The 71,597-nt window shown below is 36.9% G+C and overlaps 4 protein-coding genes across 12 annotated transcripts in view; 3 read left to right on the plus strand and 1 right to left on the minus strand.

Annotated features, from left to right (window-relative positions):
- The first annotated feature begins 14,191 nt into the window (after nucleotides 1-14,191).
- On the plus strand, nucleotides 14,192-37,991 carry LOC126733073 (kinesin-like protein KIN-14B). Its single transcript, XM_050436198.1, has 23 exons — nucleotides 14,192-14,543; nucleotides 17,088-17,211; nucleotides 17,483-17,569; nucleotides 17,719-17,889; nucleotides 18,015-18,121; nucleotides 18,716-18,847; nucleotides 18,971-19,149; nucleotides 20,053-20,214; nucleotides 21,088-21,179; nucleotides 24,561-24,712; nucleotides 25,349-25,522; nucleotides 27,526-27,672; nucleotides 29,429-29,617; nucleotides 31,518-31,589; nucleotides 31,884-31,939; nucleotides 32,039-32,264; nucleotides 33,125-33,316; nucleotides 33,415-33,606; nucleotides 33,778-34,128; nucleotides 34,413-34,511; nucleotides 36,305-36,445; nucleotides 36,538-36,696; nucleotides 37,243-37,991. Exons 1-23 carry the CDS (start codon nucleotides 14,334-14,336, stop codon nucleotides 37,696-37,698), a joined length of 3,870 nt encoding a protein of 1,289 aa, XP_050292155.1. The 5' UTR covers nucleotides 14,192-14,333; the 3' UTR covers nucleotides 37,699-37,991.
- Nucleotides 37,992-39,041: 1,050 nt separating this feature from the next.
- Nucleotides 39,042-48,878, plus strand: LOC126733074 (uncharacterized). 9 transcript variants are annotated; one of them, XM_050436199.1, is made up of 17 exons: nucleotides 39,043-39,322; nucleotides 39,410-39,503; nucleotides 39,622-39,663; nucleotides 40,047-40,214; nucleotides 40,300-40,384; nucleotides 40,471-40,577; nucleotides 41,170-41,250; nucleotides 41,747-41,799; nucleotides 41,884-41,986; nucleotides 42,849-42,992; nucleotides 43,408-43,504; nucleotides 45,100-45,325; nucleotides 45,420-45,573; nucleotides 45,696-46,712; nucleotides 47,680-47,772; nucleotides 47,914-48,194; nucleotides 48,581-48,878. In XM_050436199.1, exons 1-17 carry the CDS (start codon nucleotides 39,195-39,197, stop codon nucleotides 48,714-48,716), a joined length of 3,009 nt encoding a protein of 1,002 aa, XP_050292156.1. In that variant the 5' UTR covers nucleotides 39,043-39,194; the 3' UTR covers nucleotides 48,717-48,878. The 9 variants fall into 9 exon arrangements, with proteins under 9 accessions (XP_050292160.1, XP_050292156.1, XP_050292158.1 ...); XM_050436201.1 differs by having other exon boundaries at nucleotides 45,420-45,516; XM_050436200.1 differs by having other exon boundaries at nucleotides 45,423-45,573.
- Nucleotides 48,879-60,986: 12,108 nt separating this feature from the next.
- Nucleotides 60,987-66,981, plus strand: LOC126689935 (uncharacterized). Its single transcript, XM_050385091.1, has 5 exons — nucleotides 60,987-61,011; nucleotides 63,752-63,942; nucleotides 64,500-64,863; nucleotides 65,229-65,449; nucleotides 66,586-66,981. The coding sequence occupies exons 1-5, from the start codon at nucleotides 60,987-60,989 to the stop codon at nucleotides 66,979-66,981; spliced, it is 1,197 nt and encodes a 398-aa protein (XP_050241048.1).
- Nucleotides 66,982-71,473: 4,492 nt separating this feature from the next.
- Nucleotides 71,474-71,597, minus strand: part of LOC126733076 (probable methyltransferase TCM_000336) — a 2,304-nt gene continuing 2,180 nt past the window's right edge. The window contains exon 4 of the mRNA XM_050436208.1: nucleotides 71,474-71,597. This exon is cut by the window's right edge and continues 359 nt beyond it. The gene's annotated coding sequence lies outside the window, so the exon portion shown is untranslated.

Raw genomic sequence — 71,597 nt, forward strand, 5'->3', positions numbered from 1 at the left:
CATCGTATTTGGGTACTTAGGCAAAATCTCTAAAGACTAAAGATGCTTTTTTTTTTTTTTTTGGTAATGAATTCTGTGTTTTTCATGACTTTAGTGAGTCATATTCTTAATGATCGAAATGGTTTTGTTTGACATGGATTTTGTTCATATTGGTTTCAAAGTTCATTTCTTGGCTTATATTATAGATTGTAATATATTTATTCATCAAACTGTTTAGTTGAGTTTGTTTTCGAAATTGTTTTCAGTGTTGGACATTTTCTTGAAGCATGTTGGTATCATATATTAAAATACTGTTAAGTTGATAATAATAATAATAATATAGTTTAATAAATGTCTGAAACGTATAGCTGTTAACAAATGTTTTAGCTATATGGTTTTATTTTACAAATTCAATTTTGGTGTTGTAGTAAAATAAACAAAGATTAAATTATATATTGTACTCAATACATTTCCCGTGCATCGCACGGGTTAGCGACTAGTAGTAATATATGGGTATCATGTCGCACTATTATTATTATTATTATTATTTATTTTTAAGTTAAAAGTTAAAATCTTAAACATAAGCTAAGCTAAACGGTTGCATATCAAGATCTCACTCTCACAGTACTACCGCACTCAATCACACACACTATGACACAACACTTCATTGTTTGCACTTCATTCAACTTTTGTTTTCTCTCACTTCTCCATCTCTCAGTCACATAATCTATGCAAACTTAAGAATTTATGCAGTGTTTAACTTTTATTTTTTAGTATTTTGTTGTTTTTTACATTTAATATTTTTTGTTTATTTGTTCTTCATGTGAAAAAATACGGCTCAGCTCATAATCCAACCTGTAACTCAATTGATTTGATCTGCTTGCAACATGTTTAGGATGACCTGTTTTAGACTCATTAACTTCAAGGTGCCCCATCCTCACACACCCATTGACTTTTTGGGTTGGGGAAAATTTTAATGAGTAGGATAAATCAATGTCAAGATGGATTGGAGATATTTTTCCATGTCTAGTGAGGTGAGGCAACAATTTAAGCATAGATGAAAGTGAAAGTGGGAGGTTAAGATTAAGCAAGTGTTTTGGATGATGACAATAGAATATATATATATATATATATAAACAATTGTAGATAAAACATGTATATACTAGGTGTGTGCAGCCAATCCACCAACTCACCAAAACCAACTCGACCCAACTTAACCCATCGGATTGAGTCGGTTTTTAGGGGTGGGTGAATTGGGTTAGGTTATGAAATTTTTTTTAAAAGTGGATTGGGTTGGGTTTGGGTCATAACAATTACAACCCACCTAACCCAACTTAACCCACCTATATATTTAATTTTTAAATTATATATATTTAATATATACTTAAAACTATATTATATAATTACTAATTTTTTTATTTAATTTTTCTCCTATTCAACTTTTCCTATATAAAACCCAATTATCTCGTAAACCGTAAAAATCTTATTTCTCTCCTTGCTCCCAATCTCTCACTTTACTCTTATTTGTTTATAATTGAGTTGGGATACTAGTTCATGTATATTTTATTTATTAACTCAATTAGATATATTTTGTTTATAACTGAGTTGGAACACTAGTTCATGTATATTTTGTTTGTCAACTCAAGTGGCAAGTGAGATATATTTTTTTACTCAATTTAATAATAATAGTAATAATAAAATAATTGTCCAACCCATGGGTTCAACTCGACCCAAATTGATCCATGTGGGTCTGGTTGGGTTGGGTTTGATTTTTTTTTTTTTATCCACCATCGTGGATTAAGTCGAAAAATCCCGACCCATGCACACTCTTAGACTGTGTACTTTAAAGGAAATAGCTTATCTCTAAATTAATTTGGAGCTATCTTACTCCAAGTCACTATGTAGTAATTAACAATATCATCTATGTATACATGGACAGAGCCAGAATTTTGAGTTAGGGGGGCAGTTTTACTGTTGGCTGTGTGTGGCAGTTTCAACCTCTGATTCTGCTACTTCGCTATTGAGTTTTTTTTTTTTTTTTTTAGTGGGTAAGAACAAAATTATTTTTGTTTCAAATTTTTTAAAGGGCAAAGTTATTTATTTTGAATAAAATTAGTTAATTGAGCTTAATTTTGTTTTTAGTTTTACTAGTAATTTTTATTGTTAAGTTTTTTTTCTTTTTCTTTTTTGGCTTGTATATTTTGTTTTGGATTTTAGATCTATAAATTTTTTTATGGTCACTAAAATGAGGAAAATGCTAGAACTATAAGTTTTTTTATAAATTATTAATGTGATAAGTGGTTACTGATAAGTAAAAAAATTATGTGAGTGGTGTGCCTATATGCAAAGTAATAAAAATTTACTTTCAAAACAGTTTGTAAAAATGTTATAAAAAAGTTTGTGAGTATCGCATTACTCTTAAAAGAATTTATAATATTATTAAAGGAAAACAAAATGTAATATTATAGAACAAAATTGCTAAAATTAGTACACATGTATATAATAATTTTTTTTAAAAAAAAATATAGGGGAGGCCATTGCCCCCTAGTCCAAGGGTGGTTCCGTCCCTGTATGTATAGTTTTAATTATATGACTTTTTTGACGAATAACATTACTTTTTAAAATAATATATATAGATAATTTTATAAATCATCATGTAGTGGGTAAGACGATATAACTCTAAATTATTTTAGAGCTAAACTTTGTCCATATACAAATATATATATATATATATATATAGAGAGAGAGAGAGAGAGAGAGAGAGAGAGTCTTGGTACAGGGAAGGCGATGAGTGCAAAACTCAATTGTCCATCCCATCAATTTATCAAAGCGAGAAAAACCCACATGAGATAAAGTGGTCAAGCTGAAAAATTTTGACACCTATCTTCTAATACTAATGGGCAATTCATGTTCCTTCTATATATATTTTTGACATCCCTATCTTCTAATACTAACGGGCAAGGATATTTTTTATATGTAGTAAGGTATAAATGTAACAAGGGATTCTCTCTCTCTCTCTCTCTCTCAAAATATAAAAGAGTAACAAGGGAAAAAAATAAGGACAAAGTTTAGTTACAAAATTGATTATAGCCTAGGCTACAACCTTACTCAATAACTTTTTATTGGAGATGAATTTTGACAAATTCACCATTGAATTACATCTTCTTATTATATTCTTCATACTTGCAAAATTTCTAGAAAATTAAAGGTCAATAGCTATGTTATTAATAAATTGTTTAAATTGTAAGTTTTTGTAGTTTAAAATTGTGCATAAAATATAACTTGTAGATCATATAGTAAATAATATCCGATAGATACAAAATTTGACACGTGTATTAAGAATGTAATGAACATGTAATTCAACGGTTAGATTTTCAAAATATGTAGTAATATATATTTTATTGAGTAAGGTTGAAACCTTACTCAAAAAATAATGCATCAATTGTTTATACACTAATATATATATATATATATATATCTATTTTTATGAAAATATATCTTAAACACACTTTGATTTAATGAGATACGTATGGTAAAAGAGTAAAAAGAGGTAAAGAAAAATAGTGCATTAATCATTTATGTAGTACATTTTTTTAATAGTAAAAAAATGGGGGCCATTACTTAATTTTACATCTAAGATCAAATTTTATTATACAATCATAACACACATCTATGTGTTTCTTACTGTCCATAATTGGCAACGAATCAAAATTTGAAATCACATTTGTGGGAGGGGTAAGATTTGAGTATGGAATAGAGCTCGTGGGCCAAGTCCGATGAGAGGGAAGAGCCCATCTACATATCAGTCTTGATACAACACGTGGATGAGAATCCAAGGAGGAACCATGAAGAAGCCAACCTTCCGAGGAGCTTGAAGAGCGAGCATTCCTCGGGAATTGCTGGGCAGGCCACTTGCACTAGATGGCAGAAGACCAAAGAAGATGGTAGAGACGTGCAAGCAAAGAAGAAAAGAAGTGTTCAGACAAAGTAACCATCACCTCCGCATTCAATGCACTGCACCAACTTAGCTGACCACATTAATGGAGAAATGATCCCTAAATAGTGTCATAACAACTTGCAGCACACTCTTACCACTTCCAGCAAAACCTTAATAGGACAAGTATCTAAAGGAAGGTTAGTAACTCTACAAGTGGAAGGCTCAGATGCAGTTCAGCTAACTATATATATAGAAAGGAAACCCTAATAGGGGGGACAAAGAGATTAAAAGGAAATACTGATATTGTGTAACATAATCCTATAATCAATACTTGAACAATCAATGAATAACTACTCTTTGGCCAGGCCCGAGGAAGTGTTCACTCTAAAAATATGTTCTTCTTCTTTGAATTGTTTGACTTTTACCATACACCTAAAGTTGAAATCATATTAGCACATTGAAGTTGATCTTGGAAGCCCATTTTCTAACAAATTAATTGTATTAGGCAATCTAACCTAAATCCATTGCTTAGGTAGGAGGACTAATTTAGTTAGATTTTTTAGAGAGAGGAAGTTATAGGTGGAATTGATGGACAACAGAAGAGAAATAATAAATATATGAAGAAGATTTGAGATATTACATGGATTTTTTTTATAAAAAAAAAGTTTTAAGGGGCAAATCGTTTATTTTTATTTTTATGAAACGTTTATTTTAGTCTTTTATTTATCATTGTATAGATATATATTGGTACATGGATTGAAGTTTTTTTTTTTTTTTTTTTTTTTTTTTCGAATATATAGTAGAGAGAGAGAAAGAGAGATCGATTAAAGTGTAAATTGCAATTTAGAAGTTTTAGGTCATTCTGATTTTGCTATAATGTTCAGAATTTTGATTTTATTCTCCAATGTTTCAGTTTTTTTTTTTTTTTGGGGGGGGGGGGGGGGGGGCTGAATATCCAATGTCTCAGTTTGTTTTGAATATTGTCCTTCTAGCAATTCCTACTAGTGACGTGGCTATGAATGTCAACTAAGATTGTAATCTCTACGTAAATCCAATTGAAATGGGACGCATTGTTTGAATATTACAACTAAAAAAAACCGCAGCTAAGAAACACACACATACACACAAAAAAAAATAATAATAATAAAAGACAAAAAACTTCAACAAAAAATATAAAAGAAAATCTCCCATGGAGAAAAGTTTGCCATCCGCAAACTCACTATGTGGCTGTTTTTGATAAATACCTACTATATGACTGTTGATAAAATTATTTGTGTATTTTTAATCAAATTACTGATTTAATGACTTGTTGATGCCGGGCCCAGAATAGAGAACTGTCGGGCCTTCGCTTGACCACCCGCCGTGGCGACGCTCCCACACACGCAGGGCCCATTGGAGGCCCCTCTCGATGATTGTGCGGTTGGTGATTCGCGTGGAGCTTCAGGTGCTCTCTCTCTCTCTCTCAATGGAGAAAGATAGGTCTACCTTTGGAGGTGTTGCAGGAATCTTGGCCAAATTTTAAGGGAATTACCAAAGGTAAGAGAAGTTGTCACCAATCATTGGGTTTTTCTAAGGTGTGATTGGTCACTTGTTTCTAGTTGATTTTATTGTCAATCATAGGTTTAGGAAAAATGACATTTTTCCTAATATAATGTGGATGGCAAAAAATCTTGATTCTTAAGTTCGGAAGTTTGGTTACGTGTGGGGAAGTTGTTAGGTACCCCACAACGCATGTCCAAGGATAGTCCTTTGTTTTCGTAAAACCTTAATTTTTGGAAATTGACAGTAAAAAATATGATTTTGGCAATGGCTTTTGGGCCTTTGCATGCATGGAGGCTTTGAGGTTTGACTTTTGAATGGGTGTGGTCCCAATCTATACTTTCCTAAGGCATTTGAGCGAAGTACCAGATTTCCACGGCGAAAATCTGATGAGATGTCACCTTACTTTCGCAGCAGAAATTAGGCATCGCTTGCCTTAGGTGACACGAACTGTGACAATCACATCGAAAGGGGGGAGTAGATATATATATATATATATATACATCATGCACAATGCAAGCACTCTGAGCAGGAAAGTAAATGCCTACATCCCTAAAGTATGGCCCAAAATATAAGTGAAAGAAAATAAATAAGGGTCGCCATACTCTAGAGATGAGGACAAATTGTACATGGCATGATATACCTAATACAAACCATCTAAGAGAGAAAGGGAGGAGGAAGGAAGGGGTTTAAAAGAGTACATAGCCAAAAGGAAAGGCTAAACTCCTAAGCCTATTGAACACTACCGCTTGGCTTAACCATATGCTTGCATCCGTGCCCTTTTTGCTTGTGCCTGGGAGACTATGCCCTAGCTCCAAGCGTCCTTACTCCATGTGTGTACATGCAAAGGCAAATACATGAAACCAGCAGACAAGCAATGGAAAGAAGAGATGCAAAGAGCATATGAAAAGGCATAAAGCAGATAAGCATGATAGGTATGGCGATCAGAGAAGTAAGGATACGAGCAAACAAGCGAAAAGGCAAATAGGCGAAAAAACAAACAAAAGGTGGTGTCCATGGGAGACAAATGTAGTTTGGACTAAATGTCCATAGTTTCATTGTGTTGAAGTATGAACGACACACTAGCAAGCAAGACTCATGCACGGACATGTAAGCAAGCTTGGAAAGATGCACAAAAAGCCAACGAGTGGCATAAACAAGCATGATAAGCATATCATTGCACTGAGCAGAAAAGGGGAAAGGTATGCACAAAGCAATTGGCATCATGGTGATGCATCCCGAATGGTTACTTCCAAACAAGGTCTTATAGGCGTCAAATGTAACCGCACAACCACAAACCCGCTAAGGGCGTTAAGCATGGCAAAGCCTTGAACTAGAGAGGCTAACACAAGCATAAAGTATAGAAGCAAGCAAGTATAGACATGCAAATAGGGGTGATCCAAACCCTTTGATATGGGCCAAGGTGTACGGACAATGACAAAGACCATAGGGTTTAGATCGGGTCCGAATCAATAGGCCAAAACACAATGAAGAAAGACAAAGCGACAAAAGGGCTACAATAGCACATGGCATGACAAACATAGCCTAAATCTAGGCACACAAACATGGCATGGAGCGCACAAGCACATGGAATATAGCATAAAGTATATCGAGAACGTAGATCCAAGCATATAGACATGTGAGAACATAGATCTAAACATATAGGCATAGAAACATACACATCAACACGTACAAGCCTAGCACATAAACATGGAAGAACATGAATCCAGACATATAAGCATGTGAAGACAGGGATCTAACCATATAGCATGGAAATAAATACATGAAACACATAGATCCAAGCAAGACACAGCCAACAACATCATACAAGCATGTGAGCATGTGACCCTAACGTCTACCTATAACTAAAGGAGGCATAAAACATAGGAAACACATGGCATAAAGTCTAAAACATGTAGATCTAAACATATAAGCATGTAAGGATGTAGATCTAAGCATGAAACATGGTAAAAAAAATGAAAAGCAAGGAGATTTGAGCTAGAAACACAAAGAAAGCAAGAAACATGCTAAGGAGAAAGATAAACCATGTTATTAAGGCATAAAAGCAAAATAAATGCTAGAAAAATATTTAGAAGGTTAGGGGTGTGGATGGTAGCCAAAAGGCTTCATCCACACCCTTAAACCCCAAATCCCTAGTGTAGAACCATGGAAAAAAAGATTAGGTATAAGAACAATACCTTGTTTTTTTTTGGTGAAGAGAGAAGAATTCAAGAAGTTTTGATGTGTTTTTGGGTGTTTTTTGTGTTTGGAAGATAGAAAAACGTGTGGAAAAATACTAGGTAGAGAGCAAAACTCAAAAAAATGTGGTCTTTTCAGGTTTAAGAGGTGCCTAGGGCTATTTATAACCTCGACACGAACTTCAAGGTGGCGGCCCTTCTAAAGGCGATGGCCCTTGAAGGGCCGCCAACCTCCAAATTGCTCTAATCGGGTTGATTTGACACCCTTGGAAAGGTTTTGACTTCCTGCTTCCGAAAATGTATGGAACTTGAAAATCCAACGATCGGATCAAAAGTTATGGCTAGAAGTTAGCAGTGCATTGATCGGTGTGTCATCTCGGTTTTTGTGATATCTCGGCCATTCTAACTCCGATTTCAACTCATGAATAGTCGTTGGGATACAAATTTGATAATCTTTGCAATGGTATTGGTTTCAATCCGTTCTGACAGCCGGATCAAAATTAGGGTTTTTAGCTCACCTAAGATCGATTTCGGGTCAAACTTGTTAAAAATATCCAAGAAGCCCGTGTTTGATGTAAAACCATTAAAAATATTGTTTTGTGAGGGCTTTGACCTCGTTTGACCTTTGGTCAAACCTAGGATTAACTAAGGGCATTTTGGTCATTTTGGCTGAAAAAGGCACTTTAGGTGCTCTGGTGCCCGAACGGGTTGCGCCACATCATTCTGGATGTTCTCGCGGCCCAATAGAGAGAAAATAATATTTTGTGATTTTTTGAGGCCCGGCAAGCAAATCGAGGGCGGACAAAATACAATATCAACATGACTCATATGACTTGTTTATATAATTCATGTGGATGATTTATCAATGGCTCATGTAATGAGTTGCAAGATATCTCTTCAAACTGGTTTGAATGAAAACTTTGTCCGTTACCTCCCATTAGTGGTGTACAAAAAACTTGCTCTAACCACACAACTATACATAAACCAACCAAAACCAACTGCCAAATGCAGCCACTGCATCACCAGCCCTAGTAGAGGTGTAAGAACCATATCTGTAGATGCAGTGCGGTTTGTGGTTATGTTTAAAAAAAATAAAATAAAATTGTATCGTACCGCACCTAATAATATATAATTTATATTTAATATATTTAATATATATACTTTTCCATGATTAAAAATTACAAGAACCTTTCACAATTAAAAACCCATTGGGTTATTCTAAATTAACCCAAAACAAAGGGGGAAAAAAGACATTCTGGTTGACCCAGTGTTAGGTGCCCATTTTTGACAAAAGAGCCCAATGGCAAAAGAAGCCCAATAATATGAAAAAATCAGGAGAAAGAAAGGAGCAAAATAAAGACCACTAGGCCAGAATAGCAGGAATAATTGTCTTTAGGTCCACAAAATAATAAGTGGCCTCAAAGAAAGCAAATGGGTCGAGGAAGCCCCAAAGAATGAAGTAGTAAGCCCATGGGAATCGTAAGAAATGGAAAGAAAGCAAAAATGGGCCGGAGGAGCCCAAATAAAGGAATTAGTAAATAAGATTGGTTCGAAGGCCAATAAACCCAAAGGCAAAGGATGTGGTAATTGAGCTTAGGACGCTCAAAGGATTTAGTAAAAACCAATGGGAATGTGAGAGGCAAGAAAGAATGAAATTGACCAAGGATGCCTAAGGAATGAAACGGGTTAAGGATGCCCAAAGAATGAAATGGGTCGGGGAAGCCCGAGATGTTGAATGAATTGGCCCATCAAGAATGCTATGCAGTAAAAATTAAAAGAATGAATAATATAAGAAACTGGCATGGCAGACACTTTAGCCCACAAGCCCAGAAGTAATAACAAGGTAAACAAGGGTAAATGATATCATAGCAGGAATAATGCAGTGGCGTGACAAGAGCACCAGCTAGCCCACAGACAAAGGATGAAAAGAGACATGAGTCGAATTAAAGAAGAAAAAGCCCACACCAAGTAATGCTTAGCCTGAAGAAGAAACGAGATGCAAATAATGAAGACCCAAGAACTCATTCACACTGCAAGAGTTAAACAAGCACCAAAGCATGCAGTAAAGTCAGACAAATTTGTAGACAATGGGAAACGTGTGAGAGCCAGAAAAGTAATGGACTCATATGGAAGTAGAGCACGCACACAAAGCTTAGACACCACCTACCTGTACCCAGCCAATATAGGGGAGGTGGGCCATGGGTCAGAGATAATAGAGGGTGTGGTTTGGTGATGGGGAGAAGGGGAGCCTATTTAGGGGTTCCCATTCAAGGTCTTTTGGGGGAAATGTTCTGTTAGAATGACATCTCACTCAAAAGAGGTCAACATGAGTTAGAATCACTAGGTGCATGCTGTAGAGGCTGGTAAAGGAGAAGTCCAGCCCTTGTCTGGATGGGAGTGTCAAGGGAAGTAAAAAGAAAACAAAACCACTTTTGTCTGGTGTTGATGCCCACTTTGGCAAGAAGGCCCAATAACAGGAAAAAATCTAATAATATGGGAGACAATAAGGGAGAAGAATTAGTAAAGTGAGGAGAAAACCATTAAACCCGAATGGCAGGAATAATGGTCCATGGGGTTGTAAGATATTCAAAAGGCCCTAAAGGAAGCAAGCGGGCCCAATGAAGCTCAAAGAAGGAAGTAGTAAACCCATGATAATTATGAAAAATAGAAAGCAAGCAAAAATGGGCTAAAGGAGCCCAAATGAAAGAATTAGTAAATGGGGTTGGTAAAAAGGCCAATAAACCTCGAAAGTAAAGGATGTGGTAATTAGGCTGGGGAAGTCCAAAAGATTTAGCAAAAGTCCATGAGAATGAAGGATTAGAATGGGTTGAAGATGCCCAAAGGAATGAAGTGGGCCAAGAATGCCCAAAGGAATAAAATAGGTCGATGATGCCTAAAATAGTTTGAGAACAAGCCTAGCAGTAGTACTGGGCTACACGAACTGAGTAAAAGGGAAAGTGCGCGACAGGCCCAAAGGAGGCTTAGTGAGAACAAACCAAAATGCAACATGGCGAAGGCAATGAAGCGATGTGACAGAAGTGTTAGTCGACCCACAAAGAAGATAAGGGCTAGATTGAAGAAGAAAAGGCCTATGCCCAAGCAAAACCCAGCCCAGGGAGAAAGCAAGATACAAAGAATAAAGACCCAATAACTCATCCACACCACAAGAGGTTAAGAATGAATGACAGAACATGCAGCAAAGACCAGACAAGCCCCCAGGCTATGGCAAACACATGAACGACAGATAAGCCCTGGATTCACATGGAAGTGGAGCATGCATAAGGCTCAGGCACTACTCACTTGTACCTAGCCAATAAAGGAGCGGTAGGCCATGGGTTAGAGGTAAGAGAGGGTGTGGTTTGGCAGTAGGGAGAAGGGGGAAGCCTATTTTGGGGTTTCCGCTTAAGCTCTTTTAGGGGAAATATCCTGTTGGGATGATATACCACCCAAAAGAGGGAAAGATGAGCTGAAATCATTAGGTACATGCCACAGGGGTTAGTAAGAGAGAATGCCCACCCTTATCCGGATGGGATTGCCATGGAGAGCAAGAAAACAAAATAAAACTCTTTTATTTGGGAATGGAATATGGCGCGGTCAGCACAGGTAAGTTGTGATGGCTGGGCAGCCGTCAGATTAGCGGGTGGTCTAGGAAGGACACCTATACCAGGACAAAAGCAGTTAATGGGTAAAATAATAAAAACTCGTCACGACAGGCAATATAAAAAAGGCCTTAGCTATGCACAGTAGCGACAAAAAAAGAAAAAAGAAAAAGGAAGAAGAACAAAAGAAGGGGGAAGGAAAACACGAGAGATAAAACAAGAGAAAAACAAGTAAGAAAATGGGTGAAAGATAAGAGAGAAAACAGGAAACTCATAAAGGAAAAACAAAGGACGAGCAAGAGTGTGATGGTGGGCATGGACCAATAAGCTATTCCCTTCTCTCCCTCTAACAACCTGTTCTCTAGTGAGGATTAAGGAATTCAAGGATAAGCCATTTAGGCCCATTCTCTCAAAGTGAGAAATTTTTGTGGCAAGACTTCCCTGTGAGATTGCCCACATTGAAGAGTGGTTCCCTTCCTGGACTTGACTTCGTTGAGAAATCAAGCATGGCAGACTAATCTTTCTTCCTTTTATTGATCAAGTATTAATATTATTTCCTTTTCTTTTTATTGTTGTTATTAACTCATTTCTACTGCATTTATATCACTGTATTATTTCCTCATTTACTAAGAAAATGATTTAGTTTTTTTTTTTTTTTTGGCTGATAGTAAGCATATTTTTCTTATTTTTGTCGTATTACACCTATTTGCCATAACTTTTTTGTAACAGCATCCTCTGCCGTGGGCACGTGTCCAAGGTTCTAGCAAAGGGGTTCTAGCTTGTGCACAAGTTGACTTGGGGTGTGTTGCAGTTAAGCTAGTCCTGACTCTTCTACCCTAGAACCATTGGGCCATAACGCTGCAGGAGACAGTCCAGCCTAGAGTTGCAAAAAAGGCCCACCACATTTAGAAATGAGGTGTGGCATGACCAACACAGTGTAGTGGTGGTGGCTGGGTAGTCTTGGAAGGACATCCACAACAGGCCAAAAGTAGTTAAAGGGTAAAAATGGTAAATCTTGTCATGACAGACAGTATAAAAAGGCCATAACGTGCACAATAAACAACAACAACAACAATGGAAAAAGAAAGAAAACAGGGAAGACAAGTAAGAGAAGGAAAGAAAAATAGAAAACCAAGAGTAAGGAATAAAAATATGAGTGATAGGAGTAAAGCATGCACTAATAGGCTACCCGCCTCTCTCCCTCTCAATAGCTCACTCTCTAACAAGTAAAGAATTTGAGATCAAGCCATTTAGGTCCATTTTCCAAAGTGATTAACTTCTATAACAAGATTTCCCTTTGAAGTTACCCACATTGGATATTGGTTCCCCTTTTTGGACTAGAATTTGCTGAAGATTCAAGTCCATTCCTTCAGTAGACTAATCTCCTTTTGCCATGGTTGATTAAGGACTAACGTGATTTCTTGCTATTAATCTATTCCTGCCGTAATCACGTTGTCATACTTTTCCTTTGTGGAACTGTTCAAGTATTATTGTTGTTAGTAGAAAATATTTTAGTAACCCTGTTGTATTATGTTCTTCTTGCTCTAACATTTTGTAGCAGTATTTCTTGCCGTAAGCACGTGACACGCTCAAAATTCCTGCTAGGGCGTGTCAGCACAAGAAGGGTCTTAATTTGCCTATAAGTTGGCCTAAGGTGTGTTTCAATCAGGTCAGTCCTGACTCTCCTATCTCGGAATCATAGGGCTATAGTACAGTAGGAGCAATCCAGCCCAAGACACAAAAAGATCCATCACACCCAGTCTAACCCAAAATGAGAATAAAAGACTCAACCTAGCTAGCTATGATCAAATCACATTGAATTGCACAATTATCAGTCAATTTAAGGTAAGTGCGGTAAGGGTTTTGGGCAAAAAGCACCTGCGGTGTGATGATAAATATGACCTAAAACCACACCAAATTGCTTTGCGTACACCATCGAACACATGCAAAAGTGGATAAAAGGGAATCGATGAGGTTATCGAAAAACAGGTGATGAGGAAGTCTTCGATGGCCACGTTAATAACCTCTAAAAAGGGAAGTGTGCGAAGGAGTTATTTTTTCTCATTCCTTGTTACGGCGAGGAGCTTGTCCATTTATAGGCTAGGCTTGACCCGACTATGAGGCATGTGAATCCTTTGTCGTAGCCATAATTTTGATTGTGTTCGAAAACGGACACAGGTGTTGCCATCATGGGCAAACATGGCGGGACTGTGTTGGTCATGGACAAATAATTTCAGCCTTTGATCGATGTTCCCATGAACACAGCTAATGGGCTTCGCAGCTTCCAGCTTTCCCTTTTGGGCACGAGGACGAGGTTACCAAACATGGACATATCGGCTCATCTCATACATAGGTTAAATCAAATGGTTACCTTGGCCTATTCACTGATCCTTGATCTACATCATTTAGTCACTAATAAGATTGGACTATTGAACCAATTTATTGATTGATTTAATTGTCGTCTCACACATATAATGCACACCTATGACCTAACTATAACACGAAATGTACATATGAGTTGAGTCCAGCACATTTTCGGAGAAAGAAAGTGAGCTGGCCATGTTTTGTCGTGGGTTGCACTCGCACATGCCTGTCATAAGTGGTAGCACCAAAATCCAATGTATACATTAATATCGGTTCGATATAATTTCATTGATCTAGCCATAATTCAAATTTGTGCGCGGGTGGCTCACCCTGTAGAGTGAACACTCACGCGCGCGCTCACGTGCTCCACCACCCTCCTTATCTTAAAAATTAATGAAACCACCCCACGCAAGCAAGCGAGAAATATGTGATGTGAGAGCGAAGCGTGATTCGTGAATGAATGTTAAGCACAAATATACGTGTGAGCTAAACAGCTGAAGAGTGTCACATATATATTGGAAACGACGCCGTCTCCACTCTCTCATCCAATCCAAAAACCAAAAACCCCCCTCCCTCCATTTATAAGAGATAAAATAAAAATAAAAAAGCAGAGACCCCAGTGATGAGAAAAAAAGCTCTCTCCTCAGAAGATTTTGGAGCTCTCTGATTCAAAAATCAAATCTGAGAGCTAAGCTAAACAAAGCTAGGGTTTTGTGAATGGGGGAGCAAAGGAACCGTTGGAACTGGGAGGTGAGCGGGTTCGAGCCGCGGAAAACGTCGTCGTTTGAGCAAGGCGATTTCAGGTCCTCCGGTGCTGCACCACTGGTCCGGCGGTACTCGATCTCCGCCGCATCGACTTTGTCCCATTCCGAGTCTTCCAAGCACTCGCTCTCCTCCAAGCTTCAGCGATTGAAGGACCAAGTTAAGGTAAACAAAGTTTTACTTTACTTTATTTTATAGCATTGAAAAAAAAAAAAAAAAAATTTCACTGTTTGAGTTGTGGTGGTAAATTAGTGATAGTGTGTTTTTAGTAGTTTGCTATAATGGTGGTTGTTAAATAGTGCATTTTTGATTTAATGTGAAATGTTGGTGGTAAATCTCTTCCATACTTAAAAGAAAGAAAGAAAGAAAGTTGGGTTTCAGTTTCCTTAAATGGGTAAGTTTTTTGTTGTCGAATAGGGGAGCCTATTGGTAGGGAGTAATCATTATGGAGTGGACGCCATACCTATCGTATGTATCAAACAAAGAAGAAAAGTGTCCATAATTTTTGAATTTATTTCCAAGAATCTGGATTAGTTGGTAGATATGTTTCATTTTGAGAAAGTATAGGGACACGACTTTTGTGCTATCAGAGGTTGATTGTGACTGGTGGAGAAATAATGGTGGGTCCAAGTGAAAAAGATTGTCCACTTTGCAGTCGACCACTTCAGCATGTTGTGGCAAATGGCATGGTACTAGAAGAATTCTTTCATTTTTCTTTGACCCTGAAAACTTAGTTGTTTTTTTGAGAATGAGACCAAACAAGACCTCAAATTCATGTTTCTTTACTGTTTTTTAAAATTGGTTTTAGGAATTAGGAGTAACTTGAGCATAAAAGGGTTAGTATGTTTGCCTCTGCCAGCATTACAAAAAAAAAAAAAAAAAAAAATTCTTTCCTTTTTCAGAAGAAATATGATGCTGTTTATTTTTGCTGGCATATGTGATGAGATGGTAAACGTAAATCACGTGCTGTAATTAGTTTGCAGTGTTTCGTAAAGTCTCTTCCATGCTTAAAAAATAAAGAAATAAAGTTGGGTTTCAGTTACCTTAACTAGTAAAGTTTTTTGTTGTCGAATAAGAGAGCCTATTGGTAGGGAGTAATCATTATGGAGTGGACACCATACCTATCGTATCTATCAAACAAAGAAAATAGAAGAAAAGTGTCCATAATTTTTTGAATTCATTTCCAAGAATTTGGATTAGTTGATAGGTATGTTTTATTTTGAGAAAGTATAGGTACACAACTTTTGTGCTATTAGAGGTTGATTGTGATTGGTGGAGAAAAAATGGTGGGTCCAAGTGAAAAAGATTGTCCACCACTCATAGTCAACCACTTCAGCATGTTGTGGCAAATGGCATGGTACTAAAAAAATTGTTTCATTTTTCTTTTGATGCTGAAAATGTATTTGTTTTTGGAGACCAAACATAATCTCAAATTCATGTATTTTTAGGAATTGGGAGTAACTTGAGCATAAAAAGGTTAGTATGTTTGCCTCTGGCAGCATTACAAATATAATAAAATTAAATTCTTTCCTTTGTCAGAAGAAGTATGATGCTGTTTAGTTTTGCTGGCATATGTGATGAGATGGTAAATGTAAATCACGTGCTGTAATTAGTTTGCAATGTTTCGGAAGGGCAGAGGTGACTGGTAAATCATAATTTTTGTTGGAAGTCCAGGTTCAGTTAGTTGGGACAATGAAGGGGAGACTTGATGCCTTAAACTATAACTTTCGTCAATAATGTTTACTTTTAGAGAAGGTTCTATAATATTATATCTCTGGATTTGCTTTGATTGGTATCATTAATTTGTTGGGGTTTTGGGAATCAGTGCACTTGCTTCTGTGTCAATATCAATGTAAGCAATGGATTTGCTTATATGAAAAACATTGGTTAGTAGAATTGCCTTTTCTTAGGGGCTCTACATTGATGAAAGGTGACAAAATGATGAATCTAATCATGATTTTTAGATGCTAGGACATATGGATTAGAGGTGCATGAACTTTGCCTTAATAATTGGAGGTTCTTACAACTATCAGGGTTACTGGCTAGAGAAATTAAGAGCTAATAAACTACATTTAACATGAAACTTAGTAGGTTTCTCTTCATTTGAGGAGTCTATCTAGATTGTGTTGATTTGATGGCCAAAATTCCAGAGTGTCAAACTGCAAGGTAACTCAACTAACATCTCCTAGTGTTTCCAATGGAGATGTCCAAGATTCAAATCCCTCTACCCCCAACTATTGAATTATAAAAAATCCCAGTGTTAGATTGCAATTAATATTTCATTTGCCAATTGCCATTTTATCATGCAAGACTTGATATTTGCATGACTAGATTCACATGTAAACCGCATCAGCATAGAAGATGAAACTGAGAGTAAGATATTGATATCCACTTAAATCTTTTATTCTCATAACAGGTGAGATGCAGATTTCTCTGTCATTGGAAAGTTCTTTCACTTTGTTGACGCTAGAATTACAATAGTTGTGAACTATATTGGAGATCCTTTTTATTTCCTGTGGAACTTTATTCCTTGTCAAGCAAATCAAGAAGTGTTTAAATCTCTTCTAGAGCTTTCAAATCGTGATTTTTTTTTTGTTGTTTGCCTAGTAGGTGCTTTTTACATATGGTGTTTTAGTAGGTGTGTATGTGGAGCATGTGATAGTGTTACATGTTCTTCTTGTTGACAACCATATCTCATATTTTGGGCAGATTGCAAGAGAAGATTACTTGGAGTTGAGGCAAGAAGCAAATGAGCTGCAGGAATATTCAAATGCTAAACTTGATCGAGTTACACGTTATTTAGGTGTTCTTGCTGAGAAAACCCGTAAACTAGGTAAGGGTTTGTGAATTTAAGTATTTCATTTGATATATGTGGAGTGGATGGTATGAGACTGCTTTCCGACATTCATGAGTGATATTTTTGATATGGGTATAAGGATTTATATGTAATGCCACAATTATAAACTGTTTTGGTGGACATTTATTTCATCTTTAGATAGTTAATTTGTGAAAAATATGCCAGTCTTGATATGCATCATACCATCTTGTACTTATTTTGTAAGGTTTTCAGTATTTTCAATATCTTTTTTGGGTACAAATATCAGATCAAGTTGCCTTGGAAACTGAGGCTAGAATTTCTCCACTGATCAATGAGAAAAGAAAGTTGTTTAATGACTTGTTGACAGCCAAAGGTACTCTTTTGTGATTTTCCATTTCAAAAGTCTCTCTCTCTCACGTGCACACACACACACACACACTCACTCACATGCACATGTGTGTGCTTCTCAAAAAGATCATTTGATGGTAATTTTTATTAAAAAACCTAAGCTATTTGTTTCAGGTAACATAAAGGTATTTTGTCGTACCAGGCCATTATTTGAAGATGAAGGAACTTCTGTTGTTGAATTTCCTGATGATTGCACTATCCGTGTCAATACTGGTGATGATAGCATTTCCAACCCCAAGAAGGATTTTGAATTTGACCGAGTTTATGGACCTCATGTTGGACAAGGTAAGCATAACATTCATTTTTTTTTCTTAGTTGTTGCACCCTGGTTGTATGGTGTGAAATTATCATGCAATAGTTCATATTGTGTCTGGCCATGTTGCTTAGTATCTTTGGGGTTTTTTGTGCAGCTGAACTGTTCAGGGATGTTCAGCCACTGGTGCAGTCAGCTCTGGATGGATATAATGTTTCCATATTGTCTTATGGACAAACTCACTCTGGAAAAACACACACAATGGTTGCTCTCTCCCTCTCTCTCTCTCTCGTTTGTGTGTGATCTATTTATCTCCATGCATGTGATGCATTCTTTATGTTGCATACATATTTATACATGCATGAAAATGTGCTGCCTAGCCAGCTAATTTTAAGGGCTTCTAAGTTGGGGTTGTTCTGTTGTAAAGATTAGAGGGTTTTGCATTTTGAATTACCTCCTTTCTTTTTGGTCCCGCATAAGGGGTTACTTGGGAAGAAAGGTAAATGAGGGTATGGCCCTAGGTAGGGCCAAGTGGCATGCAAGGATTCATGAAGCTGACTCCAAGTTTTCAACTACTAGTTGGGATTAAGGCTTAGTTGACTCAAGTTGAGTAAAGTAGAATGATTATTAATTTTCACCATCTGACCGATTCCTCTTCTTGTGTGGTATATTCTTCTTCTCTCTCTCACCCACTTTAAAATGATCTGGAGAAATTTTGTATATGAAACAAATTGGAGCATACATTCATGTTTGACCCACTTGTGTGCACATTGCCGGGGTGCTTTTATCTTTTTTCATGTAAATTTCATGATATTGTCCTGGTAGGTTGCTTCTGATGTGCTTTTGCATTTTCTTTAGGAAGGATCTAGTCATGATCGTGGTTTATATTCTCGCTGTTTTGAGGAGTTGTTTGATCTAGCCAACTCAGATTCAACTTTCACCTCACAATTCAATTTCTCTGTTACAATTTTTGAGCTCTACAATGAACAGGTTCTCTTACTTACATAACTTATCTGTTGTAAAAATATTCTGATTTCTGATTTTGTTAGATGATAGTTTTAACATAGCACCATTGTGATGTTTTTGATCTAGACCTGTTTCATAATCTTTTAGGTTAGGGATCTGCTTTCTGAATCAGGGAGCACTTTACAAAAGGTCCAGATGGGATCACCAGACTCTATTATAGAACTCGTGCAGGAAAAAGTTGATAATCCATTGGAATTCTCTAGAGTTTTGAAGGCTGCTTTTCAGAGCCGGGGAAATGACATATCAAAGTTTAATGTTTCTCACTTGTATGGTCTTCACTTGGTGCCCTAAAAAATTCTTAAAATTTAGTTGAATTTTCCATATTGTTTCTGCTTTTAAGTTTATAATGGTTCTTTATTAGATTGTGGTTATACATTGACTTAACATAATTTTGGAAGAGTAAAAGTAAGCTGTCTTCTTCTCTTGGAAATGGAGTCCTGTCACATTGCTGTTATAAGATTGCCAGTTTGTCATGTAAAAAGACTTGTCCAATAAGTTCAGATGTATAGCTGTTCCTGAACTGCTTCTCCAATATGGTTTGTGCTCTATAGCAGCGAATGTAAAGCAAGTCTTCTGGTTGTTTTTCACATCTTTGCTGATTCAGTTCTTTAATATCTCATTTGAATACTTAGAAAAAGATTCTTGAAAAGTCTGTATGTTTTAGATTGTGCATTTTTGCACTTTTAATGAATCTTTACTTTATGAAGAGAACAATAAGAAAATGAAAGTCTAAGTTGTTTGCGACTTTTAGTCAGAATTAAATGGACAGAACCATCAAATCCACATGATTGTTTGCACTATTGATTTTTAAATGGGATATCAGATGGTAGATCCTTTTGGCTGTCAGCTGGGCAATGCAAAAGTGAGCATTGGGCCCATTCTTAAAACTTGAAATGGGAGATGTTTTCATCTTTTGTTTCTACTCTCAAAGGCAAATGATGTGGTTTTTAGAAGATTATGAAATTTATTTAGTTTCTTCTCAAATGTTTAACTTGATGTTCTTTTTTAAAGAAGATAGAACTTGTCAATTTCAGAAAGGGAAACATATGATATAGACAAAGTTTTCTAGTTATTCAGGTGTATATTTGTATGTGTGTGTCATTTACGTATGTCTATTACGTTAATGTTCTTTTTAATTTGTCTGTGTACTTTCTTGTCTCATTTGTTAGGATCGTCACAATACATATATATTATGGCAATTTGATTACTGGAGAGAACTCGTACAGCAAGCTTTCTCTCGGGGACTTGGCTGGAAGTGAGGGTTCAATTGGGGAAGATGATAGTGGGGAGCACGTGACAGACTTGCTGCATGTTATGAAGTCACTTTCAGCGTATGTCATCTTAGCTTATCCTAACTTGGACATGCTGCTTGCGTATCAAGCATAATATGCACTCTCTCCTTACAATGGGATTACTGGTCCTTGTACTATACATACACATTTACAAATGGTTTAATTCTTTGTTAATCTTACACCATTTAATTACTTTCTATTGGACTATGTTAGAATATTGATAATTTATCATGGTATTAGTGCTTGTGAACCTGAGTTTAAAATTTGTCTTGACTCTATCTTCCAATAGAAAAGTTTAAAATCCCACTTGTTGGGCCATGCTTAGTAAGGAGTTTGGACCCACGTGTGACGTGTGTTAGAATGTTGGTTAAACGATTAAATTCACAATTTTCTAACCACGTAATTTTTTGGGAGAATCGGTATTGTATCAGAATAAATTTGAAAAATCCTCCCATTGAATTATACGTTCTATTTGTTCGTAACACGCATGCCTAATTTTTTCTTGATAAGATGTTATTTACTATCTTATCCTTAAACTCAAATTTTGTATATAATTTTAGAGTGCAAAAAATATTTAATACACAATCGTTAAGTGGTGTAACATTTACAAAAGTTAAGTGTAACTTAAACCCAACCCTTTGTCTTTGTCTCTCTATATGTATGTATGTGTCTTGGTGTGATTGTTGCTTTATTACTTAATCAAGATTTTTACATTCATTTTCTGCCGTTTATAACAAAAAGATTTTTACATTCATTTAATGTTGAATTGATCGTGGTGGTGGGTGAGGTAGGGGAGGTTATTTGTTGTCCGATTCTTCTGTTTAAACTTTTGCAGCATATTCTCAACATGTGGAACTGTCATCATTCACTCTGGCCTTTCCCTTCTTATTGCGTTTTTTGTTACACATGTAGGTTGGGGGATGTTTTCTCATCTTTGACTTCAAAGAAGGATGTTGTTCCTTATGAAAATTCAATGCTTACACAGATACTTGGAGACTCACTAGGTATTCAATTCTCTTTCTAGTGTTATTGAAGTTATGCTAGCAGTTATTATAATCATATAATTGCAAGGGCAACAAAAACAGCTTTCGTGAGTAATGGTAGCAGTGGTAATTTTAGTACCATGCCTTTCTTATAGTGCTTTACTGCTCTTTGTTGTTTTTTAACGTTTAGATTGCCTCAGTTGATACTGAGATGAAGAGTAAACTATTCTTATGAGTAAATGTATAAATCTGATGGTAGATTTGCTGAAGGGACGCCTAGTTGGCATCATAGCCTCTTTGGTTTTAAAATGATATGAGGCCCATTTTTTTTTCTTCTTATAGGTAAAAGAAAGATATATATTAAAAAAACTGCTAAATGCAAAGTAGCACAAAGCATATCAAAAGTTACAAAAAAAGAGAGAGAAGCAAAAACATTAAAGAAGCACTAATTACAAAGAAAGAGAGAGCTAAGGAACAAAGGGAGAGAATCACTAGATGTGAGTCCCCGAGCCTTAGACCAATCAAAAAGGGAGCTAGAAAAGAGAGCAAGCAGTTGGTCATTTGATCTATCAATGTCCTTAAAAGTTCGTTGATTGCGTTCCCTCCAAATACACCACATTAAACACAACAGAACTAAATTCCAAATGTGAGATGAATGCTTCCCCAACCAATTTCACCTACTAAATAGAAAATCTGTCATTGAATGTGGGGGAACCCACGAAATCTCAAAAGTTCTAAAGACAAAGCTCCACAGCCTATAAACCTTTCCACAGTGTAACAACAAATGATCCATTGTCTCCCCACAACAACGACACATAATGTACCAGTCAACGAAATCAAAGCCCATAACTTGGAAGTTATCTCCTGTGAGAATCCTAACCCATGTGGCTGTCCAAACAAAGAAAGAGACACGCCAGGTTGCCTTAACTTTCCAAATACCTTTCCATGGAAAAACAACGGAGGAAGAACCATGTAACTTATGATAAAACGAATGGATATTAAAATCCCTGTTCTTCGTCAACTTCTGTCTCATACGATCACCATCCATCACTGAAGGTAAATTGGATGCCAAGAATCGAAAGAAATCATCCACCATATCCGCCTCCCAATCATTAGGACCCCGAATGAAATGAACATCCCAAGTTCTCCTATCCCCTGCTCCTTGGCATATCAAAGATGAGTCTACAGAAGCCGCTCTGTTATGAGGCCCATTTTTGACTTGGATTATTCTGTGTGTCTCCCTTCAAGCTGATTTCTAGTGCTGTAACCCTGTATAGAATCTTAAAACTTCCCCCATTTCAAATAGAGAAAAGTATGATTTTATGCTCATGAGTATGGTTTAAGTTTTAATCACTTTAAATATGTATATACCTTTTGATTATGATAGTCGATTTTTTTGTTAAGAGACTCAGTTCATGGAAGAGTTTCTTTGGCACCTTGTATTTAGCAGGACAAAGATTTTGATTTTACCTATCTAACTAGTTGGTAACCTGCACAATGCACAAGCAAGTTCAACATAATATAATTTTTTGTCTAAATATGAAATTTGATAATTATGGTAGTTATGAATAGACATTTATTATGATTGTGACTGTATATGAAACTATATATTCTAGCATTAAGCATTTATTATGATTGTATTTGTATATGGAATTTTATATAGTACTATTTAAAGAAAATATGATTTTCTTAGGTTCTAATGGAGGGTTTAAATATATAATACAATTTAAATTCAATCATAAAACATATATTAAAATAATTGTGTAAATTTGTGAGGCCTAAAAAACTTATGTGGCACAATATTATGAGGTCAACCAAAAGTCAAACGTCATGGGTAGATGAAGAGATTGTTTGTAAATTACTTTTGTGAACTAGTTTATGATAGGGTTCAATATAATCATTGACATACCGTGTTTTTACTTTTAAGTTGTTGGTTTTTCTTGGAGTTAAGGGAGGGGGTTTGTGGGCAAGTGTCAGTTGTTGGTTGTTGGTTTTGCATTTCAAGCTTAGGTAGAGATAGTGGCCCACATAGACAAATCCATGTTACAACTTTGGGTGTAAAACAATAGCTATCTTGAGATTCCTAGATTGCATTTTGTACTAAGTGTAAGATCCAATGGAAGCCTAAAATAATTTAGAATTGTAAACATTCTATTACAATAGGTCATACATATTAAATGAATATACTAATAAGTTGATTTGACATATGAGCAATATTGTTATACATTGAGTCATACATGTGGGTGTGTGTAGAAGGTGTTGGAATAATGGTTATATGATTAAATTCGCCACTTCCTAACAGCTTAAGATTTTGGAAGAATTGGTAATTTGTCATGGTATCAGAGCAATGACTTGGGTTTGAATTTTGCTTTCACTCTACCTCTCATTTAAAAAGTTGAAAATCCTACGTGTTGAGCCCCACTTATTAAGGGGGTTTTTGGGCCCACACATAAGGGGAGTGTTGGAATAATGGTTGAATGATTAAATTCACCACTTGAGCTTTTTGAAGAATTGTTAACAAAAGGATTTGCCAAATCTCAATAACTTGGAACCTGCAAACATGAATAATCATAGTACTAAACCCAACTTTCCTATTCACTAGATGGAAGGGTCCTGGATAAACCAAGCATATAGGGGCAGCTAGGGGAATGCCCTTAGTCTTAAATTTTTAAACCAACTATTACTCGTCTATTACAGGTCCTGTTGGGATAAGGCGCCAAATTCACTAAATCAAACTTAATGCTACCTGCCATATTGGATATGTTCTTGTTTTAATTTAGGGAGTAGTATCAGAAACACCTCTAAAGAGAACATATTCAATTGGATTTGTGGCAAGTTACAATAAACTGTCCCAAAAGTTCTCCTACTTCAGAAGCACATGGGTTTGCCTGAGAATTGTGATAAAGAAACACCAATCTTAAATTTTTTTAAAAAAATAGAGAACATATTCTGGGCCTCAGGTTCATTTACTTGTATTAGTATAGTGAGTAGATCCCCGCATAAAAGATTATCAACTATCAGCTCTATAAATGCAGCTAGTTGTTTTTTTTACTCCAGATGGTGGACGTTAACAATGTACTTGCGTTAGAGGCCGATTGGTCTGCATTAACATTCACATGCTTAAAGGAACTCTACCACACTGGCTTTTCTTCTTCTCATTCTCCCCTCTTTTCAGTGATCTTTAATAGAATTATCATTATTCTTTTTCGATGATTGAATTGTTACAACGAGTGGGGGAGGTGGGACTTGAACCCTGGTTTTACTCATAAAGGAGCCCAAGCGATGCTTTTGAGCTACAAGGCTCTTGGCATCTTTATTCTTTGGTCTTGTGAAAAGTTCTCTGCTTTTATTTTCATTCTTAACCAACAATTACTTTTTTATAAAATTTTATTCTTTTTGTAGGTGGAAGTTCGAAAACTTTGATGATTGTTAACATAAGTCCCAATGTAAAGAATTTGTCTGAGACATTATCATCTCTGAATTTCTCTAGCAGAGCCCGAAATGCTGTGCTAAGCCTTGGCAATCGAGATACGATTAAGAAATGGAGAGATGTTGTAAGTTCCTATTCTTAAAGACTAGGTGATAATGCTTATGCCTTGCTTTCATAAACTTGTTCATTCTGTAGAGAGAAACTTTGTGGCACTAGTTTTGATTTAATAATTTTAACCCGCATTTTGGTGATAACAGCTGGGTATGGACAGTAGGGTGCCATGAACTCCCATATGACCACTGAATGAAAACTTAAGAATGCTGCTGGGTGGCAAGGACCCCATGCCTAGAGAAAAACGTTCCAAAGAGATTTTTGTTTAAAAAAAAAAAAAAAAAAATTAAAAGGAGAAGCTACTCCCTTACAGTTTTAAGTGAGGAGTTGATTGGAGGATCTGATTTCTCCCAAAATAAATGTTGAGTCTAACAAAGTTAATTTACTACTTTATGGTTTTTGGGAGGAAGGACCCTATATCTTAGAGAAAAAAGTGCCACAGAAAAAATTTATGTAAAGATAATTATGTAGAAGAAGCTCTTGTACAGTTAAAGCTAGGGGTTGATTAGAGGATTCATTTTCTCTCCCAAATAAAGATTCCTAGTCCACAAAATGTAATCAATGCATTTTGGTGCACTGTACTTCCCAAAGAAATCACAGTTTTGACAGATTTTCTTCTCTAACATTTAGTTTGTAATGAATCTTGTAGGCGAATGATGCACGTAAAGAGTTGTATGAAAAGGGGAAAGAAATCCAAGATCTGACACAAGAGGTTTTGGGACTAAAACAGGCTCTTAAAGATGCAAATGATCAGTCTGTCCTACTCTTCAATGAAGTTCAAAAGGCGTGGAAAGTTTCTCTCACACTGCAGTCGGATTTAAAGGTTTTGTAACTACATGATTTTGGTATAGTTTTCCATTTCCATAATGAGTTATATGTTCACATGAAGTTTTGACATTGTCCCCCATGTTAGCTTATTGAATCTTATTTGGTGATTAGCCTCATATCTCCCCTTCACTCGATTTTGATGAAAAGTGCTAGTAATTTTTGGAAGGTATGCATACCAGTTGGATCAGGTTTTCAGGAGTTGAAATGCTCTTTTTTGATTCAGCCTTGTATGTTTGCTTAAATGGATCCCAAGTTGGATATGGCTTACTGATTAGTGCACACACGACACTCGTTTATGAATAGGTAAGCGATTTTACTAAAATGCACTGAAGCTGATGCAACCAATTTACATGGGGAGTGTACAAATGGCACAAACACCTAAGTAGCTAGCCAGCACTAACACTTACAGAAAAGAAAAAAGGAAAAATTTGATTAAGAAATGGAAGTGGAATAGGGAATGACAAATCCCAAAAGCAAATAAAAAACGCTCTTCAGGAAAGTGAGCTTGGTAAGGTGAGTGAACCATGCTATACTTTTGAAGGTTTATCTTATTCCAGCATAATACTCCACATAAACACATTCCAGCACACACAACACTTGTTTATGAATAGGTAAGCGATTTTACTAAAAGGCACTGAAGCTGATGCAACCAATTTATGTGGGTAGTGTACAAATGGCACAAACACCTAAGTAGCTAGCCAGCACTAACATTTACAGAAAAGAAAAAAGGAAAAATTTGATTAAGAAATGGAAGTGGAATAGGGAATGACAAATCCCAAAAGCAAATAAAAAACGCTCTTCAGGAATGTGAGCCTGGTAAGGTGAGTGAACCATGCTATACTTTTGAAGGTTTATCTTATTCCAGCATAATTCTCCACATAAACACATTCCAGGCTAACCTCTTTCATCAAACTTTGCATGCTAAATCTTAGAAACCTCAGAGACCCAATAATGTAGTAAGACATGATCTACATACTCCTCATTCCTTTTACACTATGTATCATTAATCCCAATGTGTTTTAATAACCTTCCTTGAGGATTTTCTGGAGGGCTTCTATACAAACAATGAAAAGCTCCTCAGTGGAAGTGTGAGTTCACCAAATTTCATTCCAAGGAACATGTCTGCGGCAGCCAACAAAGGCCTTATTTTAAAAAGCCAACCACAAATAATTAGTACTACTGTGCTGCCAACCTCATGTATGTTCTCAAACCCCCAGCACCTTAGTTCCCTGCAAGAGCTCAAAATAAATTAACATGGTGTGCACCTCTCAATCTTGTAGAGTTATTTCAAAAATTAGGACACCCATGCAAAACCCCTGCAGACAAGCTATCTTGTTTACCACTGTAGTGTCCTTGTCTGCCAAGTAGAAGGATTTGTAAACTAAACTCTTTAGCATGTCTCTGTGCACCACATCTCATGGCAGAAATGAACCCTACTGCCATCCCTCCCACTGTAAAAAAAGGTGCAACTCAAAAACCCCTCCCACCCTGTTCACTGATTAGCTTCAAGACTCTTACTGGGAACTATATTACTATGGGGCAATCTTTTTCATGTTTTCTGCTGGTACAGGATGGTTAAGATGCTGTATAATCTTGCTTTTTATTTCTTAATGTATGTCATGTAGATTTGAGTGAACTTCTTACGTTTGAGTGGTACTTATGTGGTATTTAAATGATTGGTAATTTTACACTTTTTAGTAGCTCTGAAGCGAAGTTTACTATATTTGTTTGCCCAATAGTTTGCAGTTAAATTTATTTCTTAGCTTGTCAGAACGTTTGAAATTATATTTTTTTTGTTAATTATGTTGTTTCACTGGGGTTATGTAAGTGGTGTTTTAATTAGCTCAACAGCAAAGTCTGTGTTCCAAATTGGTCTTTTACTGTCCTTATCAAAAAAAAAAAGAAAAAAAGAAAATGGTCTTTTACTGTCAGGATAGATCATATTGCTTGTTCAGTTAAGCATGTCAGTGAGCCGTTTCATTATCTTATCTGATGCAGTCAGAGAATATTATGCTGGTGGATAAACTTAAGATTGAGAAGGAGCAAAATGCTCAGCTCAGAAATCAAGTTGCTCAACTATTACAGTTGGAGCAAGATCAAAAAATGCAGATACAGCAGCGAGATTTGACAATTCAGACTTTGCAGGTTGGTCTCCCCCCCCCCCCCTCCTCCCTTTTTTGATTTTTTAAAGTACACAACTGACATGCTTGAATAGGACCGAACCTATGATCTTATCCTTAATCCGTTACATGTGGGGGGAGGAGATTGACACAGGACAGAAGCTTTAGTAGGCTCTAATATTGGTTTTGATGTAGGATCTTTTAAATACAGCACCAAATTGGGATTCTTAAATGGGGTTTGATGTTTAATTGATTATGTAGGATTAGGTAATAAAAAGAATGGATTGAGTGAATCTTGAGGGAATTTGTTGGCTGTTTTTAGTTAAAACAGTAAATTGAACAAGAAGAAAAGAAAGATAAAACCCTAGGCAATCACACCTAGGTTTCCTAAGCAATCAACACTTAGGAAAAAGAAGGTATTTGCACTATTGTAATATTGTTAAATCCAATCTCTCTATATGTTTTATTAATTACATGAAGCCTTTATATAGGCTATTACCAATCCCTTTCCTAGAAAGACTAGGGCTTCTAATTTTCTAAATGACCTTTTTTTCGTAGAAAGATTAGGATTCCTAATAACAAAGAAAAGTAATTAAGGACTTATAAATGGAATAGAAAAAGGACCCAAAACATAAAATAAGATTCATGGACCTTTGGTATGCACATTACAGCCTATTCTAGAAAATCCAGAAATTACTGAACTTATTTAGGAAAGCTTAACTAACAACTTCCAAAAGTAAAGAAGCTAAATACAAAGACTCAATAATAACTAAACTTGGTCCAGGGACCATTGGCATATTGTTAATCTTAGGTTGATATATGGGTTGCTAAATATAAGGCTTTTCTCACGTATGATAGATTAAACAGGTTCTCTTGGAAGTTTTCATGCACTGTATTGGACTATATTTTCAAAATGTTAATCTAATATTGATATATACATCACAATTATATGGTTACTTATCTACTTATCAAAAAAAAAAAAAAATTATATGGTTAATTATCTAGTGAATGATGGTAATGACTTATAATTGATGTCACTTGACAATTCCTTTAACAATTTTTTTTATAGGTCAATTACATATGCACCTAGTGGGTCTTGAACCATTGACCTCACCTTCCATCCATTATTATGAGAGAAGGATGTGCCAGTTGAGCCATAGCTCATTGGCACAATTCCTTGAACAGTGTTGCTACATCTTCCTTATGACGGGACTATATTAAGAAACCAGAGATCTTAACTTACAAACCATTGAAAACGTTAATGAATTGCAAGAAATGCTAACCGGAAAAACTCAATTCACTTATTTTTTTTATTTCAAGTTAACTGAAAGTGTAAGAAACAATGATGAATTGTTATTGCTGAACACTATTCTTACACATTCAACACCAATCTATTATTATCTGCATCCCTTTGTAATGAGATAGTTTCTGAGTTTCTTGTATTTGGTCTAAGGAAACAGTGGGGTGGTAATTTGGCAGTTGGTCTTTTACTGATTGGTTGTTTGATAAGGAGACTCATCATATTTTTGGATAGTTGTCTTATAACTTTTCAGTTGTTATTGGACTAGTTTGGTACTTTCTCATCCTCAAGTATTTTGAACATGCATGTGAGTTTCACTTATATGGGACTTTCGGCTTTTAGTGACAATTTAACTGAGTTTGTATATTTTGCAATTTCATTAACATAAGTCGCATTTTGACCATATTATCCTAATCAAGAAATTGCTTCCTTACATGTTTGCATCTCTTAAGTATTTCTTATTATCTCCTTTCTGATGTAGGCCAAAATTAAAAGTGTTGAATTGCAACTCAATGATGCTCTTCATTCCACTGAAGCCAGGTCAACATCTGGCTCAGAAGGGCCTGGAGTTTTATCTTCTAAGGCAACTGAGGATGGCATAGATTCTTCGGCAGTGACAGTGACCAAGAAACTTGAAGAGGAACTTAAAAAACGTGATGCACTAATTGAGGTCTGTATTACTTAATACTTTGGTTATATTATCATTCAAAAGGTTGCTTAGCTAGATTCTTATTATTTGTGGATTTTAGTTGTTAATGTGAGGGGTCTCTTACTATCATTCTCAAGGTTCCTTAAATAGATTCTTACTATTTGCGGATCTTAGTTGTAAATGTGAGGGGTCTCTCAGAATTATTTTGGCCATCTATCCTTGCTCTCCTTGCTACACTCCCGCCATTATCATGGTCAGTTGTGCACCTCTGCACCTTTTAAATGAAATATTTACTTATAAAAAAAAAATCTATGATTTTCAAGATTGTGCAAAAGCTGGTTTCTATTTGAGTTTTTATTAGATATTTAGGGGATTTTTTATTTTTGGAAGGGGCTCATACTATCATACAAAAGGTTGCTTAACTAGATTCTTACTATTTGTGGATCTTAGATGTAAATGTGAGGGGTCTCTCAGAATTGTTTTGACCAGTTATCTTTGCTCTCCTTTCTACGCTCCCACCATTATTATGGCCAGTTGTGCACCTCTGCACTTGTTAAATGAAATATTTACTTACAAAAATAATCTATGATTTTCAAGATTGTGCAAAAGCTTGTTTCTATTTTGAGTTTAGATTAGATACTTGGGGTCTTTTTGGGGAGAGGGGAGGGGGGGGAGGGGAGGTGTTAAGTAGATACTTGGGCTTTTATTGTTATCATAATAATTTTTATAATAATACATAGTCAATCTAGTGTTGGCAGAAGTGTGTATGGTGTCAAGGGTGGCACTTTAAACATTTTTTTTTTCCTCTTAAGTTTTATTTGTTTATTTAAATTTAGCACGAAGCTAAGAAGCGTAAATACAACACGATACAAGACACACTGGCATGATAATTTTTTAAAAATTAGGATGACATTTTGGGTAAACAATCTTCTAGGCATTTTTTGTGTTTATTTTAATGTTCAAAATAATTAATAATTATTAATAACTTCAAAAAACATAGCAAAATTAATTCAAAACCAATAATAGATAGCAAAGTGTTTTTTTAGGTTAGGTGTGGAAGTCACTAGTTACCATTCTTGTGCTTTATTTTTTGTCTTTGCCTTTGGTGTATATTTTGATTCAACCATGTACTTTATATTGATTATGGCTATCAATATCATATTTTTGTATATCAAAGTACATTATCTAGTCTTCCTACCTTATTATTTACCTCTATTCACCATTCCCCCATATGTGGTTAATAGACTAGAAAGATTGTAGTGGGGTTTTTGGTGGGGAGATTTGGTTGATGATTTCCAATTTTATATGGAAGATTGGAATACTGTGTGTTCTCCAATACAACATGGGGTTTAGAAAGTTTAGCACTTTCAATCAGGCCCTTCTAGGCGAATGGTTATGGAGGAAGATAACCACTTGTGGAGACAGGCTGTTGCCTTGAAGAATGGGAAGGAATAGGGTCGTTGGTCAACAAAATGGGCGTGTAGTAATCACGGTTGTAATTTATGGAGGAGTATTAGGTCAGGTTGGGATAGATTTGGCATGATAAGTGGAGTGGGAAACAGTCTTGAAAGAGGTGTTCCCAGATTTGTATGGATTTGCAGCTGATAAAGGTACCTATAATAACTCTTAGTTGGAATGTCAAAATTGGGAGAGCACATGATCTTAGAATGTCAGGTTCACGAGAGCTTTCAATGATTCAATCTTGTTCAAATAAACGTGTTCTAGGATCATTTTAGGATGGAAGTGAGTCCATCTTTCACCAGAGCCAATGTTATGAAATATGTTCTCACAGCCTGACTATGCCTTTGGATTTATAGCAATGACCTATAGCAGAATCCATTTTTCCTGAAAGACTTGCACCATCTTGCTCTCTTAAATGTCATTATGTTCTGATAGGATCATTTATATTCTGTTGTTGCAGAGGTTACATGAAGAAAATGAGAAGTTGTTTGATAGATTAACAGAAAAAGCATCTTTGCCTGGATCGGCCCAGGTAGATTTTCTCTTGCTCAGAATGGAATAATTGTGCATCTCTATCCAGAAAAGGGAAATTTTTGCCTTGAAAAACTGTTAAAACTTCTCGGTCATTTTGTATTGTTTTTAATATATTTTCTACCTGATCCTTTGTCAAGTTTGTTAGGTAATGAATTTTTTGTAACTATATTGCTCTCCTTTTAAGATTGCTGGGCGCTGGAGTGACAAAGTGGATTTATTTTGTGGAATTGTGCTCCAGTGCTCCATCTAAATGGTGGTTCTAGACTTCTAATCTCTTTATCTTTCTTTTCAGGTGTCAAGTCCATTATCCAGAGGACAGGTGAATTTTCAGCCTCGGGAGCAGGGGAGGTATAACTTTAATTTGACATTGATATTGCTTGTTATTGTTGTGTCTTATTCTCTTTAATATCTGCTCATTTGATTTCTCTGTCCTTGTTTTTAAAAAAGGATCGATAATAATAGCAATAATAAAGGACGTTCAATGGATATTATTCCTCTGCCATCGGCAGCAGAAAAGAGTGATGGCACAGTTGCTTTGGTGAAATCGGGCTCTGAGAAAGTTAAAACAACCCCTGCAGGAGAGTATCTTACTTCTGCCTTGAATGACTTTGATCCTGAACAATATGACAGCCTTGCTGCCATTTCAGATGGGGCAAACAAGCTTTTGATGCTGGTATGCTTAGTCATTCTGTCTACAATCCTTTCAGTTTACTGTCACATTATTATTCATGCGGTGATAATGTGTTTTCCATTTCAAAATGGGGAAGAAGAGCCCTTCTGTAATTTTTCAGAGATGTTATCATAGGGAAAGTAATATAACAAATGATGTTTATGTCATGACAAGCACTACATATGTACTCTCTTAATCCTTAATTAACACCCCCCCCCCCCCTTTTTTCTTTTCTTTTTTTTTTTTACATGGAATAAGATTGTGGAATTTCTAACAATTTGAATAATCATAATACTGGTCTTTTATATCTTTATAAATATGGTATGATTTAGTTATGTAATAGAGATTATTAACCTTTAATTTATAAAAATGCTTATTTTCTTTTAGATGCTTGATATTGTTGTAACTTCCTCAGGAATAGTCTTCTCTAATTTTTGTATAACATGGGGGCACCAGAAAGGCTCTAACAAGTTCTGACATTGGGAATCTGCTTGTTGTAACTGGGCTATTTCATGATTGTTCTTTCTGATGCCTGAAACATTCTTTGGGTGGGGTGAATGGATTAAAGACTTATTTTCAAGGGTTGAATTGAAATTTTTTGGAGTGATTTCAAACATGTGCATCATGAATATTATATCTAACTTTGGTTCATTATGGAATTCTGTGGAAGTGTGTGCGTGTGCGTGTGCGTGTGTATTTGGCAGTTTTGTACCATAATTCTGACAATGAGTGCTTATATCCTGAAAGAGAAGCAGTTTGATTAAAATAAATCATTGTTTTGGCTAAAGAGTTATGGATGGCTTGACAATTAATTTAACTTCAAATTGACTAATAAGAGTGGCTGCCCAATTTCAATTTTGCAGGTTTTGGCTGCAGTCATTAAAGCAGGTGCTTCTAGAGAGCATGAAATACTTGCTGAAATTAGAGATGCGGTTTTCTCATTTATCCGTAAAATGGAACCGAAGAGGGTAATGGATACCATGCTTGTTTCCCGTGTTCGAATTTTGTATATTAGATCTTTGCTTGCTAGGTCACCAGAACTGCAATCCATCAAGGTAATGAAATTCCAGATCTTACCTCTCCCCTTAAAGCATTTTCTTTCCTTTTCCAGTTTTTACTGAGTGTAGTTTGTATCTGTTCTTTTGGTATGTAGGTTTCTCCTGTGGAGTGCTTTCTAGAAAAGGGCAATAGTGGACGCAGTAGGAGCTCCAGCCGGAGTAACAGCCCAGGAAGATCTCCTGTGCGCTATGTTGATGAGCACATCCATGGCTTTAAAGTGAATATAAAACCAGAAAAGAAGTCTAAGTTCTCATCAGTTGTTTTAAAAATACGAGGAATTGATCAGGTTGCTGCTATTGTAGTCTTATATTTTTTAATTCTTCTTTACTTTTATTTATTATTTGATTTGATTTGATTTTTAATTCTGGCTATGAAGGTAAACATGTTTTCTCCTCACCCAATGCAGAGACATGCATGTTTAGATATGTTATGTAAGACTAAAATTTCAAATGTACAGGATAGTTGGAGGCAGCAGGTAACTGGTGGAAAGCTTAGGGAAATACAGGAGGAAGCGAAAATTTTTGCAACTGGAAACAAAGCTCTTGCTGCTCTCTTTGTGCATACTCCTGCAGGTGAGCTGCAGCGCCAAATTAGATCCTGGCTGGCGGAGAGCTTTGAGTTTCTGTCTGTTACTGGAGATGATGCGTCAGGGGGGACAACTGGTCAGTTGGAGCTCCTTTCAACAGCTATTATGGATGGTTGGATGGCTGGACTTGGTGCTGCACTGCCTCCCCATACGGATGCTCTGGGACAGCTTTTATATGAGTATGCAAAGCGGGTCTACACTTCTCAATTGCAGCACTTGAAGGTATGTCTGGGTCTTAGGTGGGACATATTCTTGAGAAGCTGTTTTTTATGATAATATAAATTATGTATACAGTTCTTTAGTCTACTTTGTGTCTGTTATACATGAAGTAGTCTTTCTGTTTCTTCAATAAAATTATTCTTACCTATCAAAAAGAAATCTGTATCAAGTCAATTTGATGATATTTGCGCCAGCTCCTGTGGCTTTTGACATTGGCATGATATGAAGGTTTTATAGTTGTCCTCTCTAAAAGTTTTCCTGACACTATTTTCTCATTTTTTTATCAGGATATTGCTGGTACCTTGTCAACAGAAGAGGCACAAGATGCAGTGCAAGTATCAAAGCTGCGTTCAGCTCTGGAGTCTGTTGATCACAAAAGAAGAAAGGTAGTCATATTTTTTCAACCATCATCTTTTTCTTCATCTCTATGAATGTCATAATTAGCCATTTATTTTAAGTTTTCACCCGAGAAAGTATCACTTATAACCTTTTCTCATGTCTTAGTATCCAGGTAATTACTGGTTTTTTTAGTTGTTGTGGACTTATATATTACTTAGGGATAATAACATTTTACCACCCTAAACTATACCCCCTTTACACTTACTACCCTAAACTTTCAGCACGCACGATTACCACCCTAATCTATTACATTTGTTTCACTTTGTACCCTACTGTCAATTGGATTGTTAACTTAGAAAAGAAAAAACTAAATTTCCCCTCATGTGACCTCTACTTGGCACCACATGAAAAGACTAAATTTCCCCTCCTCAATCCCTTAAAACAAAGGTTATGTGGCATCACAAGGGTTAAATGTGTTAAAAGATTTTGTTTTAAGGGATTGAAGAGGAGCAATTTGGCCTTTTCATGTGGTGCCATGTATGTAAAGGTCATGTGAGTCGTATGACATACTTTTCTGTCCAAGTTACTAGCCTAATTGACGGTAGGATGCAAAGTGAAACACGGGTTGTAGTTTAGGCTGGTAATTGTGCATTCTGAAAGTTCATGGTGATAAGTGTAAATGGGGGATAGAGTGGTAAATTGTAATTTCCTCTGTTATTTAAAATTAAAAAAATTTGTACATCTGAAATCCCAGACAAAATATGGATTAAAATTCTACTAGATATTTAGGTTAGACAGAAGACCAATTTTTGTGTATGTAGTGCTTAAAATCTTACTAGGTCTGGTGCTCCTCAGTCTCTACTCAGATTTTGGTGTTTCTTAATTCCCACTTTCTTTTAGGGTAAAGATTTATTCTTTTAGGGTAAAGATTTATGTGTCGGAAAGTTGCAATTCTGCTCTGTTTAAATCATATATTCACTTAACATCTTCTAGTATATTTTCTTTTGTTTGAATTACGGCTGTGTTTGGTTTGGGTGAATATATTTTCTGGATAAGAAATTATTTTCAAGCGTTTGATTTCTTTCCTGAAAATACTTTGGAAGTGTTTGGTTGCGTTCCTAAAAATGCTATGGAAAACATATTTTCTACTATTTTCTCGTATTTTCTTATCTCCCAAGCACATATATAATAAAAAAGGAAGATTTTAGATATTAAAATATCATGATTGGGGTGGTGGAGGTGGTTGGCCATAGGAGGGACGTTAGTGGGAGGTTGGTGGTTGGGGGGTGGAGGTTAAAATTGAGAAGTTTTGGGTGAGGCTGAAAATGGTTTACAGAAAATGAAATCGTAAAATTCACCATTTTCCGTTACCCCCAAACACTTGTAAATGTGGAAAATATTTTCCAAAAATCAATTTCCGTCAAACCAAACATGGCACATTTCAAATTAGATCTCCAATAGATCAATAGTGTTATTGTCATTTGTCACTGCACTTGTTAAATCAAAAGGTTTCTGCTCAGTTGCTCATCTTGTTAGACTGCTTATATCTTCTGCTGTCCTGCATCTTGCTCTTAAGGAAGTTGCTGACTCTTCTTATTAGCTTTTTATCTAGTTCTGAAGTTGCTTGTCTTGTGTTTGACGGAAGATTTAGTAAGCCCACTATTACAGTTGGGCTTTAAATTCCATTCTTTGTCTATCCCTTTGTATAGATCAGAGTTACTGAATTTATTCATTTTGTGCCATGACAAATATGTTCTAATACCTACTATATTTATGCCTGAATATAAATTTTCAATGGCAGTATTGTGATGCCATTTTTATTTTTCATGTTTACAATCAGCTTTTGCAACAAATGAGGGGTGATATAGCGTTATTAACACTGGAAGATGGTGGTTCTCCTATTCAGAATCCTTCTACTGCAGCTGAAGATGCACGATTGGCATCTCTAATTTCCCTTGATGGCATATTGAAGCAAATCAAGGTTTTTGCCCTTTTTCAAAACTAGTTTAGTGCTTTACTTGATAATTTAATGTGGAATGCAAACAAGCAGCATCCTAAATATATATTGACCAGGATATAATGAGGCAATCCTCTGTTAGCACCTTGAGCAAAAGTAAGAAGAAAGCACTGCTTGCATCATTAGATGAACTTATGGAACGGATGCCTTCCCTTCTTGATATTGATCATCCATGTGCACAGAGGCAAATTGCTGATGCTCGCCGTGTGATTGAGGTTTGTAAAAGTTTTGCATTTGGAGGAGATAATTTTTTTTTCAACTCTTGTTTCCTGTTTGTTGGGTAGGGGAATCGCATGGATTGTTGTAGATCTCTCTCTCTCCCTCTCCTAGAGTGCATTGTTGTAGATCTGCATGTTAGAAAAAAGTTTTTGATAAATTTACGAGGACTGTTACAGTTAAGAGAAAACAGGCATACATTTGATGGACGATAATGTTGTTCAAATCTTTTTCCTTTTCATGCACCTCCAGGAAGCAAAAAAAGGAAGATAATCTTCATTTTTTTGGAATGAACTTAAGTTGTATTGTGGGTATGGAAACAAATAACTGAATTTGTGAAAGAAACAAAATGTGCTTAGTGCAATTCATGTGGAATAGTAATGCTCTTAATTTTTTGTTCACTGCCAACTTCTAAATATGAAGAAAGGAGCTTTTTGGTGGGGGGGCAATCAAGACACTATCGGTTGATCTGGGTTTTGTATGAGACTGCACTAATATATTTTCATCCCTTATCTAGAATTTCAATTTGCCCTACATTGCTGCAGGCAATTCCGGAAGAAGATGACCACCTTCAAGGGACATCACATGCTTGCAGAGCATCTGCAGATTTGGGGTCTGGTTCTGAAGTCGATGTGGCTCAGTGGAATGTCTTGCAGTTTAACACAGGCTCAACAACCCCGTTTATAATTAAATGTGGTGCAAACTCAAATTCCGAACTGGTTATTAAAGCAGATGCCAGGGTTCAGGAACCTAAAGGTGGTGAGATAGTGAGGGTTGTTCCAAGACCATCTGTTTTGGAAAACATGAGCTTGGAAGAGATTAAACAGGTGTTCTCTCAACTTCCCGAGGCTCTAAGCTTGCTTTCCTTAGCAAGGACTGCAGATGGAACTCGAGCTCGTTATTCTAGACTGTACAGAACTTTGGCCATGAAAGTTCCTTCACTGAGGGATCTCGTTGGTGAGCTTGAAAAGGGGGGAGTACTGAAAGATGTGAGATCATGATTGAAATTTTTTGTTGTGAAATGATTTTAGGCCTTGTGCTCGATTGTCTTATGCGAGGTCTGTTTGTATCAGTTTGGGGGGTTTGTCCAGTTTGGCGTTGTAATATATAGCGTGGCTCGCCTGGCAACTGTCTCTTTGCCAATTCTAATTGTTATTTTGCCGTAATGGGGATTGTATACACGTTTTGTATTCACGTATTCGATATGAGAGTCATCGCTGATTTTTGTATCAATTTTTCCTGTAAATTACTGAAGCTTCTTGTGAATACATCGCTGCCTTGTTTTACCCATCTATTTCCTTTTATTCTTATTAAACTGTCAAATTTTAATTGTCCTTAAATATAGTATTAAAATTTAAATATTTGATCCTTAAAGTTTTGGAAACTGTGTGATGTTGATACTTGCCTTTAATTGTCTAAATTAACTACTGAAATTAGAGTTGTGAATAGGTTGAGTCAAGTATTAAAAGCCATAATCTTTTCATTTAATTTTATTGAACACAAGTTGAGTTTGAGGTTATCACTAAGTTAGATTAAGCATTCAATTTTGGTCTTTATATTTTATTTGATTAATTTTTTTTTTCCAAATATAATTAGCGTTATGACCAAGCAGTTTTTAGTTCACATTATATTGATAATGAATTTATAGTAGAAATTTAATTATTTGGGTTAATTAAATATAACATTTTTTGTTTATGAATTTATAAAGAATAGATACAATTTTAAAAAATGTTATATAACTTTTACTTCAAAATAGATTATTTATTTGATTAATAAATTACACAATAATTTGGATATCTGAAGAATTTATTCACAAATTTAAAACAATTCAAAAAGTTTAGTTGCACATCTATTTGACCCAAATTGATATCTTAGATGGAAGACGTATATTTTTAACAAATTTTGATATCTTAGAAGAGGTGTGTATTTTTATTTATTTTATTTTTGATAGGAAGGTGTGTGGATTAGTATTACGTATTGTTCCTTTACGTATATCTTAGGTGATTTGGTTGTATCATTTTGATACCCTTTAGAAATGGTGGTCTCATGAGACCTTTGTCTCATTTGCATATCATAACAGGGTATAATCATTTCTTAATATGAGTAGTGACAGTTACATATGTTACACATTGTGTGTATGAAACACAGTTAAAAGACGAACACAATTTCATCATTTTACAAATTATAACTAATACTATAAAAACATGCATTCAGTGTACGGTAGTGTAAAACTCACGTCATATTTAGTGTTTTTGTATATTTCAATTTAAAATTTAAATAAAAGCGGGGAGAGTGAATGACGAAAGTGCCCCTGCATGACAAGAAAAGAAAAGAAAAGAAATGCAAGATGCTTCTTTCCAACTGAACTCGCTTTCGCTTGCTCTTCCATCAGCAGTTGAGATCCACGAAGCCTAGCAAGAAGACACAGTGGTAGTCTTTAGGGGTTTTCCAATTAATTTCTCTTTGAGTCTGAGTCTAAACCCCTAAATGAAATGAAATGTCTTCTTCGTTAACTTGCACTAGGCTAACAATACTCACAATAACCGGAGTTACAATCCAAATCATTGGCCTCTCACTCTTCGTTTATGGCTTCTTTCCCGTCAAACCAGCCCTCTCCGGCGTCAGGTATAGCTATAATCCCTCAATTCTCTCTGCAATCAAAATAATTTCACAGTTTCTTTTCCTTTTTAAGTTGCTTCGCTTACGATTCAGCGGCGCCGAGAGTTTCCGAGCTCCGACCTGTACTCCGGTTCACAATCAGACTGACTCAGATCTGCCTCCGCACAACCTCAAATCGCTCTATGAGGTCTGTTTTTTATTGATTTGTGCTCTATGTAATTTGTATCAATTTTAATTTTAATTTTTTTTTTAAAATTCTTGTTGATGCTGCTGTATTTGAAAATTGGTGGTGTGTGTTAATGTAGGAACTATCTGGAATTGCTCCATTTGACAGACTGGTTTTAATGGTATGTAAAGCTTACTCTATGAACCATATCCGTTTAAAATCAATGTCTCGAAAATTGAAGTTTGAGATTGTTTTCATTTTGGCATTTTACGTTCCAAAATTTATATCATGTTTGATTTCGCATTCATATTGACCATGCTGTTTGTTTCTCGATTAAGCAATGTTACCTGTATAATGCCACGTTTCACTAGATTAGTAACGGAAATGGATGACGATGGCATGGCCAATATGAAATGGAATCAAACATGGAGGGCCAAAATGAAAACAACTCCGAACTTAAAGTTTACTTTAGTTAAATCGATGACTGTTGGGCCATTAAATGATGCTATGTAATATAATGGGATAAGGTTCAGTTTGTCATTTATTACAATCATGTCAGTTTAGGTTATTGATGGTCTTCCAGCAGAATTTGTGCTCGGTAAGGATGATAAGCCTCCGCCCAAGGCTTTGATGGACGCTATGCCGTACACTCAGTCGTTGCTAGCAAATGGAATGGCAATTGGGTACCATGCAAAGGCTGCACCTCCGACTGTTACAATGCCTCGTTTGAAGGTGGGGTGTTGGTACAGTCTTTTAAAATATGCGTAACCTTTTCAAGTCTTTTTTTAATCCTCACTAATTGGTGTGTAAATTGTAGGCTATGGTTTCTGGTGCAATTGGGGGATTCTTGGATGTGGCTTTCAATTTTAACACGCAAGCTTTATTAGATGACAATCTTCTTGGTTAGTTGATATAATTGTGTTAGAATAGTTGGCACGCCAATTGTTTCAAGGAATGCAATTAACATTTTCACTGCCTTCCTATGTAGGCCAGTTTTTAAAGATTGGTTGGAAGATGGTGATGTTTGGTGATGAAACATGGCTTAAATTGTTTCCAGGATTATTTACAAGGCATGATGGAGTTGGCAGTTTCTTTGTAAGTCTTTTGTATGATTTGCTTGTAGAATACGTCCTTTTTTGGTCCTAATTATCTTAGTAATTCTGTGTGCTTCTGTGTGTATGTTTTAAATGCCTTTCTAAGTATTCATAGTTCCATTTTTTGGGTTCATTTACAAATGAGTTTTTTCTTTTTCTTTTAAAGAAAAAGTTCATCCTGATATTTAATAGTCAGCATGATGATTGATAGTATTTTTATATTCCCCGCCCCCCCCCCCCCCCCCCCCCCCCCCCCCCACACCAGAATGTTGCAAGATTGCATGTGATGATATAAATTGTGTACATCCTGTTGTGAAAAAATATGTATCGTATCTCATATCCAAATAAACTGGAGAAATTTCACATTTCCCATGCCATGTTACCATGGTCTAGTTAGGCCAGTATTCTGACATTTCTGGTTGGTCATAAATGGTTACTACTTGTTTTTGTTGTTTCTATATGATCTTTCGTTAACGCTCATAAAATCAGCTTTAATAATTTGCAACTTTCATCCGGGATTCTGGGGTGGTTCAGGAATGAAAGTTATATCATCGACTAATTGCAACAGATACTCAAGTTTCTTCTTGTGACAGGTAAAAGATACTGTACAAGTAGATCAAAATGTTTCTCGGCATTTGGGGGATGAGCTAAGCAGAGATGACTGGGATCTTATGGTTAGTCTTTGTTACTAGTCAACCAATAATATCTTCTTAGTATTTCTACTAGTGATAATGGTTATAATGCCTTTGAAATTAATGTCTGCTGGCTTCTTCTTGAGCCTAACATAACTTTTCCTGTCTTAACTTTAGTTCTTCTTAGGATTACTAGTAACTCTGCTCACTCGTTATCATTCAAAATCTTAGGCATAAAATTTGATCATAAGCTTTCTTTACACTACATAGATTTCTGTTGCAGAAGATACATACGTTGCACAAGGTTGTGTGCTATGATACTTGCTTTGTACTTCAGAAATTTCTCTTTCTAATTTGTAAACTATGTATATTAAATTTATTTATTTGTATTGCAACAGCGTCCAATGTAATGTATTCAGATTAATGTTTGTTTAATAATTCTTTATAAAAGTTATAATATTGCCGTTTGGATGATGAATTCAATTTCCACTTTGAGAGGTACTTCATTCTCTTGCTTTAACTGAAGCTATTGTGTCAGGTTCTACATTATCTAGGGCTGGATCATGTGGGACATATTGGTGGGCGTAACAGGTATAACACTGCGAATCTTATCCAAATTATTTTAGGATATTATTTTTATTAGCTTCACTATTGATTTTTATTAAACTATTTTAGCATCTTAACGGCCCCAAAACTTTTGGAGATGGATAAAGTGGTGAATATGATTCATACAAGTGTTATTGCGGATCAAGAGAATGGCCAAGGACAGACCCTTTTGGTTTGTGATTCCTCCTTTTTACCCTTCTTGAGAATTTTAGAGTATTATTGATTATCATTCAGATTACTTTGATCCATATAAATGGGAATATGTGAATTTTGTGTGCCTAATGTTAGTGTAGTTTGTGAGCATGATATTAATTGTTGGCCCACTATCTAAAGATCTAAGCATTTGGGATTGATGATCTCATCTTTTTGGGGGCAAAAAGAGTGGCTCTTCAGTTCTATTCTAAAACTTTAATGTCTTTTTGACTGCCATTTTTTTGGCCTTTATTTTATAAGAGTGGCCTGTTAGCATATTGAAGGTCAAATGATGAATTAACGATTGTTTGTTTCCTCCCCCCCAAATTTTTTAGGAATATGATACATGGTTTTACCCATCTAATCTGGAAATATCTGATTATCCACATTAATTGCTTGCTTATCCCTTTTTGGAGTCCTCTTTGTGTAAAGCAGCTATATATGTTTTCATGCAGGACTCTATGTATTAGTAAGTAGTATACTAACACATAATGTGCACACTGATTACGATTGTTAATGTTTTGTGTTAGCATTTTTTGGCTATCATTGTCTTCATTTTATGTAGAACCATACTGCTATACCCTTCTAGTTGTAGTTGTTTCAACAGTCTGATATTCACATGGTCATAACTTCTGTTTTGTTGATGTGTTTCTATTGCCCGTTTTTGGCTATCTTTCTTCATTTTGTGTAGAGCTTTACTGCTATACCCTCCTGGTTGTAGTTGTTTGAACAGTTTGATATTCACATAGTCATAACTTCTGTTTAGCTGTTCAAGCTGTAAAGTCCATTCAATACATTGAATTTTCTTAGATATCTGTCTCTTTAATGAGTTTTACTCATAGGTGGTTGTAAGTGACCATGGCATGACATACAACGGTAATCATGGGGGCTCTTCATTTGAAGAAACCGACTCCTTAGCTCTTTTTATTGGCCTGAGAAATGATGTCTCTGATTATGCATTGTACACTCTCAACACAGTTTACCAGGTAATTAGGCTATTGAACTTTAGGCTTCCTTTAGATTATTTCTTTGTTTATTTCTATGTAGAAGATATTAAATTTAGATAAATTATCAATTGTCTCAAAAGTTTAAACTATTAGAAAATGGTGAATTTAATCACTTAATCATAATTCTAACACTCTCCATCATGTGTGGGCCTAAAGTGGGGCCTAACACGTGGAGTTTTTAATATTTTAAATGGGAGGTAGAATGGAGTCAGAGATCGAACTTAGGATCTCCTGCTCTGATACCATGATAAATTAACGCTTGACCCAAAAACTTAAGATGTTAGAAAATGGTGAATTTAATCACTTAATCATAATTCTAACTAATTCTTTAATTGATGACTTCATTCAAGGTTGTAATGACGTTCATTAATAGACACTGATTCTTGTGACCCAGGTTGACATTGCACCTACATTAGCCCTTCTATTTGGTGTGCCAATTCCTAAAAACAATGTTGGTGTCCTTCTCTCGGGCACTTTTGGTTCATTTACAGGTTCTCTCTCTCTCTCTCTCTCTCTCTCTCTCTCTCAGTTGCAAAACAAAAGAAAAGAGTTCAGAAAAAAGATTTTAAAGAAGGAAATAGAAGTAGATGATATGAATATGAAATCAAAAGCTGCTTTAATTATGGAGGGCTTCATTACTCATTATCCTCATTGAAGTTAGATCAAATGCTTTAATTCACAAATGCTGTTTGAATTAACCCTTTGTTGTCTGCTCACACTTGGTTAAAATTATACGTTAGTCCTATTAACTATATGTGTACTCAATATCTGGTTGTTTGTCATAGGATTTTTCATACAAATAAATTGATGGATGGATGGAGAGGAGAGGTACTTCAGAAAGTTAGCTATTAAGTTATGCCCTGTAAGCATTGAATGAGTGACAAGAAAGGAAATGATAGAATAAGAAATACTCATCCATTACTAAATGGGATCACCCAAAATTGGAACAACTGTGTCTGTACTATGCTATTTGTTGCCTTACAACATTTTGTATGTAGGATGGCCTTGGAAGCTTACCTTTTTATTTATTTTTTTTTATTTTTATATATATATATATATATTTTTATTATATATAAAGTTAAAACATATGAGTGCTAGAGGGAGGGCTTGAACCTCTAACCTTTTGTTTAACAGCCACAGAAGCCTTTGAAATTGGTTCTACAACATTCTACAACTTCAAGTGTGGTTACAATAACTTGGCAGTATGTTGCAGATTAACTAGGTTATTTTTTGTTATGTTTTTGAGTTAAGTACGAAAAAATTGAGGTTCTTTATTTTGACTTAAAACTTCATTAGGAAGCTGACTTGAAAGCTTTTGAGGATGAACCACATTTATTGTTAGGATCTTTATTTCAGGAGGTATCTTACCCACGGATAACATGGTAGTGTAACTATTATTGAGAAGGGATCATTGTCCAAACATTTATGTGAACATATAAATTTTTTCATGGAGATTGTTGACTGCTCAGTGTTTTTAAGATTTTCCGTTGGAGTTTTGATGATTCATGTGATTCTTGAGCGTTCTTCTAAAATGGGGTTATCTTTGTTTTCTTTAGTTATTTGACTTCCACACTGATTGCTGATTACTTCTTGATTAGTTTTTCATTTTATGAACTAAATGTAGATTGGTTTTCTAGAATTCGTGCGTAAATGTTAACTTTTTCTGTGTCTGTATCATCATCTGTACCTCTGAAAATTCTAGTCGTGTACATTTGATACTGATAGATATTTGTTGGCATATATTACACTGAAATAGGAGCAGACTGTTAATAGTTTCTGTAGTGTCAGATCTTGCAGTGGATTAATCAGATTAAAGGCCGGCATGCAGAAAACTTATAATACCTTTTATGCTCATATTATATGTGAACTTGTGTACTACAATTAAAGTTTGGGTCAGGGCTTAGTTGAGTTGCGTTTATAATATATGATGTCTGATTTGATGCTGTTTCCTTGTTTGTTTTTATTTATTTTTAATTAGTAATAGTTTTTTTATTAGAATAGAGGGGAAAGTTCTTGTAGAAAGGATGTGTACACAAAACTCTCCTAAAGTAAAAAAATATGTTTTTTTTGTTCTTGATGAATTTAGATGATCAACAACTGAAAGCATTGGAGTTAAATTCCTGGCAGTTACTCAGATTACTGCAAGCACAATTGCCTGGTTTATCATGTGAAAATTCCCTATGTGATGGCTTTAGTGATGATCAAGGGTTTAGGATAAATAAGTGCAGTGGGAATATAGAGAATACGATTTGCTGCTTATATTTGAAAGCCACAATGCTTCACAGTTCATGGAGGTTGAAGGATGTCTCCAGGTGGGTACATGATGCCATATATCATAATAATCATGAAAGTGAGATTCTTTGGAAACATTACTGATGCCTAATGTTGCTGCTTTTGTAAATCCAGTAGGTCTTATAGTAGGGAAGACTACAGTGGCATTGTTGCAGCATATTATGAGTTCCTGAAAACTGCAAGTGAGTGGTTATCACGCAGAGTTACTGATGTATGTCTATTCCTTTTTAAAGTTTCTGTGTTGATTGAAAGTCTTTTCAATGTGAAGGTGAAGAAAAAATTCATGGTTATTCTCAGTGTGGGGATATCAGCAAATTGTCAATTTTGTCATCCTGTTGATCTTGTGTTCCTATTTTATCCCTTTTATTGACAATTCTCGTTATTTTCCAGAAACCTGTTAACCTTCTTGCTTTTGGAGTTGCAGCAATGATGCTGTCATGTCTGATATTGTTGAGCCTTATATTTTCTTTCTACAAAGAAGTTTACAATACAAAGATGCAACAGTGTTTTGACTCAAAGTATAGTATGCACACTTGGAGTTTAGACGAGACTTTCGTCTTGGGAGTTATCTTGATACTTGTTGTAAGTATGGGTTCAAGTTCCATGGTAGAGGAAGAGCAATATATTTGGCATTTTGTGACTTCCACATTAAATATGTTATTACTCCGTAAAATGACGCAGTCCCTCCTAGTGGAGGCATCACGAAGTTTGTTTAGATTGTACAAGGAAAATAAGAAAATTGCTTTTCAAATGTGCTCCATCTTTGTGCTTATTATTTCCGGAAGAACTTTGAGAGGCTGGCATCAAGGAGGTGTGAATTGGACTTACCTTCCTGACATTTCAAAGTGGCTTGAGAAAGCTGGAAGCAACCATGTAAAATCCATTCAGCTAGTCTCTGGCCTCCTGATGATCAGCTTGTGCTTGTTTGCTCTATCTTTATCAGGATCAAGGAGAAAAATTAGTCTGGTGGTTGGGTTTAGCTTTTTGATGTTTGGGCTGTTGGTTTTGCAACATATCCAGAAATATCAAGACAACATATTTGCGTCATCAAATTATAATGCTACCTTATTGGCACAAATCATCTTTGCAGGTCTGGGTATTGCCACAATTGGGACTTTCGTGGCCTATCCATGGCTAATGCCTATTTGTGTATCTAAGATTTACTCAAGTCATCATAGCTTCATGTCAGGTTCTGTTCCCATTGAAATTCAAAACGAGTATCCGCTTCTTGAATTGAAAAATTCTTTATATTTGATTGGATGGGCATACCTGTTCTGTTGGTGTCTTCTTCAGTTACTACTACAACAACCAATTAATGCACTGCCTATGTTATTGCTTTTTGTGCAAATCTTGGCAAGCTTAATTTATGCTTCTAATGGCGGTGTACATCATAAGCAGTGGGTTGAGGTCAGTTTCGGTATCATCTTGTTAAGAGTAAACATGATTTCCTCTTCTTTATGATGAAAGCAAATAATTATTTTGCTGGGGCCAAATCTTAAACTAGAATACTGGCCTAACCAGATACATACAACATACAGCATATTAATTCAATTTATACTTCCAAATAAACTGGGGCCTGAATCTTTGACTAGTAATGACACCTTAAAATGGGTGTGTAAAAATTCAATTGCTTTGTGAACTTATAATCTTGCTTTGTTTAGTATGAAGGGAAAGAGACCCTTCTAGTTTAACAAAATTGACAGGTAGGATGATTGTCCAAATTGAGAACAATGTTTGCCTGAATTACAGCACCGTGGCTCTTAACTTGACAAATGTGTGGTTAATGAAAGCACTTTTAAGATTTTTTTAAAATGTTCTTGTTGGCACAACTCTTTCCTTAAAAACACTTATAAGGTTAGATTTTGTTTTATCTTTTGTTTAATACAAAGGAGAAAATATCACTATGTTATTTTAGTGTACAGATTTCTGGTGTGCTAATTATTTAGCAACATTCCTGAAAAAAACAATAGATTTGCTTTCTAAGGTGTTAATACAAATTATAGGCTTGCATGCATAGTACTCTTTGTATAAGAATTGGGTAAATATATATTTCAGATTAATAAGTTGTGAATGTTAATAAGGGTGGCAGAGGTTGGAATTTATGGGATCTGTAAAATTATTTGTAAAATCTTGGGCTTGTGTTGGAAGACCTTGTGCTTTAACCCACAATAAGTTAGAGCAATTGTAGTATTGTGCTTTCTTGTATCTCATTAAGGCTGACTTTGAGAACAATGACTGCACTTGAACTTGGTACTCCATATTGGGTAAAATAGGTTAGTTGCACTGTTGCATTTATTGTCTTGTGATTAAATGTATTTCATTGGGACTAAATGTAGTTCATGAACTAATTCTGGGAAATGTTGTTTTCCTCTAGATTGCTGCGTTGTACTATTTGGGAATGGCAGGCCATTTTGCACTAGGGAACAGCAATACTTTGGCTACCATTGATGTTGCTGGAGCTTTCATTGTATATCCTTTTCTTGTCTATTTTAGTTTACAACATAGAGAAAAGTACTTTTTTTATAAACAAACTTTGTCATCTGCACTGTGTTTGTGATCTACATGCCCTGGGTTATCTAATTTTCCCTAATTGTTTTACCCATTGCAGGGTATGTCAAGTTACTCAACTCTACTTTCTGGCATCTTAATGTTCATCATCACCTATGCATCCCCCAGCTTTTTTCTTCTTAGCATAGTGATGTATATATCAGTGGACACAAGCTATCTTGTAATTCCCCAGAAAGCAGATTCAGAACATCTTCTCAAGAATATGCTTGCATTTCCTTGTCTGGTTCCACTGGGCGTGAATTCCATTATCTTGACTGCATACACCATCGTACTGCTGTTGATGAGGAATCATCTATTTGTTTGGAGTGTCTTTTCTCCAAAGTAAGTCTTCAATTGAACCTAAAGCGTGCTGATCATCATTATACTAGTAGGATGTGCATGTAGGAATTGGCATTTAGTTGCATTGGCCAAGGGGTTGCTATAATTCCATGATTCTAACTAAAATTCCATCTGCCCTCCTCTCTCTCCCTTTTCTTTTCCGTCTGGAATTCTGTTCATCAAGCATTTCCTTGTATGTTGTCCTTTTATTTATTTTTTATGATTCAATAGTTACAACTTACATCAATGGGGGAGTGGAGATTTAAACCCTGGACATCTCTATTGGAAACACTAGAAAGTGCAAGCCAAGGCTCTTGGCTGCTTGTATGTTGTCTAAGTTAGCTATTTCCATACATTATTGTAACTTATTGTGTGCATTATTCTTTCAGGTACCTCTATGTCTGTGCAACAACATTATGCGTCTATATAGGTGTGTCTTTTGTGGCTGCAACTGTGATTTATTCATATTTGGTGCTGGCCCTCCGGAAAAGGATGCAGGGCTTCTCTAGTATTGACACAAGATAGAACTCACCAAGAAACCCAATTTTGATACTTATAACCAATGCACAACTATTTCTTTTCGTTTTCTTTGTTTTGATTCATTGAAAAAAAATTTATTTGAACAGTGAAGCTAGTTGGAATGATATTATGAGGTATTTAAGAAATATTACTATGTTATTTTAGTCATTTCTCTCGTTATGACTTATGACCCAATGCACCATGTCAATTGGTATAAATAAGATCACACAAAGTAGAATAGGATGGCCTATGATTGAAAAATGGAGAAAAGAAAATATTAAATGTGAGTTTGGTTGGAGATGGGGGTAGAACTATAACCAAGGGTGTGGGGACTATGCCCCAATTTTTTTTTTTTTTTAAAATCCTTTATAATATTTATAACTATTAAACATTTTTTAAGATATAGCCTACAAAATAGGAGTTGGCCCTCTGTTGATGCCCATTTTTTGACAAAAGGCCCAATAGCAGAAAAAGCCCAACAATAGAGAAGGTGAGAAGGAAATGAGGGGCAAAATGGTAAAGAAATAAGGAAACAAACCCAGCAGGTTGAAGCAGCAGGATTGATGGGCAGCAGGCCCACGAAAATAAAAAGAGGTAAAGGAGTAAATGGGCCGAGGAAGCTCAATAAATAAAGTAGTAAGTCCATAGGAATAAAAAGAGGTAAGGAGGAAGTAAATGGGTCGGAGAAGTCCAGTGAATGAATTGGTAAACTTAATGGGCTGGCTTAATGACTAATAAGCTCAGAAGGGTAATAAGAGGTAAAGATGTAGTAAATGGGCCAAAGAATTTAGCAAACAGCCCATAGGAGTAAAAGAGGTAAAGAAGAAACAAATGGGCCGAGGAAATCCAAGGAATAAAGTAGTAAAATGGGCTAGCACGATAGGAATGTTGGCCAACAAGCCCAAAAGAGGTAAAGATGTGGAAAGTAGGTCAAGAAAGTCTTGAGCAAAAGATTGATGAAGAAATAAGCTGACATGGTAGGAACATCAGCTTGCAAGCCCACCGGGTAATAAGAAATAAGGAGAGAGGTAAAGTTATAGCAGACACAATGAAGTGATATGACAAGATTAGTGGCCAAAAGGCCCACGGTTATAGAGAAGAAAAGCACGGGCTAAGCAGGAAGATGAAGGCTTTTGCCCAAGCGATACCCAATCCAAGAAGGGATGAAAGGAAGAAAATATGAGCCCAAAAGCCCACACATTCTTCACGCCACAAAAGATAAATATCAACTAGTACATACAACAAAATCAATCAAACGCAAAGGTAGTAGAAATGGTGTGAAGGTTAGAAAGAAACAAATTTAGATGGAGTGGAGCATGTACAAAGGGCCAGGGCACCACCTACTTGTACACAACCAATAAATGGGAGGTGGGCCACGGGTCAAGGCTTTCAGAGGGTGTGGTTTGGTGGTGAGGAGAAAATGGGGTCTATTTTGGGGTTCCTACTTAAGCTTCTTTGGGAGAAATGTCCTGCTGGGATGATATCTCACCTAAAAAAGGTAAGTATGGGCTGAGACCACTTGATACATGCCATGAGGTAGGTGATGAGGTAGTTTAATCCTTATCCAGATGAGTGAAACAAAATCAGAGAGAGGTAAGAAAAAAGACAAGTAATTTTGTCTAGGAATGGAGAGATGCAAACAACACATTCTAAGCAAAGGTAGTGGCTGGGAAGCCGACAGGCTAGTGGGCAGTCTTGGAGGGATACCCATAAGGAGTCAAAAGCAGTTGAGGGACAAAAATGGTAAATCCCACAATGGCAGATGGTATAAAAAGGGGGTAGCTATGAACAGTGAAATGGGGACAAATGGAGGAGAGATAGAAAGAAAGGAGAGAATAGAAAACAAAAGAATACACAGAAAAACTAGAGAGAAAAGAAATAAAGATTGGAAAGAAAACTAGAGAGGGAAAATGAATGGTAGGAATAAAGGCATGCATCAACAAGCTACCTTTTCTCTCCCTCTTGACAGACCCACTCTATGAAGATTAAGAATCGAAACTTAAACCATTTAGGCCATTTTTCCAAAGTGTGTAACTTCTATGGCAAGAGCTTTTCTTGAGGTTACTCGCGTTGGAGAATGGTTCCCTTCTTGGGCCTTCTGCTGAAAAGTTCAACCTATTGTTTGGTAGACAAACTTTTTCCTTTTTCTTTACTATTCGTACTTGTTGAGTGGTTTGCCTACTGTTCAGTTATTGAGTTATTTACCTTTTCTATTGTAGTATTATCTCTATTTGCTGTATTATTCTGTTGTAACTCTGTTAACCAATTTCTCGGCGTTAGTTTTATTTATTCCATTTAGTATTGTAGTTACCTTGCTGTATTGTATTCTTGCCATAACATTTGTAACAGTTGTTCTTGTTGTGGCCATGCCATACGCTCACCCACAGTGCTCATTCTAGGACACATCTACATTGGGTTGGCTCAACTTGTGCACAAGATGGCTTGAAGTGTAGCCCCAGTAAGGCCAGTCCCAACTCTCTTACCTCAGACTAACGGGTTGTAGCGTAGCAAAAGGGGTCGAGGCCCAACAACACAAAAAAGGCTCATCACATTTAAATTGATGACTTCATTAGGGAGTTGGGAGAAAGACAGGGAAAGCAAGCTAATCCCTCGCAAGTTATGCCCCCAAGATCTAAGACGATGTGAAATATGAGTGCCGTGCCATCGTAGGCAGAGTCAAGGCCAGCCACACCACACCAGCCCAACCAAGCAAAGGGTGCCAATGGAGCGGGGACTAGGCCACAACAGCAGCAAAGGAATCCTATTGACAATGCTGACTTCTTCATTGAAGTATTGCATTTCGTACAGCATTCCTAGTAGTAGTTGATGGAGGAAATACACCAGCTAAAGGTGGACAAAACAAAGGAAAAGGGGAGCCAACATGACCCCGAGCATGTAGTAGACAAGGAAGAGACTCCTAAGGGCGGTGGCCCGCAGAACGCAGAACAACGCTTCATCATGATGGTTGACGTGGCAGCACTATTAGAGCAAGAAAAGGCCAAGGTGTCTAAGGAAAGATTCTATTCTCGAAGACCTCCTTACCCATTGAGGATACTCAACAAGCCCTATCTTGATAGATACGAGTCGCGAACCTTCGCACAGTATGATGGCATAAGGGGAAGCATCATTGAGCATGTAAGCAAGTTTATTGACACCCTTGGTTCCTACGCAACAGATGAGGACCTTTGCTTTCGAAAGTTTTCAACGTCCTTATGTGATCGGGCATATACCTGGTACATTGGCTTGAAGCCAAGATCAATCCCAACGTGGGATGATATGGTAGACGTGTTTTGCACCAAGTATTTCCACGGAGAAGAAACAGTGACACATGCAACTTTGCAAGGTACTAAACAGAGAAGCAGCAAAGACCTCTTGGAGTATATCAAGAGGTTTAGGGACATAACCCTTGATTGTTATGACCACTGTGAAGAGAAGACGTTGGTGGAAATGTGTATGAGTAATATGATCATGGAATATAGAGCTATTTCGAAAAACTTAGAAATCTCATAGTTTGGCTAGCTGCTACAAAAGGCTAGAAAGACGGCCCAATCAATCAGGCCTAGCTTTGACAAGCAAAAAGAGCGGAGGTCCACACCACAAGCCATGACAGTGTTCATTGGTGAGAAGAAAAGGAAGTCAGAAGGAAGGGAGTACGAGAGCCCTCCTCCAATACCATGCACCAAAGGAGCTTGATGTGCTCCTAGAAAAATGGATTGCAGACATGGTTTTCAAACCCAATCATGTTTCCATAGAGCCCACTGAAGAAGAACGCTACCGCATAATGATAGGCATTTCACAGATTGGTACATCGCAGGATCAAAAAAGGAACCCTTGAATTGTCTCAACCAGAGGTACAAAAGAACCCACTCCCTAATCATAAAGGGAAGGGGGTAGCAGCAGTTGTCATTTGTGCAAATTCAGGTGAGGATGAAGAGGAAAGACTAGCACTGCCTGCCGTAGCCATCACAACCTTGTAAAAAAGCTCTCGATTCAAGAACTTGTTCGACTAACTGGAGCTCACAGCAAATGAACGAAGGATGGCCACAGAGGCTTTAGTAAGCATTACTTCAGGAGTAGGAGTAGAATGCCTTACCGTAGAAGCCTAGATTGACAGGGTCTTCCTGCAAGACACTAATGAGATTACTTTCAGTGATGAAGACATGGGGGTGGGATACTCAAACCACAGAAGGCCCTTTTACTTAGCGGCCTCCATAAATCAAATTCCCATTAAGAGAACCCTGGTCTACATGGGCGCTTCAGTAAATCTCATCCCACTTAGCACGTTGTAAGTAGTTGGAATACCAGAAAGCAAGATTCAAGGATGCCTAATGGAGGTGATGGGGTTTAGAGGAAGAGGCGAGTACACAATAGGACATATACAACTATGGCTGAAGGTAGGCCCAATAGCCTCCTTAACCCGATTCCATGTGGTGAAGACAGAAGTTTCCTATCATATACTACTAGGAAGACCATGGCTACACAAGCATCGCCTTATTCCGTCCACCTATCACTAGTGTGTGAAAGGGATATTGAATTGTAGGATGATACAGATAGCAGCAAACCCATCCCCATTCGAGCAGGCAAAGGTCCATTTGGTCGAGACTATGTTCTACGACGAATGGGCACCGTTTGGAGAAAGTTCATTATTTAAGCCAACTGGCACTTTCGTCCCCAAGTGGGAGGACATTCAAGACGTAGAACCTGATTTGAGAGAATTCTTGATGCGAAAAAGAAAAAGGAAAGAGGCACCAACTTCGGAGCAAGGTAGTATGCCACGATGTGTCAGGGTTTGAACGCCTGATGGTAGGATAATATACAAATTATGAAGGTGCGTGGGGCCCACCTACAGCACGTAAGGGGGTCTCAGAAGAGAGCCACAACATAAGACTCTAGTATGCTACGTGGCCCAAGAAGGTTTGGGAGAAGAAGTGACACGGAAAGTGAAAAAAAGATTGCGGTAGAAAAAGAAGTACAAGTAATGGCGGAAGAAAAGCTGGAAGAAATCAACCTAGGCACAGACCCATAGAAGCCAAGACCAATTTCAATAAGTTCAAAGTTGTAGGGAGAGGAAAAGACAGAATTAATCCTGCAGTTGAAGGAGTTCAGAGACATTTTTGCATGGGATTACAGTGAAATGCTTGGGCTGGACTTAGGGTTAGTGGTACATATGCTCAATGTGGATCTTGGGACCAAGCTAGTAGCCTAGCCAGCCAAGGTGTTCCACATTGAAATAGAAGAGCAAATAGTAAAGGAAGTACAAAGATTATTAGCAGCTAGGTTCATCAAACCAATTTAACACCCACGGTGGCTGTCTAACATTATACCTGTGAAAAAGAAGAACGGGTAGATACGATGTTGCATCGATTTTAGAAATCTTAATCGGGTCTATCCTAAAGATGAATTCTAGTTGCCCAACATGGACCTGTTGATAGGTTCTACCGTAGGGAATGCCATGTTCTCTTTTATGGACAGATTTAGCGGATTCAGCAGGTGCAATTTATCAGCGTACCATGATTGCCATATTCCACGCATGATGCACTGAGAAAAGGAGGATTATGTGGATGACATAGTAGTGAAGTCGAGAAGGTGGGAAGATCATGTCAAGTTTCTAAGAAAGGTGTTAGAAAGATGTAGGCTTTTCAAGCTAAGGATGAACCCATTGAAGTGCGCATTTAGAGAATCTGCCGGGAAATTTCTGGGATTTTTGGTCCATAGCAGAGGGATAGACGTAGATCAGGCCAAAGTAGTGGCAATAGCAACTATGAAGCCACTAGCCATGGTCAAAAAGTTGAAAAGTTTTCTAGGCAAAGTCTCTTACATTAGGAGGTTTATCCCTAGTCGAGCATCAATTACTTCAGCTTTTACGAAGTTATTAAAGAAGGGGAAAAGTTTCGAGTAGGGGGATGTACAACAGAAAGCTTTTCAAAAGCTACAATAGATTATGATGAACCTCCCCACAGTGCAAGCTCCAGTCCATAGAAAACCATTGTTGCTTTACTTAGCCTCAAGCCTGTTTGCCATCGGGGCTCTAATAGCTTAGAAGGATGGAGGTGGTGTTGAGAAGCCAGTCTATTACATAAGCCGTGCCTTAAGGGATGTTGAGATGCATTATCCCAGGGCAGAAAGGGTATGCTTGGCAATCGTTTATGCATCGCAAAGGCTGCGCCATTACTTTTTGGCCTATGAAGTAAATCTGATGACGAAGTCTCACATGATTAAAGTGCTTCGACAACCCATTTTGTCCAGCAAAATATCTCAATGGTTGTTACAGTTATCACAGTATGAGTTGAAAGCGGAAACACCTAAAATGGTAAAGAGCCAGACCATAGCAGATTTGTTGGCCCAATTTCCTAGAGAAGAGGAATTTTCGCTAGATGATGAGGTACCAGGAGAAGTAGCCATGACAGAATTGGCTGAAGAATAATGGATCATGAAGTTTGATGGCTTCTCTACAGCAAACTCAGGAGGCATGGGACCGGTCCTCTATCACAATGGTGAAGAGACCTTGGCACTCTCATTCAAGTTAGAATTTCTATGTTCAAACAATACAGCAGAATATGAGGCTTACCTGACGGGATTGGCAATGGCCCTCGAGAGGGGGATCAAACACCTGAGGGTGATAGGCGACTCCAATTTGGTGGTTTACCAGGCTAAAGGGAGCTTTTCTTTAAAAGAACCAAGTTTGGCCTCGTACAGGACGTTAACCCAAAGGATGGAGGAAAAGTTTTGTACATTTGAGATAAAGCACGCTCAGAGGAGCGAGAACCGGTACGCGGATGCACTGGCCATGTTGGGCTCACAAATAGCCTTTGAAGGAGGCAGTGCCAGAGTTGAGATTAACAAGCGAAGGGAATCCATAATTGAAATACTCCAAGAAAGGTTTCTGGAAAGGGAGGAATGCAAAGAAGATTGGAGGGCTCCCATTAGGGAAGCCCTGTTAAAGGAAGAAGACGTGGCAAAATTGAAGACAGTAAAAGACTATGTTCTGATGAAAGGAGAGTTGTAAACGCAAGAGAATGTGGAGGGATGCAATAAAATTTGTAAGGAAGTGCCATGGCTGCCAAGTGCAAGCTAATTTGATCCATACCCATCCGCAAAGCTTGCAGAACATGGTCATCCCGTGGTCATTCCACACCGGGGAGATTGGTTTGGTGGGACTAGTCAATCCACCTTCCAATGGGTACATATGGATCATTGTGGTCACAGAGTATTTCATAAAGTGGGCAAAGGCAATATCACTCCGCAAAGCCACTAGAGGAGCTGTAGCAAACTTCATTAAAGAAAACATAATTGTTCGATTTGGAGTACCCCACAAAATCATAAGTGACAATTGTACGCTTTTTGTAATCAAGGAGGATGCTGGAATTCTACCAAGTGAAGCATTACCAATCATCGTCTTATTACCGGCAGGGGAATGGGCAGGCAGAAGCAACAAACAAAACCCTCATTAAGATCATCAACAAAATGAGTTAGGAATATAGCAAAGGTTGTGTGACACATCTGCCAGACGCACTATGGGCTTACCAAAACTCACCTAAATTTGCAACGGGATTCTCCCCCTTCTCGTCAATATATGAGACAGAAGTGGTAAGCCCAGTGGAAGTAATGATACCATCCTTGAGGGTTATGCAAATGTGAAAGAAGGAAAAGGAGAAGGAAGTTTTTACGGCAGAAAGGTGTGAGGACCTGGAAGGGTTAGATGAGAAGAGGGAGGAAGCCCAAGAGTGTAGCCGTAGATATAGGCAAAAAATGACTGAAACTTATGGCATGACAATTGAAGAAAGAATGTTTACAGAAGGACAACTCGTGTTGAGAACAGTAGACCATGTCAGGCGAGGTATGGTAGGACCATATAAATTCTCACCAAAATGGGAAAGACCCTTCGTGGTAAAAGAAGCACATGCAAGTGGGTATTATCGCCTAGCCTAGATGGATGGAAAAGATTTGATGGACCCCATTAATGGCAAGTGGTTGAAATGTTATTATGCGTAGGGAAATATTATGTATTCATTCCTTTTCTTTCTTGTTTTTTCTTTTTCCTCCAAGTGACCACCCTTGCAAGGGATATAATGTCACGAGAAAGCATTGTAGAATGTTTTACTTGTAACCCATATTTAAAGACAAAAAGTAGAAAATAATGAAGATCATGCATGAAGTATTAGCAGAAATATACTGTATCATAAAGCAAAATAATAGCTGTAGCAGATGTAGCATAATAGATCACAAGCACAAAATGTATAAGTCATACTAGACTTATCAAATAAGTCATAAGTACTGGAGAAATAAAGTGTATTGTAGAGAAGAGAGGAAAGAAATAAACACAAGAGAAGGAAATAAAGCTACATCATCATAAGAGATAAACATCTAAGTGATCAAAGGCCTAAAATAAGAGTCTGGTCCTTGAAGTGGCTAGAGCCAGTGACATCGAAAAGAAGACGCTCATGATGTGCCTCTAAGTCTGCCACCTCCTTCTTCAGATTCTCGATGTGAGTGTCAATGGCGTCCACAACAGGCTGGATCTTCCTTATGAAGAAGGCTCGGGAAATCTCTCATAAATGGTCCAGCAGAAACACCATAGCAAACCTAACATGAATAAACTCCTGAACCACAACCTTCCACTGAAGGATCCTCTCAATAGAAACCGTGTTAATGAAGTTATGCTCAATGTCGTTCATCACACATCCCAACAACTTAAGGAAGTGCTCCCTCATAGAACAACTAAAGGGGAATCCCTACATGAAGTCCCTCGGCTACTGTAAATGGCCTCCAAGCATATAACACACTCCTTAGGTACCCGAAAGCCATAGAAGTCAACATAAGGAGATCCAACACCCTAGAAGTTTGCGGGGTCAAGGTCATTGGTCTTGGCCTGCTCAAAACAGACAAAGAAGGCAAAAACCTTACTCACAGGATCGGGAACAGTGGTAGAACTGCTACCAATCTCAAATCGAGAGGTTGGAGCCACTTCGACGGGAGATGGACTTGAAAGAGAATATAAGGCAGAGTATAAACCCCTAAGGAGAAAACGAATAAAAGAGATGGGTGCAATGACACAAATTCTGATCGAAGATGGTATGAAGGTAAGGAAATTACCAGGACCAGTAGGAATGGGGGCTGTGGGTACTGCAGGAATGGGGGCTGTAGGCATTGTAGGATTTGCTGTAGCCTTGGACTCCTTAGGCATGTCCGTGATTGTGTGGTAAGAACAACATGTAGAGTAAGTAAAAGGATGCGCTAAGAAATGGCAGGAAGAAAAAGAAGAAGAAGACATAGCAAAGATAAAGGATACATACCCATAGCCTTGGCCCCCTGCTCATCATCGTCATTAGCCTCATCATAATCAGAAACCCGTGTCCTCACAACGGGCTCATCGTCATAATCTTCAAGGACCTCCTCAGGCCCTTTATCGGAAGACAAGTTTGCGTTAGGCCCTCAGGTGGCAGAGCTGGGGATAGAGGACGGGGTGACAACCAAGGAAGAGCCATCCTTCATGGCCTGGGAGAGGGCAATGAAAAGATTGATGGTAGATATGACTGGAGGAGTAGCAGGAAAGGTGCTCTCGGTCTAGGACACCCTTGCAGGAGTGACTCCCTTTTGGGGAGTAGGGATCTCAGTAGGAATAGGAGCGGATTCCCCAATAACAACCCTCTCAGCCTAGGTACTTTCCTCAGCAAAAACAGGCTCGGATGGAGGGACTGAAGCTTTGGTAGGAGCTTCTTGTGTAGTAGCAGCAGAGGCAGAAGCCATGGGCTCAGCCATGGCATCTGTTCCATCAAAGAAGCCCTCCATAGGTGCACCAACAGTGGCAGGAGCCTCCTCGCTCGTAGGATGATAAACAAAAATCAGCTCAGGATCAACCTAAGGAAATGATGTTAAAGCGAGAAAGAAGATGAACAAGCATGCAAAAAAAAAAAGAAAAAGATATATGATAATATACGACAATGATAAGAAACAGGAATACATGCATGAATAAGGAAGGGAAAGGAATGTGCCTCAACCTTGGGCTCATCGAGTAGTATAGGGCGAGTGGTTGAAATATTCTCCTTGTACTTAGATTGCCAAGTAAGGAGAGAACACGTGCACAAAGTTAGCTGCAGGAAAGCCCAAAAATAACTAAAGCAAAGAAGGAGCAAAGTTTAGAGATAACAAACTCTCCTTTTGGTAGTGGCAGATGAGGCTGGTGGAGATGTCTTTCTCTTGCTACCATGGGTCCTGCTGGAAGGAGGAGCATCCATGAATGGCTTTGGTGTAGGAGGCTTAGGTTTACTTGTAGTAGAACGCCTGCTAGAATGGGTACGAGCAGAAGGAGGGGGAAAGCTCTCAAGGACTATATTGCCGATAGGGGGAAGGCTTCCCTTATATGGGATGATATCAGAACAAGTCTTAGAAGAATCATCACCTTTCTTGGCAGACTTAGGCTTGGCAGTCCAAGACATCGAGCCCTTCTTTGTAGGCGTAGGAAGGTTCACCACCTTCATTTTCTTCTCCCAACCAGGAGGAAATTCACCAGCATATCAATACCACCCCTTCTCATTCTCCTGCCAATCGAATATGGCCGACATACTCTGCTTTCTAGCATATGCCACCATGGACTTAGTGGGAAGTAATGGTCACGAGTTCACAAAAATGATGGCATGTAGACACCAAGAAGGACAAGAGAGAACCTATGGCCACCCAACAACTCCTGGCCAAAGGAAATCATCACGGCCTGCTAGTACCCGTGCATCTGAGTAGTGCAAAGACCCTTTCTCTGGGAACTCGAAATAGTGACTGCTCCAAAACTTAAAGGCACTAGGGTGCAAGAAAGGGCGGACTGAAGTAATTAACTCCAAGATCGCAATAAAATCATCAGGAATGTTCTGATTGAGCCCAAATTGTCTCCTCACTCTATGGGCAGAATAATGAACATAGCGGACGCCCTCATCAGCCAAATAAGGCAACCACCCAACATTGGTGGCTACCAAATATGTAATTCCCCTCTTATCAAAGGCAGTCAATGGGGTGGTGGTCCCAACAGTGGCTATGAAAGGGCTCATTGCTGAATTAGCATAAGTAAATCCACTGCCTAAGTCCCTATAAGTCCTCCATGAAAAACCAACTCCTTTATCAAAGAACTCCACAAGAGGATGTCTAAACGGCTTCAACCTAACCCAACGATAGGCTAACGGGAAATTAGTGACAAAGCGACCACAAAAATTAGTAATCACATTAGGGCAAGATTGGTACTTCTCCTTGGTATGGCAGACTGGCTTGCACTTAGCCAAATGCCTGGCACAACGCACACATAATAGATGCTGCAATACGGTACTATGGGCAGAAGAAGTAACTATGTGGCAAGAACTTGCTTGCCTCTCATCATTTTGCAAAATGTTCAATTGAACATATAGATGACCTAGAAACATAGGGGTGAATGACAAACTTACTCTAGCAGAAATCTTTATGGCTAATCGAAAGTAAAGGGGTTTAACAGCGTAATGTGGATGTGAACCAAAAACAAACTTACAAAGCTAAAATGTGACTAAGGCAGCACGGTGGATGACGGTAGAAGCCTTCGAGAAAGCCCCAACCCAATGAGACAACTTCGCATTCCCTTTTATCCCTTTCTTTAACTCGGTCTCCACGGCCTCCTCCTTGGTGGAAAGCTCGATGTTGTTTGGGTCTGTGTCACCAAGGATGGGTAGCAAAAGTTGATTGTCCATGTCCTCTAAAGTCACGATGATCTCACCATAAGAAAGGAAGAAGGTATGGGTGGCGCTACACCATCGACGGACCAAGTGGCGGAGATTGAACAAATCTCGATAGTTAGACAAACACCGGGAGGAAACGATGGCCTTCAATACACCGGCCTACTATAACGCTGCCATAAAACCCGCATCGGACAACTTCATGTCCACCCACTCTTTCCAACCCAATGACGTACTCGACCCAAATTCGAAGAGAATGGGCACTGGTAGTGAGGTCCCTTGGCGGATGTCAAGGCTGAGAATAGAGGAAGCCAAAGGGACTTCGGAATCACGATGGCAAAGAGAAAGCCATACACGGCCTGGCGGAGGAGGTGAATAGTCATTGGACACCACAGGAAAGTGAATCTGGGTATCATACCACTGGTCGATGAGAGGAGGACACTCACTATCCGGATCGTGACCCCCTTCCTCCTCCTTGAAATGGTCCGATTCGGAATGGGGAGCCTCTCCACCCATGGTCTTGGTGGGTGGATCATTGGTGGCAACCTTCTTCCCTTTATAGTGGGAAGAACTTTCACCCTTCACCGGCGACATGGAAGACGGATTGAACGGAAAAGGTAATGGGTAGAGAAATTTTGGGAAGGTGAGACGGTGAAGGGAACGAGAAATGAAAGATTGTGAGAAAGTGGGGAAAAGTATGAGGAAAAGAAAAATGAAAAGGCTGAGACAAAAAAAAGCGATATGAAGGGAGGCAACGGGTCAGCCATCAAAAGAAGCATCACATTGATGAAACAGAGGTTGTGTATCAGGATAACTGCTAAATCGAGAAACTTGAAGAGACAAGTCTGTTCATGGTAGAAAAGGAAACAAGGCAGGGTCCACTGTTTAATAAAATCCGACGAAAAAAAAAAAATTACATGAGCATTCGCATACGAATTGCAGGAGCAATCCATATGCTCAGGGGGCTGAATGTTGATGCCCATTTTTTTACAAAAGGCCCAACAGCAGAAGAATCCCAACAATAGAGAAGGTGAGAAGGAAATAAAAGAAATAAGGAAACAAGCCCAGTGGGCTAAAGCAACAGGATTGATGGCTAGCAGGCCACGAAAATAAAAAGAGGTAAAGAAGAAGTAAATGGGCCGAGAAAGCCTAAGGAATGAAGTAGTAAGCCCATGAGAATAATAAGAGATAAAGACGAAGTAAATGGGCCAGGGAAGCCTAGGGAATGAATTGGTAAACTTAATGGGCTAGCTTAATGGCCAATAAGATTAAAAGGGTAATAAGAGGTAAAGATGTAGTAAATGGGTTGAGGAAGCCCACAAAATTTAGCAAAAATCCCATAGGAGTAAAAAAGGTAAAGAAGAAGTAAATGGGTCGAGGAAGCCTAAGGAATAAAGTAGTAAAATGGGCTGGCATGACAGAAATGTTGGCCAACAAGCCCAAAAGAGGTAAAAATTTGGAAAGTGGGGAGCAAAAGATTGATAAAGAAATGGGCTGACATAGCAAGAACATCAACTTGCAAGCCCACGGGGTAATAAGAAATAAAAAGAGAGGTAAAGCTATAGCAGACACAATGAAGTGATATGGCAAGATCAAAACATCAACTAGTACGTATAGTAGAATCAAACAAACGCAAAGGTAGCAGAAATGGTGTGAAGGCTAGAAAGAAACAAATTCAGACGGAGTGGAGCATGCATAAAGGGCCAGGGCACCACCTACTTATACCTAGCCTATACATGGGAGGTGGGCCACGGGTTAAGGTTTTCAGAGGGTGGGGAGAAAATGAGGTCTATTCTAGAGTTCCCGCTCAAGCTTCTTTGGGAGAAATGTTTTGTTGGGATGACATCCAGGGACGGACCCAGGTGGGGGCCTAAGGGGGCTCAGCCCCTCCCCCCCTTGGGGCCAAAAAAAAAAAAAAAAAATTAGTAGGTAAAATTTTCAAAAAAAAAAAAAAAAAAAAGACTTGGGCCCCCTTTACTTTGTAGCTCAGGCCCCCCTCCAAAAATCATGAACCATCCCTATCCCAGTCGGCCAGCCCAGGAGGCAAGAGCCCATGTAAATCTTAAAAAAAAAATGTAAAAAAGAAAAAAAGAAGAAGAAAACCTAGTAGTCCAAAACCAAATGGAAAAAGTGAAAAACGAAGGAAAAAGAAAAGAAAAGAGAGAGGCGAGACAGAGAAAGTGAGAGGCGAGACTTAGAGAGTACTCAGAGTAGAGACCCATCTCGGCGATCTCGCTGCCCACTCCATGACGTCGCCGCTCACGTCGTGACGCCGCCACCACGCGAGAGAGACCCATCTCGCTGCCCACATCGCCACCCATCTCGCAAACTTGTCCTTGTCAATTGTCAAATACCCAAATGGGAAACAGCCACATCAACGCTACCACGTGAGACCTATCTTGCTGCTGGTTACTCGATCTTCCTAGCCCAGCTTCATTGCTCTAGCCTTCACAGTTCATAAGTATATAATCTATCATTTCCTTCAAAACCTAATATAGTGTTTGTGAATCTCAGAATCTAACAATCTGTGCTTGTGGACTTGTGGTGTTTATGTTTTTACTGATGAGTGATGAACTGATGTTGGTGATTGTGAATTGAATCTGTGCTTGATTGCCTGTGGTATTTTTTTTTTTTTTTTGTCTTTTTGGCTTTGTGACTCTCAGTCACTCTGTGTTTGTGACTCTCTCTCTCTCTCTCTCTTATATTATATAGATAAGATAAATAGAGAGAGAGAGAATAGAGTTTGTTGAGATTAGAGAATATATTAGTGTAGTGTTTGACTGTTTGTTCTTTGTTGACTGGTAGTTGGGCAATAATAGGACAAGTGACAAAAAAAAAATGGTAAAGTTAGGAAAGGTTTTTATTGGCAGTGCAGAATAAATTTATAGTGTCAGTAGTGGGATTGGGTCAATGTTAGAAATATGGAGACAAGACAAAGACAAAGACAAAGAGATAAATAAAGGCAAAGACCAAAGACAAAAGAAAAAAAAATCATATAATATAGAAAATTGTCACACAAATTTAAGAAAATAACAGTAATTCACTTGCGCCTATTGTTAACTCATAATGCTAAATTAGATAAATTTATAAATTGAAAAGAAGTGAGAAATACTAAATTCATAATTAAATGCATCATGCATATTACCTAGATTCTAGTATTTGTCTTTAGTTAGTAACAACAATCGTTTGTGAGATAATATATATGATTCTTATTTTATTTGTAGACCACGAAAAAATCAACTACAATGTTTGATTTTTTCAAAAGAAAAGATTCAAATTCTTTAGAAGTCAACGTAGGATTTTCAACAATTAATGTTGCTATTCTAATTCCAAAAAATGTGGATGTTCCAATTCTAGAAAATATTCATTCCCCAATTCCAGAAAATGTCGATGTTCCAATCCCAAAAAATATCCATTCCCCAATTCCAGAAAATGCCGATATCCCAATTCCGGAAAATAACCATATCTCTCAAACACAATTTCAAAAAGCTGATCTTGATTCTTTGGATTATGATCCTGGAATACACAAACAAATATGGGAATATCATGTTAATCAACGTGATGAAATTCGATGGGCTTACATTAAAAATGGTCCACACCAACCTCCATTAGAGACATACAAAAAAATGGAAAACACAATCGTAGCTTTCAAGCTTTTTGGTTTGAATATTATTCAACACGGCCAGAATATTCTCCCACGAAAGATGTAGCTTATTGTCTACCCTGCATTGTCTTTCATAATCCAAATGGGGTCGTGGGACAAAATACATTCATTGTTGGTGGATTTAGAAATTGGAAAAAAGTTGGGGGCAAAAATTGTTATTTTCAAGGTCATATAGGAAGAGATCCTAACTTAGCTCATAGAGTTGCCAAGCAAATGTGTAAGGATTTGATGAACCAATGGTAGCATTTACAAAAGGTAGTTGATCATTTCACTACTGAACAAATTGAAAATAATCGGTTGCAACAGAAGGCCTCAATTTATATTGTTCGACATCTTGCCTTTCAAGCTATATCATTTAGAGGTTGAGATGAAAGCTTTAGTTCATCTAATCGTGGGAACTTTCTTGAAGCATTAAACATTGTCACTTTTTGGAATGAGAAGGTTGCTGACATAATAGAAAAAGCTCCCAAAAATGCAATCTACACATCACCTAAGATTCAAAAGGAAATTCTACATGTTTACTTAGATAAAGTGAAGAAGGCAATTTTGGAAGAAATTGGTGATGCAAAGTTTTGCATAATGGTTGATGAAGCTCGTGATAAGTCCATGAAAGAGCAAATGGTTGTGGTTTTTAGATATGTTGATAGAGAAGGCATTGTGAAAGAACGTTTTTTTGGCCTTATTCACGTTGTTGACACTGCGACTTTAACTCTAAAGAAGGGGATATATTCTTTGTTATCTCAACATTACTTAGATATACAAAATATTCAAGAGCAAGGATATGATGGAGTAAGCTACATGCGAGGTATGTGGAATGGATTACAAGCTTTGATTTTGAATGATTGCTCATATGCTTACTACATCCGTTATTTTGCACATCGCTTACAATTGGCATTAGTAAAAGCATCAAAACAAGTTGTCCCCATTAGTGGGTTTTTTCTTAAATTGCTTTTGGTGATCAAAAATGTTAATGCTTCATGCAAGCATAATGAGTAATTGAAAGTTGCCAATGCTAATAAAATATCACGTTTGATTGATCTTGAAGAGCTTGAGACTAGAAGTGGACTTAATCAAATTGGCACTTTACAACAACCTGTAGAAATACGTTGGAGTTCACATTTTAGATCAGTTTCTAGCTTATTAAGGATGTTTACTTCATCTGTTTTGAAGTTTTACTAAATATAATTGATGATGCAAGTGATGGAGAACATCGGGCAGAAGCAGAGTCAGCTTATGATGGTTTAACTTCATTTGAATTGGTCTTTATCTTGCAACTTGAGAAGGAAACTATGGAGATCACTGATAAACTTTGTCAAGCTTTGCAAAGCCAATCTCAAGACATTTTAAATGCCATGCATTTAGTTTCATCCAATGTTATTAATTCCGTTTCGGTTTGTCCAGTCGAACGAAATATTTCAATACTGGCCAATTTCAGCGTATCGTTTCAAAGTGTTTTGGATTGAAAAAAGAAATTAAAAATATATATAGAGTATCATTTTTTTTTTCATACTTATTATTATAATAAATTAATTCCCTCACATTGTGTGGTAAAGAAAACTCCATGCCTACATTTGATATCCAATGTACTTCAATAGGCAAGTAGATACTAATAAGTAATAACCCATCAGTCCATCACACCATTCAAAAAATAAATAAAATAATAAATTTCAGATTCACTAAAAGACAATTATATCTTGGAAGTAGGAGCCATTGAAAACTTTACCAAACCACATTGTTCAAAAATAACAAGTCTCAGTTTTTTAGCATTCAGCTTAACAAAGAAAAAAGTCTCAAGCTCTTAGCACTCTGAAGGTTTGACAAAACGTGAAGACAAGCAAGCGAAAAAATGTAGTGCAGAAAGAAAATAAAGCCAAAAATGAAAAGGGAAGAGAAAAGATAGAGCATGCAGTAGATGAAGGTTGGACACTACCATTGTTGTTAATTTCCTTCTCTCTTCTTAATTTCTTTTTGGGTTGTGATTATTTTCTTATGAATTTAAAGCTTTAGATCTTGTCAAAATAGAAGCTTTACATGTGTGAATGGATCTATGAACATCTGATTTGAGATGTAAAACAACGTAGTTGCAGGATAGATTTTTATTTTTTTTAAAGGCAAAACCAATACTGGCCGAAATTCCCATTCCACCTGAAATTGGCAGGAATTGACCGAAACAGCTGAAACACCCTGAAACAGGCTAGAATTTGACCTGAGGTGGAATGGGTGGTAGTACCATTCTGGATTGCACACCGGCACGAGAAATTCCAGCCGTTCCAGCCAGAACGAAACGAAATTAATAACATTGGTTTCATCTACTAAAGCACTTATCCAAAAATTTAGAGATGATGGAGGGGATGGCTTACTCACCACTGTGATATCATTTTGTGAGAAGCACTGCATTAATGTCCTAGATATGAATGCTTGTTATGTTGGGAGGCGAAGTCGAGCTCGTAATCAGCAAGATAACGTTACAATTGAGCATCATTATCGAGTAAATATTTTTTATGCTGCAATAGATTCTCAACTATAGGAACTAAATCATCGATTTAATGAAGATGCAATGGAGTTACTTAGGCTTAGCTTAGTTTTAGAACCTCAAGAGGCATTAAAATCTTTTAGAAGTAGTGGTCTTTGTTTGTTGGTAAAGAATTTCTATCCACAAGATTTCACAGATTATGACAAACAAGTGTTGGAGAAGGAGCTTTGTCATTTTGAGCATAATGTAGTCCAGGATCCAGAGTTCAAAAAATTGAATAGTTTATCTGAGTTGTATCAATGGTTAGTGAGAACTGGAAACTCAGAATACTACAAACTTGTTTATAGAATGGTGAGACTTGTGCTTAGTCTTCCAGTTTCTACTGCTACTATAGAGCGGACATTTTCAGCTATGAAAGTTGTCAAAACTAACCTTCGAAACAAAATATAAAATAATTTTTTGATGGACTCTTTGATGTTATACATTGAAAGGGAAATAGCTTCGACATTTAGTTTGGATTCAATCATAGATGATTTTGAAGATTTGAAAGAGCATCGAGTTCCCTTTTCATAGATGATTGTATTAAGAAACAATAGTGTTTCGTGTCTTTTGTTTTTGTTGGTAGATGAGTGTATCTTAATATATTAAGAAACAATGATTTTTGGGTATTTGTCTTGGTTGGTATAAATGTGTATTTGAATTTTTTTTTTCCGCTTATCTCTGCCCCCCCCCCCCCCAGCGTAAAATCCTTTTCTGTTGTAGTATTATCTCTATTTACTGTATTATTTTGTTGTAACTTTATTAACCATTTTCTCGGCGTTAGTTTTATTTATTCCATTTAGTATTGTAGTTACCTTGCTGTTCTGTATTACTGCCATAACATTTGTAATAGTTGTTCTTGTTGTGGCCATGCCATAAGCTCAGTCCACACTGCTCATGCCAGGATTCATGTACATTGGGTTGGCTCAACTTGTGCACAAGCTGGCCTGAAGCGTAGTCCCAGCAAGGCCAGTCTCAACTCTTTTACCTCAGACTAAAGGGCCAAAGCACAGCAGCAGGGGTCGAGGCCCAACAACACATAAAAGGCCCACCACACCCTCTTAAGCAAAAATTATTAGTTCCACCTTTGGTTGGAGGAATGGAAAATGGGAGTAGAAATTTTTTTTTCCGGGCCCAATTTTTATGAGGAGGGAGTTTTCTCCTCAAATTGAGGAGAAAATGGAGGAGAAAGTGGGCTTTATGATTACCGCATCTAAATTTATACAAACATAATTTTCTATCATTTCATTTTTTAACCAAATAAAAGAGTTTTTCACTCCAATATTGCACCCCAACCAAACATGGGAAAACATGGAAAAGTGGAATGATAGAAAATAGTGGGAGGATGGAAAAGTAGGACGATTGAAAAAATTTGGTTTCTCTCCTAGGTGTTTGGTTTTAGGGATGAAAAAGTGAAGGGATGAAAAACTTTTTTATTTAATTGAGGAGAAAAATGGGAGGATATAAAGGTAGTTTATATAAATTTACTCTTTTACCCTTATTATATAATATGTAAGAAATAATTTCTTTGTACTCATTAAATAAGAAAAAAATATTACTTATTATTAATTAAAATTAATAAAATAACATCTTATAAAAATTAACACATCATACCTATAAACTTATATTATTTTTCTTTGTTATTATAAATTATATTATATTGCTAGGAGGAAAAAAAAAACCATAAAAACTTGGACATGTTTTTTTTTTTTCATAACTTGGTAGACAATTTGTATTTAAGAAGAGTGAGACATACTGGGTAGCATCTGAGTAGAGACGTGGAAAAAGAGATGAGAAGAGATAAAGAATTGTGGTTCTTGGTTGGAGGTGATGAAGAATGGGCTAGATGGGTAGGTGAGAGTTATTAATAATGGGGTTAATTTTGTAAAATCAGTTGGCTGAACCCAACAATAAGTTTTCAGTGGTGTTTTCACTCCATTTTGGAGAGATCAATTTTTGGTGGGCTTGGGGAGAAAATGCCTTGGCCCCACCAAAATCCTTCTTATTTTCCTTCCTAACCAAACAACTCCAAAAGTTATCTTCTCATTATTTTCTGTCCCTCCTATCTTCCCTCTAACCAAATGCATCATCTTAGTGTAAAACCAAACAGGTTATAAAAAAAGATAACAATGAGAAGATATTTGCGCATAAGAGCTTGCCGATGAATGTGAAGATGGTCGAGGTTGGGTTTGTTTGACAGGTGATGGAGATTGTTTGGGTCATGGCCCCTAAGAGAAGTGAAATTTGTTTGTGGGTTGACATGACAATTCGACTTCCATGATTGTTGTTGACATGTTTTTTTATAGTCAAAAATACTTTTAAGTCCCTATTAGTGTGGGTTTGTTATCATTTTGGTTATTTGTGTTCTAAAATTGTTAATTTACACCCTCAAGGGTCTCAACTTTGATAGGACATTCAATATGTCTATTCCATTCATATATGTTAAATTTGCTGTTCTCTTTACTATTTCTTTTTACCCATTATTACGACATACTTAACTTGGGAGAAAAAAAGAAAAAAAAATAGCAAGATGCAAAGTTTGTCTCACATGGATCTGTTGGGAAGATAAACACTTTGAGGAGCTTCCTTGAATAATTAATATAACATATAGAGATAAAATTTTACCCAAAAGGCCTAAGCTAGAAAAAAAGGCCTAAGCCCAATGGGTATGTGCTCAATTGTGTTATATTAACCACTCATTCTTCTCATTATTATTTAATGTGGTACTTCATTCACATGTGTATATCCAACAGGATTAATAGAGTATTGTGTGAAACCAATTTGCTTGTGAAAAATGAGAGAGATGGGGGATTGTGGGAGAAATTGTAAGTGAATTGCAGTGGTGGAGAGCTTGGGCTCAAGCTTAGGTGTGGAGGAGGTTCATTGGCTCAATTTTGCCCGATTTTTTTATTTTTATTTTTATTTTTTTGACGAACTAAAACAAGGGTCTTGCGTGTGTTCGTTAACCCCAGTCTACTTAATCCCTGGGACACATGGCGCGGGACCACTTAGAAAAGTTCGGGCTACCACTACTTGAACTCCATCCCTCTAGCCTCTAGGTTGCCCCCTTTGAGATCCGATCACAAAACTACAACTCATTTGATCCCCTACTCAATAGGCTACGTTCGATTACTTGATGTGGTGGTTACCTCTGATATAAATGTTACAAACCTATAGGTAGAACTTACCATTGAAACCGGCTTGTAAGGGGAGGGTGTCCAAGAGCTTATAAACACATGATTAAGTTTATACTTAATTCATGTGGGATACTAGGATCATAACACTTAGTTAGGCATGAAAGTTTGAGAGAAGCTCCTACCAAGCCCCTCAGGTGGTGATTTCGTCGGATGTGGAGCTCAATGATACTTATTTTAAAATTAATTACGAGTCTACTGTTTGTTTCTCCATGTTATTTTAGGTCGTTTTAGATTGTTGGTTTTCTAGAGCTTGAAGGGTATCTGTGAGACATGTATAAAGAGAAACTAATCATTGTAGAAATAATTTAACTGTTATTGTATGCAGATGGAGGCTTAATGCGTGTTTTGATCATATTGTGATACATTATATTTTGATGTGTTATGGGATGTAAAATAGTTTCCTATCTCTCGTAGGTTTAATCTTGTATCTTTTAAGTGTTTCTTTGGATTGGTTTATTTTCATTAACTTATATATATAATTTCCTGTTTATAAAAAAAAAAAAAAAAAAAACGCACATACACTTATTTCGCTCTGTTTGTTTTAGTAATGATGTTTTATAAAAAATAAGTTATTTTTTAAAAATTATTTTCTATAAATTATCTCATTTTTCAATGGTTGGTAGTAATTTTAAATGAGTTGAAAAACAATTTCCTAACTTCCTTTATTTAGCTTGCTGCGAGATAGAGTTGTTTTCCAAAAAAATTTAATGAAAAACAATGTCTAAAAATAAGCCATACTTTTTATGTTGACCAAAGATAGTTTTCTTTTGACTCATTTTTTTTTTATGCTATCAAACACTGAAAAACACAGAAAACTATCTTTACACAAGATTTTCCATCGAATCAAACGGAGCATATTTTACACAAGGTTTTTTACACAACTATCTTTATACTATTTTATTAATATTTAAGGAAAAGTCCGAAAAATAAAAGAAGAAGAAAAGACCAGTTTTATCCTTTACAAATTAAATCTCATATTTTAAAATGTATCACTTTAAACCACAGATTTTCATTATTGTGCTAAACAAAACCTACCTATGGTCTTAAATCTGTGGGGTTTGAAGTGACATGTTTGAAAGTATAGGATGTTCAAATGAGATTTAATTTGTTACAAGGATAAAAACATATGATATATATTTGACATTTTTAACTCTTTACCACAGATTTTCATTATTGTACTAAACAAAACCACCTATGGTCTCAAATCTGTGGGGTTTGAAGTGACATGTTTGAAAGTATGGGATGTTCATATGAGATTTTGCTTCTTACAAGGATAAAACCATATGATATATATTTGACATTTTTAAATCTTTGATTATATATATTTTTTAATTAATAAAAAACTCTTTGATTATGAAATTTAACGCCTGAACAAACCGCACAATAATTGAAGTTGTGATTACACGGGTGACTGATAATTATTTTTTTAAAAGGAAAATGGCTTTGTTTAAGACGGTTAATAAGTGCTACAGTGTATGGGTTAATGTTGAGTTTTTTATTAATGCAATTAATCTACCTTTTTTGGGAAACTCGCATAACATTAAATTAAAGTGGAGTTTTTGTTAATTTTCTTTTGCTACTTTCCAATACAGTGGAACCTAATCGATTCTTCAACGAGTGCAATTCAGCATCCGATAAACATATTTGACAAGTAAAATGCGCTTAGCAGTAAAGGATGAAAATTATAAATAAAAAAAGGGGGATAATTATCAGCCAGTCAGAAAGTATCATGGTTTCATTGTCAGGAAATTAAGTATATGGTTTACCAATGGACATGGTTTCATTGGCCACATTTACCTATGATGGTATTTAATCAAATTGCTGACAGCA

The sequence above is a fragment of the Quercus robur genome, chromosome 6 (assembly GCF_932294415.1).
Source record: "Quercus robur chromosome 6, dhQueRobu3.1, whole genome shotgun sequence".
Classification (NCBI taxonomy): domain Eukaryota; kingdom Viridiplantae; phylum Streptophyta; class Magnoliopsida; order Fagales; family Fagaceae; genus Quercus; species Quercus robur.

What these genes read in the sequence shown, in the direction of transcription:
- LOC126733073 (XM_050436198.1), top strand. Translation starts at nt 14,334, where the DNA reads ATGGGGGAGCAAAGGAACCGTTGGAACTGGGAGGTGAGCGGGTTCGAG. An exon ending in TGACTTGTTGACAGCCAAAG is followed by an intron (nt 17,570 to 17,718) that starts GTACTCTTTTGT and finishes TATTTGTTTCAG; the next exon opens with GTAACATAAAGGTATTTTGT. An exon ending in TGGACCTCATGTTGGACAAG is followed by an intron (nt 17,890 to 18,014) that starts GTAAGCATAACA and finishes TTTTTTGTGCAG; the next exon opens with CTGAACTGTTCAGGGATGTT.
- LOC126733074 (XM_050436199.1), top strand. Translation starts at nt 39,195, where the DNA reads ATGTCTTCTTCGTTAACTTGCACTAGGCTAACAATACTCACAATAACC. An exon ending in ACCTCAAATCGCTCTATGAG is followed by an intron (nt 39,504 to 39,621) that starts GTCTGTTTTTTA and finishes GTGTTAATGTAG; the next exon opens with GAACTATCTGGAATTGCTCC. An exon ending in ATGTTGCTGGAGCTTTCATT is followed by an intron (nt 47,773 to 47,913) that starts GTATATCCTTTT and finishes TACCCATTGCAG; the next exon opens with GGTATGTCAAGTTACTCAAC.
- LOC126689935 (XM_050385091.1), top strand. Translation starts at nt 60,987, where the DNA reads ATGGAAGACGGATTGAACGGAAAAG. An exon ending in AGACGGATTGAACGGAAAAG is followed by an intron (nt 61,012 to 63,751) that starts GTAATGGGTAGA and finishes TTCCAATTCTAG; the next exon opens with AAAATATTCATTCCCCAATT. An exon ending in ATGTTATTAATTCCGTTTCG is followed by an intron (nt 65,450 to 66,585) that starts GTTTGTCCAGTC and finishes TCTCAACTATAG; the next exon opens with GAACTAAATCATCGATTTAA.